The sequence below is a fragment of the Bidens hawaiensis genome, unplaced genomic scaffold (assembly GCF_021521415.1).
Source record: "Bidens hawaiensis isolate Kalapana, Puna unplaced genomic scaffold, B.hawaiensis_p1.1 tig00044820_1, whole genome shotgun sequence".
NCBI lineage: Eukaryota > Viridiplantae > Streptophyta > Magnoliopsida > Asterales > Asteraceae > Bidens > Bidens hawaiensis.
The window spans coordinates 14966-87054 of NW_027505917.1; the positions used below are offsets into that span (position 1 = coordinate 14966).

Sequence of the window (72089 nt, forward strand, 5' to 3'; positions counted from 1 at the left end):
GGACACTCTATAATGATGTTATGTGGAAAAATAATTTTGTTTTAATACCATATTTAGATTATGCATATATTAAGGATCAGTTAAAAATATTTGTGTTTATTTTAAACATTCATTTTGACATAATTAAAATGTTTTAATCTTCTTACCACTATTATATGCACAAATTAAGGACTAAATGGTTTTATTTTAAGCCATAATTTTGACATAATTATAAGACTTTATTATAATCTTGCATTAAAATTCTAACAATATTATATAACGATTAATTGGTATTTAAATAAAATTTTAATAAAAATATGGAAACTATTTTAAGGATGGAAAAGTTTTAATACGGGTTTTATTTTTACAATTAATTTTTCCATAATTAAAAGATTTAAATTTTCATTTTACAACTATTATATACATAATTATGTATAAATTAAAGATTAGGTAGTTTTATTTTAAGCAACATTTTTGACATAATTTAAATATTTTAATACTATCTTAAATTATTCAAATAAAATTAACCTCGAAAGTATTTTGAGTTTTAAAAACTTGTAATGGGAGTTTTATTTTAAGCATTCAATTTTACATAATTTAAAGGTTTTAATTTTACAACTATTATATGCATAATTATGCATAAATTAAGGAACATGGGGTTTTATTTTAAGAAATAATTTTGACATGATTAATATATTATCTACCTATACTATTAAAACAATTGAGATTGAGTCCACATGGCCCTTTCCTATGTTTCCAATTATATCATTCACTTCTCTAATTTTCTAAACAATAAAATAAATCAAAAATAATTTCATTAATTCCCTAACCCGTTTGATTATATATGGATTGGCTATTGACTATTGACTATATTGAATATATATGGAATATTGAATATTGAATTGAATATTGAATATGAATATGGATTACCCACCGCTATACCATACCCGTTTTCACATCCATTCTTTTTTTTATAATATGGAAACTCTTTTAACCTAATCACCTAAATCAAGTATTCCCTCTTTCACGCCTCCATTATCTTCCACCGACCTCGATCTCATTTCATTGAATCCGGCAAATCAACCTTCCACATCGATGTTCCTGTTCAACGTCAGGAAGTTTACTCTTAGTAATGTCGTCCTATCCATGCCTGCCTTCACCATCGATCGACCACATGTCGGCTCACTAAACCATCAGGTAGTATAATGTATCTACTATTGTTATTTTGTTTGACAACTTTTGTTATGTTCATTGAAAAGAAACGATTTTTTATTTTTTGAATGTCATAATATTTTTTTGCCGCACACTAGCTGTTATACCAATTTTTAGTTTGTTTTATTTTGATTAGTATGTTTAATTGATATTTGATCTATATGATTTAATATAAAACAACCTATCCAATTATTACAATTTAAATTTTAATTATATCATAACTGGGTCTATTTTTAGATAAATTGGAATTGATTCATATAATTTAATTGATTGATATGATTTATTAATCCACGGTTATTAAAAAAATCCCTAATTTTATGCTCTAAATTTACTATATTTATACATTCCTTTGTTATAGAACAATCCTAAAATTCAAACACATTCTATTTACCTATATATACTCTTATATGCACATACAAATTCTCACACCTTCTAACTGTCTTGATCAAAATCTTATTTGTTTCTTTGCAAGGTTTATAACTTTGTTCCTACTTATATATTTTATTATTTTTATTTGTTTCGTTCAAAGTAGAATTATTCATTATTCAATGTTTAATCGTTTCTTTAATTTGAATATTTCTTAAACATGAAGATGGAACCATCAAACATTATGATGTTGAACCAGTTTGATGTGAGTAACAACGATTGTGTTCTCAAGGTTTGTATATTGAAACTGTGGCATCTCAAGGACAACAACAAGCCCCGAGAAGATTGGTTCATAGAGATGATTTTGCAAAATGAAATGGTATTCTTATATACAAAAATAATTCTTTTATAAAAAAACTTAATTTATCATAATCCGGTTTTTTATTTTTGTTCTCATTACACATTGTAATAATTATTTTGTTCCTCACATTAATAATGTAACAGGGTAATAGAATTCAAGCTTATGTACGAAAGGCTTGCATCCCGAAGCATGACGTTTGGCTTGGTGAGAATAGGTCTTTGATTGTTCGGAAAGCTTCACTTGGAGCAAATATGTCCACTTATGTAAGCCCCCGTTACCGGTAGCCCTACTTTCGTGTTGGATTTACTCATGAACGCAGTTCTAAATATCAGAATTAATTAAAACATTCGCGGAACATTAAAAACATTCAAACCATTACATTCCATAACCATAATTCTTGTCTTGTCGAGCATTCATAGTCATTTAAAAACAAAACATAGTCTTTTAAAATAAAACATCATAGCAAAATCTTCAGAAGCCAGCTTCGTCCAACTCTGCCATGTGTCCTCCTCAAGCTACCTGCCTCATTCTACTCACCTGCGTGCATACTAAAAGTCAGCTACGCTGAGTGAGTTCTAGTTAATCACACAATCATACAATACCTTCTTACATTTCATACTTAACCTCTTAACTTTCTTTCATACATACATAAGTGCATATACTTTCATTCTTACCTTCATACTTTCTTTACATACATAATCATACGTTTTAAAGAGCCTTTCGCCCTATAACCTCACAGATATATAAGGGTCTGGTCCCTAACATCACAGATATTATAAGGGTCTAGTCCCTAACATCACAGATATTATTAGGGTCTGGTCCCTAATATCATAGATATTATTAGGGTCTGGTCCCTAACATCACAGATATTATTAGGGTCTTGTCCCTCTTCGTTACCATACAACCATACCTTTCCTTCGTTTGTTAGCTTTATCGCATTCATACATATAAGCATATACTTTATACTTACCTTATACATAACACTACAACCCGACAGTACGTGCAATATCCGAAGATCGTTCACGTACTATCAAGCAATCCTTCATACATTTCACATCATTCACATAAGGCATACACTTATCACTTAGGATAAGTGTATTAACAAACATATCGAGTATGCACACAGCCCCAAAAACATAACACAGAAGTGGGGCTAGAAACTCACCTGAATCCTGTTACGCTCTCCGTTAATCGTTATTCCCTTCTTGAGCTGTGCACGGCTAACTGTATAACATTTACATGTATCAATTAACTACCACTACTCATGTAGTATTTCTATCTTTATATAACCCACAACGAACGGGGGTCCGGGGGCAGCGCCCCTGACATCGGGGTCTAGGGGAGGCAGCCCCTAGCAGGGTCCAAGGGGCAGAGCCCCTAGCTGGGGTCGAGCTGCCAGGTCAGCTTGGAAAAATTTTATTTACATTAACTGTCTTAACACATTTTCCAGGTTTTTAATTTATTTTCTAAGCGAACTTAACTTTAGGCGAAGTTAACTTGGCGAAGTTAAACCTTAAGCGAACTTAGCTTTGGGCGAAGTTATATAGCAGCGTACTTATATAACCAGCGAACTTATGTATCCAGCGAAGTTAACTAGGAAGCGAACTTAGCTGATGGCGAACTTAGCTGATGGCGAACTTTAAGCCAGGCGAAGTTAGGCTTGGCGAACTTGGCCTTAGGCGAAGTTAACCTTGACAGCGAACTTGGCCTTAGGCGAAGTTATCCAACTGCGGCCTACTGTTCGTCCCCAAACCCCATAATCATCATCGTTTCATCACGAAAGCCTTGAATGTGAGTTTAACCAAACCCGTAAACATTCTTATGTTCGTTTTCGGATAAAACTTAACACGTAACAACATAAAGCATGAATCTTTAAGGCTTAAACATTTACTACTAGATCTAGGGTTCATTTTACACGAGCCGCACATGTTTGAAGGTCTAACGAGTTCGTTTTAGCATCAAGTTCACAACTTTACGTTTCATTTGTATCCGATCTATACCTGTTCTAAGTTTCAAGGTTAAACGTTACTAAAAACGTAAACTTTAAAGTAAAACGGCTTACCTTTCGGTCTCGGTTAGCTTGCTTATGGACTCTAGATCTTCGTGTATGGCTCGTATAGCAAAGATCTACCACAATCGGATGTTTGCTCGATCTCGATTTCCCTCTTTCCCTATCGGCCGTAATGTTTATGGTGGTGTAGGGTGTGTGTGTGTTTTAAGTGTGTAGAGAATAAGATGGAAATAAATGAGGGTTTAGGGTTTTAGGTTGGTTTAGGGGATATTTCCCTTAAAGCCCATGGACCTAAGGCCCATACCCATTTAACCCACCTTAATTAATCTAAGTCCATGATCCGTCCTTTACTCGATATTACTTAATTAATAACGCGAAATCACAACGTAACTTTCTTTATTTATCATTATAATATTTAGGATGTTACAACTTACCGGTATGTTGCCCACACAAGCTATGCTTCACTGCCGAAACTCATCTTTCAAATTCCTATGAGTTTAAAGGTCACCTATATGGTTTGTCGTTTATAAGCTTTGATGATATAATTAAAACTAGAGTAAGGCCATGAGCATTGGAACACGTTATTGGAAATTGTTTTCTAATTGAAGTCAACGGTTTGGTGACTAATTGAAGTTTCTGTAATTGTTGATATCCATATTTTAAGTTTCAATTATTTTGTCACCTAATTATTTGCATACGGTTTCAATTTAATTAAATGTAATACTGTTTCAAAAGTATTTATTTAGTCAACTGCTTTTGTAATTTTTCTAATAATAAATCTTTAATTAAGCTTTCCATAAATTACTTTTATATAACATTTTTATAATTAACTGTCTTTTGACCTTTCCAGCATTGACAATATTTTAATATTGCCGTTTGACCAATTGATTGAGTTGGTGCCAAACTGGGTGTAGACAGAAAGGACCATATAGACACTATTTCTTGCAAAAAGGATCAAAATTCTTATATGCAACATTGGAGCTCATAAGTGATACACATATGGTAAATGGGATAGAGATGCCAACGATAAAGGTAATCTTTACTTTTCGCAAATGCTTATCATTCCATGAAGTTTATATGTAGCTGAAATTAATTGTTTTTTTTTTGTCCCCATCGAGATATTAAGTTTTGTTAATTTTGTTGTTATTTGATAAATAGGTATGAATAAAATGACAGGTGAAAGGAAGAAGAAGAGAATGATAGAAGAAAGTTACTGCAGTTTAGAAACTTTATGATACATGCAGAGAACTTGATTTTTTTAACAACGGCTATGTAATTTCTTGATTTGTTTACATTAATGTCTTGTATCAAATTTAAAATTTAATATGTAATTTCATTATTTGTAACTTTATATAGTTTAGTAAACAATTTTCTTGCTCATTTGTTGCTTTAGTTTATTTAGACGATCTTTCATATTGTAATCTTATACACCTGCTAATAAATCTACTATCAAATGGTATGTTAGATCATTAAATAATGTTACTATTATTTCCATGACTTTGTACGTCTCCAATCTATTTTCAATACAAAAACCATTACATTTATGTAAAACCGTTCATTTATATAAATACATAATTTAAAAAATATTCATATATATAAATATATAATTATAATAACATTATTACAATTTCCACCCGTGTAATACACGGGTCAATGAGTTGTCTAGAATTGGAGCATGTTGTCAAGTTTGAGTAGGAGAGGATTATGACTTTAGGTTGTTCATGTGTTGAACATTGTCTGTTTGTTTTTTTGCGTTGGTGATTGTACGGGGAAATGTCCCGAGATTCCCAAGGCCTTTAGTTATACCAAACTTTTATATGGTAATTTTTTTTAGTAACGTTGACTTTTGTTTATAGACATAAAGATTATAAATATGTTTTTGTATGCCTATTACAAAATGACATTCAAGTTTTGTAACACAACACTTTACCCGTACACGTGTAGGGTTCTCAACCATTTTCATAATTACACTTCATTTCATGAAATGTACTTATAAAACACAGACGGCTCAAGATGAGAACTTTGGTTAGCTTAGGTTTATCGGGACACTTAGTACTCAATTAGCATGCGTTTATTTCTAATTCTTTTTATATGGTAATTTTTTTTTGTAGTAACGTTGACTTTTGTTTATAGACATAAAGATTATAAATATGTTTTTGTATGCCTATTACAAAATGACATTCAAGTTTTGTAACACAACACTTTACTCGTACACGTGTAGGGTTCTCAACCATTTTCATAATTACACTTCATTTCATGAAATGTACTTATAAAACACATACGACTCAAGATGAGAAATTTGGTTAGCTTAGGTTTATCGGGACACTTAGTACTCAATTAGCATGAGTTTATTTCTAATTCTTTTTTATTTACTCGAAGGTATTATCCATATTGTATGCAATGCGATGCTGATAATAAAGGTTTACTCTTTTTGTAGAGTCTTGACAACTTCGGTCATGAGCACTCATGGTGAGCATTCTACGCTCGCAAAACACGCAAACGAATGCTTACTTGGTTTGGTAAATCTTTTGCGTTTTCTTTATTAAATTTGTATTACTCTTTATATAAGTATGCTTACTCGCAAAATATATGTTTAATTAACGGTTTTTATATTTCCACCTATGTCGTACACGGGTTAATAACCTAGTTATAGTATAATACTCAAGTAGAATTGTGTAATCATTAATTGGTATTTTAATGGAATTCTAAAAAGTCTTGATAATATTTTGATATCGGAAAATATTTAAAGGCTTATTTTTAACTTCAAATAACATTATGTAATCATTAATTGGTATTATAATGGAATTTTAACCTTAAACTGGAAAGTATTTTAAGATTGAAAAATTTTTAATGCATAGCTTTATTTTAAGTATTCATTTTGACATAATTAAAATGTTTTAATATTGGAACTATTATACGAATCTATAATTATGAATAATTTAATGACCATAGGGTTTTATTTTAAACAATAATTTTGAAATAATTAACATATTATAATATAATCTTGATATGGAATTCAAATTCAAATAGAATCGTGTAACAATTAATTGTTACTTTAATGGAATTCTAAAAAAATGTTGGAAAGATTTAGAGATTGGAAAACTTTTAATCCGAGATATTTAAGTTCAAAATGTATACAAAATGGAAAGATTAACATAAACCATTCAAATTTAACAAACATATTATGGCGATAGTACAAAAATAAATACAAGAAAATACCAATACTTTATAAATTCAAAACCAAGAGAAATTATAAAAATGGTTAATTACAATACCTTTATTTGATACAACCAATTAAAAGAAAAAGAAAATATGATTATTTACAATGAATAATTATAAATAAAAAAATGAAATACATAATTGCTTAAATATACCAATTTGCAGTTCCTTTTATGATGATTGTATAACACAAGGGTATCGAAAACCAGTTGAAGTTGCCTCCTTGGATGGAGTTCTAACTGTCCATTTGTTGTCATGTGCACTTAAAATAAATATAATCAATTGTTTTCGACGAACACACATCGGCGAGTATTTCAACCAATCCATTTGCAAAACATACACCTTTACAATATTTGTTAATTCAACATTATAAGACAACATCTTATAATGTTGAATTTGAAGTGTTTGAGGCTTATCTTTAAACTTATCGTTAATAGTTTTCACAAATTCATTTGGAAGTTTCTTAAAAAGTTCTTATAAATTAAAATATAGAAAACCTACCTAAATATTATAATTGAAAGAAATATTACAATTTTTTATCGTTATTAGTTTCCACAAATTCATTTAGAAGTTTCTGAAAAAGTTATAGAGTTTTTTTTAACTCCAAGAGAACTACTTACTAGCATTTTAAACGGTAACATTTTATTTTAAACGCGTTAATACACTATTGTATTTAAATAAAAAAATTTTATTAACTAAAATATAGTAAATAAAAATTAATACGTTATTAACTAAAAATTAGGCACTTGTAACTAGGGGTGACAATCTTGACCCATGGGTTGAATGAGTTGTGTATCAAAATGTATAAGATGGGTGAGAATGGGTCAAACTAAAAAAAGAAAATGATTGAAACGGGTCAAAACGGGTTGACATTTCTCGGGTTTTTTTATGGAACGAGAAAAACGGAGGAAACTTTTTGGTATTTTTACTTTTTAAGTTTTTTATTTATATTTCGAGTTATAATTTTTTAATTATTTTTTTTAATATTTTGGTGAGGGGTTTTAAAATTGGTCAAAATGGGAAAACCCATCACCGAAAAATTCAAAAAAATAATTAAAAAATTATAACTCGAAATGTAAATCAAAATATTAAAAAGTAAAAAATACCAAAAAGTTTCCTCCGTTTTTCTCGTTCCATTAAAAAATCCCCGAGAAATGTCAACTCGTTTTAACCCGTTTCAATCATTTTCTTTTTCAGTTTGACCCATTCTAACCAATCTTATACATTTTGATACAACCCATTCAACCCATGGGTCAAGATTGCCACCCCTACTTGTAATAGAAAATTATACACGATTTTTAATATATTTATTATTAACTACATTATACCTTTTTGATAAACATATATTAAGTATGGTAACTTCCAATTTAAATTCAATAATGGACCATAACCTTGGTTTGACATTTCCAATTGTAATTTGATTATTTAAATTTTAATTTATACATAGATGCATACATTAAGTATCATAACTTTCATTATAATTTCATTCCATGGTCTCAGTTTAAATTAAATCATTTTGAAACGACATTCCTTTTTTAATCACCATTAATTAATTTATCTATTAAAAAATAGTCATAAAATATTTTGGTTTACCATTACTGGTCAGTCAATACTTTTATAAAAATTTAAAAACACATATGATATTCATTATCTGTTATTTGGAAACAATATAAGTATATTTTTAAATTTTGACATTTTCATAGATAATTAAATTTTATTTAATTTTACAATATTATAATTATAGTAAAATATAATTTTAATAATTTCATTTTCAAAAGTCATTCAACATTTACTTCAAGTATAACACATCACTAATTCTTTCATTTTTCACACAAATTCTCTGCAATTCATTCTTTTCATTATCATTCAAGGTCTATAATTTTATTTTATATTAGTGCATTCAAGGTCTACTTTATCATTTTATAAACAGGCTAATGGAACAACCCAAGATTATCCTGTTGAATGGTCACAATGTCCGAAAAGAGTATTGTGTTTTGAAAGTTCATATTCTAAAGATGTGATATTTGAAGGACAAAAGCAAACCAAACGAAGACTGGTCAATAGAGACGATACTAGTAGATGAGAGGGTAATTTATCATTCTTTAAATGTTTTTCAAAACCAGATTACTATTTGTTTTAACTTTTGGTCTTATAACTCACATTTTTTTCATTCATAATGAATTAAACAGTGCAATAGAATCCAAGCATACATGATAATACAATGTATCTTCCGACATTATGTGTTCCTACATGAGAACGAAACCAACTTGGTTTTTATTGCTTAGCCTTAGTGGAAGTGGAACATGTGAATGGATATGAAACCACATGACATGAATGCGTAGTTTACTCCAAAATGTTTTTTAAAATTCCAAACAGTTTTGTGATTCAAATTTATATGAATAGTTTCTAATTTGTTTACGGGATTCACCAAAAGTTTATTAATATTCCAAACGTTTATTAATTTTATCTTTACCCCAATCTAAATTTGTTTTTATATTAATTAACATGTAAAACTTTATTTAATTAGATAGAAAAAAATATATTTTATATGAAGCTATAAAAAAACATTTTATAATGGTTAAAAAAATAAATAATATAATATTCAAATATATAATCAAATTTCTTTACGTGGCGAATTTCCTAATTTCCATTTGTGTACTACACGGGTTAGTAACCTAATTGATAATATTTACAAACAACATTAACCAACCATACAGTTAAATCAAAAAACAAGAATTTACAACTAATTTGATATCGGTGTTGGGTTCAGTCAGGTTGTGTTTGTTTTTGCTTATAAAGTCTGCAAGGATCCTATGTCGGGCGCACAGACATAAGCTCTTGAAGACTGTTTGTTTTAAAAAAAAAAGATCTGAAAATTGCTTTTATGGTCTTAAAAAATAAGCTTTTTTAACCATCTTCACATTTCTTAACATCATACCAAGTACCAACACCCAATGTCCAACACCACCATCACCCACCGTCCGCCACCACCACCAACCGCCACCGTCCGCCACCACCACCGTCCGTCACCACCACCACCCACCACCACCGTCCGCCGCCACCACCACCCACCACCACCCACCGTCTGCCGCCACCACCACTGTCCACCACCACCACCGTCTGCCGCCACCACCCCCATCGACCACAACACCGTCCACTACCACCACCATCCACCACCACCACCCATCGTCCGTCGCCAGCACCACCCGCCACCGCCACCGCCACCACCCACCGTTCGTCGCCACCACCATCCACCACCACCCGCCACCGCCATCCACCGCCACCATAGTCCACCACCCACCACCACCGTTCATCACCACCACCACCCATTGTCAGCCACCATCAAGGTCCACCACCCACCACCACAACCGTCCATCACCGCCTACCATAATTGTCTACCACCATCCACTTTCATAGTTCGTACACCACTACCAATTATTTTAGCAGTCTACAAACGTTAAATGACTTTTATCTACTGTAACATATATGATAGGTAACTACTTTTCAGCTTATGCAGACAGTTTATAAAACAAACAGTATTATATTTTCAGATTGCAGATCTTCAGACCACATATTCAGTTACAGACATTAAATCAGATGAAATCAGATTGCAGACAATTTTTGTCTTAAAAAAACAAACATCACCTAAATCGGGTTTTACTTGACATTGATGGGTGAAAATGCATTATTATTATTATTATTATAATAATAATAATAATTATTATTATTATTATTATTATTATTATTATTATTATTATTATTATAACGAGCTAGGAAATCCCTAAGTGCGCACTCACAAGTAAGGGCGTGTAAATTGTACACAACGCGTTACTAAACTAGACCGTAAGAACACAGTTGCCTAATCATTATTATTATTATTATTATTATTAGTATGTGTTAATGAATCGGAGGCAAAAGGAACGGTCCGGTCACTTCAATTTTCCGAATATCTCCTTCCTTCCTTGCCCAAATTCTAGAGAGAGAAAGTGTGTTTGTTGTAAACAACAAGACAAGACAAGAGAGAGAAAATAATTATAATAATAATCTCTGAATGAACGAAGCGATTTGTTGATGATGATGATTACAACGATGCTCGTTAATAATTGAATCTCAAACCTCCACTTTTTTATATTATTTGCTGATGGAATTAATAAGTGAGGATCTATTACAATTACCAATTGATTCAACGATCCGTTGTTGATTTGCTTCTACTTTGGATTCATTCACTTCATTCATTTATCGTTCATTTAAATAATAGTTTGAAATGGCCGGTGGCGATGGAGGAGGTGTTGCGGCAGCTCCTGGCGGTCCTCCACCTCCGCTCGAGTGGAAATTCTCGCAGGTGTTCGGTGAACGAACCGCCGGTGAAGAAGTACAGGAAGGTAAACTACCTACCTCCTTATTATTATTGTTATTTTTATATATATTTGGTTTATTATCCTAGGGATTTATGGATGTGTATTGGTTAGGGTTTGAATTGAATGTGATTTTGATTGTTTCGTCGATCGGTGGTTTATCGTTGAGTTATAGGAGAGTCTGGAAATGATTGGGCTAGGGTTCTGTAGACAGTGGGGCTTGATATGATTATGTAATGATTGGATAAAAGCAACAGTGATGACTTTGAGCTTGTGCTTTGATCTACTACTGTGAATTAAATTAATAACATTCTATTGCTTATAATATAACTGTTTATGTAATGATGTTCTTGCTGGATAAAAACAACAGTCATGAATTTGAGCTAATGCTTTGATCAATAACATTCTATTGCTTATAATATAATTGTCTGGAGAGTGAGTAGGTGTATGGTATGCTTATGGATATTGTTAATGTTTACACTAGTGATTAAGAAACTATTAGGCTTTTGTTGCATATAATTTAGTCATTTACTGCTACACTAGTTATTAAGAACATATTAGGTTTTGGTTGCATATAATTTAGTCATTTAGTGCTTGTTGGAGTTTCACATCTGTGTGATGACTTTTTTTTATTGATTATTACACGTATTTTTAAAGTTTAGACCTAGAATTTGGTTCTTGTTATATTGCTCAAGGATTTAAGTTGTAACATACTCTTCACGTGAGCTTATTTTGGAACTTTGTATAATTTTACTGTCCTTATTAATCATTGACACGTTTTTGCGGCTTTGCCACACGTGAAAAGCAAGAGTTGACCCCATCAGACGTGTGATTTCATCAGTTGTCAATATATGACTTGTCTTTTGTTACTTAGATTTACACTGAGCCTTGGGTACTGGTGCTTATTTCATAATGATATAGCAAAACAACGATGCTAACAGTAGGATCCAAAAGTGTTATTATGATGTTTCTGTTGTGGGCTTTAATTGTTATAATTGATATTAATGTTGATTATTTACCTTATTGGTGATTTGCTGAAGTGTTTATTTACAGTATTCTTAAATGCAAAGATTATATAGAACTTTGTTTCTTTACAGCATAACTACCATTGTATTTCTTTGTTTCTTTCATGTTGAATCTTTTTCTGTAAAGGTTATTTAAAAGGCTGTGTATACATTTGTTCAGTTTTTAGATTGTTGTGAGTGTAGTAAAGTACCTGTGTCTTTCATCCTTTTGCCTCTATCTTCTTTTTTTTTGCACTTAATAATGACAATGCAAGCTAACTTGGCTACTTAGCATAGTTATTGTATAAAACTTAATTATACAGCATTATTTCACTTAGTTTGCATTATGAAATGATCCAATACTGGATTTGTATTTTCTGCAGTTGATATCATATCAGCAATTGAGTTCGATAAAAGTGGTGATCATCTTGCTACTGGTGATCGTGGGGGCAGGGTAGTATTATTTGAGAGGTCTGATAAAAAGGAGGTTGGTTATGCCAGAAATTATTTTTACCTATATATTGTTGAGATACTTTTTTGTGTGGTCTGCTCATTTATTATGAGTAAATTACATGAATGTTTCCAGTGGTATCCTCATATTTTGGAATTATTCCTAATTTTTGAGAATTACGGATTTGGTCTCATCATTTTGCAACTTTGTAGTGCATTTAGTACCTAACACTAACTGAGTCAAAATGGTTGTTAAACTGATGTGAAATGACCTTTTACATCAGATTAACTGCATTGTTTTAATTAAAAGAGTTCAAAGGATTCACGTCAGTTTAACTACTAATTTTAACATCAGTTAGTGTTAGGGACCTAATGCATTACAATTTTGCTAAAGGTTGTAACAAATTAATGGTATCTCATAAGCTAGGACCAAATCCAAAATATGGCCTTACCATAGGGAACATGCGTGTTATTTAGTCCTTTTTGTGTTCTTTTCTAATTTCTTAAGTCTATCTTGCTACTCACAAGTTCCAATTTTTTGTTGTAGCATGGTGGAAATAGAAGAGATTTAGAGAAGACTGATAATTCAAATAGTAGGCATCCAGAATTTCGCTACAAAACTGAGTTTCAGAGCCATGAACCTGAGGTTTTTACATTTAATTTTGTCTTTTTACCTTTTATTAGTTTTAGATTTTCTTCTCAATTAGGTTCCACTATCCCCTATGGTTCTATTTATTCATTTTCATTTTTTTTTCTTTTAGTTTGATTATTTAAAGAGTTTAGAGATCGAGGAGAAAATCAACAAAATCAGATGGTGCCAAACAGCCAATGGTGCCCTCTTTCTTCTGTCTACTAATGATAAAACCATTAAATACTGGAAGGTAGCACTATAGCTTATATATTACTTGCAATTGTTTTGGTAGTAGACTCATATGTATTTACTTTTCAACTTGTAAAGTGACCCATAAATTTTTCCCAAAACGTTAATATGTCATAGTAATTATGATTGATAACTCAATAGCATATTGGTGAATGCGATAAACATATCCCTTAGGGTTATGTTTAAGGGTGGTATTTAGTAATTGAATTACAATAACCAACTTGGTTTATGATTTATTGTTTTTATTAATGATTTAGCATGAAAATGATGATTTGCAAAAACCTTTTTTTATACTTGACATTACTTGTCTTCACAGTTGTATTTGGAATCACTTAATTTTAACAATGTCCACTCATCTAACAGTTTCTGAATACAAATGGTGAAATTTGGTCTTGAGTAAAGGACAAATTTATGGCTTAAATGTGTTTTTTTACTTACACAGGTTCAAGAGAAGAAGATTAAGAAAATTGCTGACGTAAGCATGGAGCCTTCTAAACCGGCTGGAAATGGCAATGTTTCTAGTTCCAGTCTTACTTCCATCCCTGAACCACATCTTGCAAATGGCGGTTACACTGACAAATCTTACACTAGTATAAGCAATTACTTATTTCCTCCAGGAGGCATTCCGTCACTTCGATTACCTGTGGTAGTTGTAGCTTATCCTATGTGTTTGATTTTATTATCGCATAGATAGTTGTAAACTGGTCTGTATAGGCTGTCTCATCTTTAATAGCATCTCGAATGTTAGCACTAAATATTTACGCTAAAGTAATGTAGAAGAGTAAACTTTTTTTGGGAGTATGCTTACACAATTTTTCTTGGCAATGTGTACACTAAACCTTTTTAATTAACTTAAAATACATAATAAAATAATATATTTCAATCATGGGAATATAAGGGTTATAGTGTGAAGGTTTGGTATCAGCATTCGAGAGGTCTTTGGTACATTTACACTGTTTTTGTGTGCAAGTGTACAGCTAGTGTTAACATAGGAGATGCTCTATCAATAGGTCAAATGGGTTGAGCTAAAAGATTTAACTAAAAAATAAATGGGTCAAACAGGTTGAAAGTCATCCGAATAGTATTTAAATGCATGCAACTTTCTAAATCTATTTATTAAAAAAGTTTATATCAGTATTGTAAGTTTGTAACAGTGTAATTAGTAATACTAATCATGTTTAACACATTAGCAACCACTAAGAACAAAATGTGTTTTTGGGTTCACAACCTGTTTTGACTCGTACATATAAATTACGTGTTTAATTGTGGAGGTCATTGTTCAAGATATATCTTGTATTAGAACCTGTATGTGAGCTACTTTACAGGCCACCCAATGCTGCAATATTGTAAAATGGCAAAAACATTTAGGATATTGTAAAATGGCAAAAATATTTAGGCTTTTCTTTTGAATTGTTGCTTATCGATAGCCGAACACTATGGTATTATTGTTTATTCAAGTATTTTAGGGCATTTTTGTTATTAGGCATGTTTTTGGTCATATTTTGGTACAAAAGATACTTACTACATACTTGGGTGGTCTATAAAATAGGTTATGCACATAGGAACAGAAAGTGTTTTTTGAAGAGTTGATCCATTTTAGCCAAATAACCTGACCAACTCATTTTGCTTCTTGTACTGTCTAGTCTCATTCATGGTACTTTAAACATGAGGATAGTTAACAATCTTCACGTTTAGGTCATGATCCATTTTGACCAATTCTAAAATGTATTATTCAATTATGGATTTTTCTTGCTAAAAGAATTTAGAGCGTTTTCTTTTGCCTTAAAATGACATAATTATTGTTTCTAGTGACTTTACAAATTTATTCTTATACGAGAATATGCATGTGCATATAAACACCACTTGTATAATAATTTTCTCCAGAATTTTTACAGATGACATTGTTAATTCTCCATTATATCAATCTTTCTTAGTTTTTAACACCCAAAATTAAAAAATTGTAGGTAACTAGCAACGAAACCAGCCTTGTTGCAAGATGTAGAAGAGTATATGCTCATGCACATGACTATCATATCAATTCCATATCGAATAACAGGTTTGGGTCTTCTTTCTTCAGTTTTGGAAGTTTTTTATCAGTCATTATGGCTTTAATAAATATGTTTACTATCCTATGCTTGACCCTTGAGTATCAGGTACCTAGAACAATGATAATCTGCTGTCTTGGTATGAAAATAATGAGTTTTTATAGTTGATCTGATAAAATAGTCAAGAACACTAGTTCCCCCACCCCATCACCACCACCTGAATATTTATAATATTTATGGTTCTGCCGATTGTGTGATTGGATGTGTGTTTTAAAAGTGATCATATGATATTCGCTAACCAGAGTTTAATAATTTTGAACTATTAGTACTTTTATTTGACATTGAGATAATCATATTGGTTGTTATGAAACTGATTATTTAACCTTCTATATAATCAGAATCAGAATATGATTTTCTTAACACTTAGACTGTCAAGTCTGGTAGCTCAAGAAATTATTAGATAAAATGGTCATAAAGGATATATTTGTTGAAAAAAAAAGTGACTTTTGGTTAAATAGGGGTTAAAAAGTTTATCAAGTTAGGTTTCAAAGTATACGTCATTTTGTTTAAACTCATAGATAATCAGTTTCATCGTAGCTAACCAGACAATTAAGAAACAGGATGTGTTTATTCAAACACTTAAAAAGAACTTGTGAATCTGATAGAGCATGAAATTAAGTAGATGAAATGATCATAAAGGATAACTTTGTGAAAAAAGAATCCTTTGTTAACATAATGAAATATTTTTCAATTTGGGCTTCAAACTGTAGTTAATTTTAGTTGAGATTTAGAAAATCAGTTTTCTTGCAGCTGTTATGAAACTGATTGTTTTGCCCGAGATGTTCAAACAATCAGAAGCAGCGTATTTTTGTTCAAACACTTAAAAGAAACTAATTATTGCAATAATGAAAATAATAATATTTCAGTCATACAGATGCAATGATAAAGCAGTTATTCATTTTGACAGTTATCTTTTGCATGGATTTGATTCCTTGATCATCTACTGACCCCCCCCCCCCCCCCTTCTCTCTCTCTCTTTTTTTGTTTTTGCCTTAGTGATGGTGAAACATTTATATCTGCTGATGATCTTCGGATAAACCTTTGGAATTTGGAAATTAGCAACCAAAGTTTCAACATTGTGGATGTCAAGCCTGCAAACATGGATGACCTAACTGGTAGAGTATTTTTTATAATTGTCAGATTTACAACTATATAGAGTAGGTAACCCTTATCTTCTTTGTGCTGATTCAATCACATTGGATTTTTTTCCTACTGTTTGAAAACACACACTTTGGGTCCAGAAATGACCAAGTTAGCGATTATCATCTTCAGTCTTTATTTTCAACTTGATGTTATTTTATTTTCTTAAAGCTAAATTTGTAACTCGTGAACACATTCATAAAGTTAAATAATAATCAAAGGGACAATGTATTTGGAGGCCACCCTTGTATTCAACCTTTTCAATTAACACCACCAATATATAAAAACTATTTTATAGGCCATGGCCCACAATATATTCACAGAGTTGGTTGGCCTATAAATAGATGGGTTATTGCCTTATTTCACAACCAGTTAAGATCTTAGCAAGCCTTGACTTTGACTCTCTTTGTTGCAGAGGTGATTACATCAGCAGAGTTTCATCCTAGTCAGTGTCATACACTAGCATATAGTAGTTCCAAAGGATCTATTCGCCTTATTGACTTGCGTCAGTCTGCCTTGTGTGATAAGCATTCTAAATTGTAAGTGTTATTTTATTTTATTCTTTCTGCTTTTATTTGTAAGGGTATGCAGTGGAGTATTTTTAATAATTGTCAAAACAATATTAGGTTTGATGAACAGGAAGCACCTGGTTCAAGATCATTCTTCACTGAGATAATAGCCTCTATTTCAGATATAAAGTTTGGGAAAGATGGAAGATATTTACTAAGTCGTGATTATATGACCCTTAAGGTTTGTTATGCTTTCTTCCTCTGATATGTAATATAATTTGTAGATGATTTTTAAATTATGAAAGTCTTTCAAGAACTCAAGATCTATGTTTGCTTTGCATCAGATTCTATAATTTGATCAGGGAAGTGATTTGTACACACACAAAAAAACAATTATAGTCTTGCAATTTTAGCCTTGCATCTAAGACACTTACTTTAGTCTTTTCTTATGATGTAAGGGTAAAATTGTCAATAAACGTTACCTATTGTGTACAGATTGTCCCTGTTTAGGCTTCTGTTAGCAACAGCTTGTTGCATATGTTTGGGTCAAGTTTCAGGGCATCTATAATGCCTTTTTGCCGCATAATATCTGGTAATGAAGACTGTGTGAACGCCATAAAGAGGATATGTAATTAGCACCAATTTAAAGGTGAAACTTATGTGGCATTATATGGTGAGGTTGTTCTAATAGTTGTGAGATGTGTAGGGCATGTTGGGTAAAGGATCAGAATGGATTTGGGTTGTAACGTGTCATTTTAGTCTGGGTCAAAACATGACGGGCTCTGGGGGTCTATTTTTTCACTCAGTCCATCTCAAAATTGCAGTCCATATTTTTATTTTATTGGTCCCAAAAATGCTGTGCTTTTATTAAATGGATGGTTATAATCTACTAACTTTCTTATTTTGCCCATAATTTCACCTATTCTTCAACTTTGCAAGCTTTTCAAGTCAGTTAGTATCTTAAATGCATTAAAAGGTAAAATTGACATTTAGCTAACTAAAATCTGCATTACTTATACTTATCGTAAGTTGTGTTTTTTTTGTTTGTGGATAATATCTGTGACAAAGGATTTATTTTTAGAAATGGGCACGTGTCTAAACTTTCTTCCAAAGGGGATGTTTTCTTGAAGTGTTTTCACAATAGGGGTATCCACCCGCGTCACAGGCGGACTGGGCGGTATCTTCACCTCAAACTTTGTGTCCCACACTCCCACATATATGATATATGTTAGACATAATAGAGCCGGCCCTAGTTTACTTACTTAATATAGCTTAGGTATATATTATCAATGCTCTCTATTGTAATCAATCATTCAGAAATCAATATCAATTCAATTCAATAACACGGTTTATTTTGGTATCAGAGCCAAGATTAACCTAACCCTAATTCTGCCGTCACAGCCCCTAATCCCAACCCCGACGCCAACACTCAATCGCTGCCCAAGCAGCCTTCTTCCTTCTCGATTTCTTTACCAATGGCCATGATCAGTTCCTTCTCCACTGCAGAGAAAACTGCTCACAACTCACATAAGTTCGCGTTCTCTTTAACACCCACCAACTATGGGTTCTGGAAGGAGATGATTCAACCATTTCTCATAACCAACAACCTTTTTGGCTACGTGGATGGAACAATCAAGTGTCCACCTTCAAAGACAGCCGCTACAACAGATACAGCCTCGGTTGATAACCCTAGTTATCTCCACTGGATCACTAATGATGCTCATGTTCGAATGATTATTACTTCAACCATCTCTGAAGCGTCCTTTCAACATGTTCAAGGCCCGACCTCCAGAGAATTATGGCTTGCCCTTGCTCGTGCCTATGCGCCGAGTAATCCAACACGCGAGTATTCTCTCCGGATTCAACTCATGCGCATTGAACAAAAAGGTGTTGAAACTCCAATTGCTTATTTGACTCGTGCTCAAGAGTATGCTAATGCCCTTGCCAATATCAACGCTCCTGTACCAGATAAAGAATTGGTCATGCTCGCCATATCTGGTCTTCGACCAGAATACACCCTATTAAAGTCTTCCCTGCTTGGCCGAGTACCACCAGTAACGTTCATTGAACTCCATGGCTTGTTGAATGATCATGATTTCATGTATTCCAGATCTGCCCCTGCTGTGCCACAAGCTTTCACAGCAACTACGGACTCCCTGATTCATCCTAATGCTATTCAATCATCACAACTTCAATCACTGCAACAAATTGCCTCTCAACTTGGTCTTCAGTTGAGCCCCACGGCCTCTCCTAATCCTCAACCGCAAGCTTTCTATGCAGCTTGTGGCAACCGTGGCAACCGAAGGCAACTATCGCAACAACAACCGAGGAAACTATTCTCGCAACCGCGACGAAGGTCGAAGCAACAATCGCACCCAACAATTTGCTTGGGCATCCACCCAAAACACAGTTTATGGACATTGTAACAGATGTGGTATTGCTCACATTCCATCTCAATGTCCAAATCAGTCCGGGCCAGGCAATGCTCGACAAAAACCGCAGGCTAACTATGCTTCTTTCTCGGAAAATGCTTCTCAATCCGGCCACTCCCCATGGTTTCCTGACACAGGGTCCAACAGTCACGTTACACTGGATTTGACAAGCTTGGATAACTCTGAACCATACTTTGGTAATGAAGCACTCCATGTTGGCGACGGTAATCCTCTTCCTATCTTTCATGTTGGTTCTTCTAAATTCTATTCTCCAAACAAAACGTTAAATCTTTCTAACATCTTGCATGTTCCTCAAATCAAAAAGAATCTTCTTTCCGTCCAACAATTTTGTACTGAAAACAATGTTTTCTTTGAATTTCATTCGTCTTTTTTTGTTGTGAAGGACGAGTCTACACGGCATATCCTACTCATGGGTCCAAGTAAAGATGGTTTATACTCACTTAGCCTACCACAACTGAAGTCTATTCCACGTGTCTCCTTTACCGCTACTAAAGCTTCGTCAACCATCTGGCACAATCGTCTTGGACACCCGCATGCTCGTGTTTTTCAATCAATTGTTTCTGCTTTCTCTTTACCTGTTTTGAATAAACTTTGTTCTTCTTTATGTACTCCCTGCCAAATGGGAAAGTCGTCTAAACTTTCGTTATCTGTTTCTAATTTTCGTAGCAATAATATTTTGGATTTGATTTATTGTGATGTTTGGGGACCAGCTCCTACTTTATCTTCTGATGGTCATCGATATTTTCTTTTGTGTGTTGACCACCATACTAGATACATGTGGTACTTTCCGTTGGCACAAAAATCAGACGTATACCCGACTTTTCAATCATTTATTACCATGGCAGAACGTCAATTCAACACAAAAATTAAGAACGTTCAAACTGATTGGGGGGGTGAATTTCGAAGCTTATCCCCCCTTCTCTCGTCCCTTGGAATTGTTCATCGTCGCTCGTGCCCTCACACGAGTGAACAAAATGGTACGGTTGAACGCCGTCACCGCCATGTGGTTGAAACGGGTCTTGCCCTTCTAGCCCAATCCCACCTACCAGAACGTTTTTGGCACTTTGCCTTTGAAACGGCGGTTTTTCTAATCAATCGCATGCCCTCGCGTTCAAATTCCAACAAGTCTCCCTACCAACATATCTTTCACCGCCCTCCCGATTACTCGTTTCTTCGCGTATTTGGTTGTCAATGCTTTCCTTATCTCCGTCCCTACAATCCTCACAAAATGGACTTCCGTTCTACCCCTTGTCTCTTTCTTGGTTATAGCCCCGTTCATCATGGTTATCGTTGCCTTGACTTAGCCACTGATCGGGTCTATGTCGCCAGACACGTTTGTTTTGATGAGGAATTCTTCCCGTGTGCACAGAAATCCAAACCGGAACCTACCCCCAACCCGGATCCTTATTACTCTACTTACTCGGATCCCTCCACAATTCCAACCCATTCTACACCTCCTAATGACCCATCCCCACCCTCTTCACCCTTGGCTTCAAGCCAACACACCCCTTCAGTTGCTCCTTCAGCCCCAAATCAGCCCCAACAGCCTCCCCAACCTCGCCCTCGGCCTGCCAATTTGCGGCCAAATCCCACCCCTGTAACTCGTTATTCTCCCGCTTCCTTTCAGACCTCATGTTACTCTTCTCTCACCTCTGAACCTACCTCCTTTACCGCCGCCAACAAGTCGCCGGAGTGGCGCAATGCCATGAACAAAGAGTTTACCGCGCTAGCGAAAAATGGCACATGGTCTCTTGTTCCACCTGTCCGAAATACTAATGTTATTGACTCTAAGTGGGTGTACAGGTTTAAGAAAGATCAGGATGGAAAAGTCACTCGATTCAAAGCTCGCCTTGTTGCCAAGGGCTATCGTCAACAACCCGGAATTGATTACCAGGAGACATTCAGTCCCGTCATAAAAGCTACCACCATCCGGGTTCTCCTCTCCTTGGCAGTGACAAATGAGTGGCCACTATGCCAACTTGACGTTCAGAATGCGTTCTTACATGGAGACTTAGAAGAGACCGTATACATGCGCCAACCCGCGGGCTTTGTTGATAAGGACAAACCCAATCACGTTTGTCTTCTTCATAAGTCCTTATATGGGCTTAAGCAGGCACCTAGAGCTTGGTTTCATCGGCTATCTGGCACTCTTCACTCCATCGGGTTCAATGGGTCGACAACTGACCCGTCTCTTTTCATTTTGAAAAACAACGGTACGCTGGTGTATGTCCTTGTTTATGTTGACGATATCATCGTCACAGGTAATAATCCTAATGCCATCAACGAGGTAATAAGCAAGCTTAGCTCTGCCTTTGCGGTTAAAGATTTGGGTGCCTTGCACTATTTTTTGGGGATTGAAATTGTACCTCAAGGGAAGAACATTATTCTCTCTCAACGGAAATACATCTCGGAGCTCATCACCAAAACCGGCTTAGCGGACTGCAAGCCCGTACCCTCTCCGATGAGCAGTTCTCAGATTTTATCTCTTGGTGATAGTGCTCCCTCATCCGATCCAACCAAATTCAGACAAGCCGTCGGAGCACTGCAATATGTCACTCTTTCACGGCCTGATATAACCTATGCAGTTAACAAAGTTTGCCAATATATGCATGCTCCTACGGACAATCATTGGTCGGCGGTCAAACGTATCATTCGCTATCTCAAAGGCACATCGCATTATGGATTGTTTATTCGACATGCTTCCTCAACAAATCTTCATGCCTTTACTGATTCCCAATGGTCGAATAGTCTCAAAGCTTACTCGGACGCTGACTGGGCTGGTTGTCCGGAAGACCGTCGATCCACGGGGGGATTCGCAGTCTATTTTGGATCGAACTTAATCTCTTGGAATGCAAGAAAACAGCAAACAGTCTCCCGGTCTTCAACAGAATCTGAGTACAAAGCGCTTGCTGACACTGTTGCTGAATTAACATGGCTAGAGGCTCTTCTCAGTGAACTTGGCATTGTCCCAAAGTCGTCTCCTACATTATGGTGTGACAATCTTGGAGCAACCTACCTTTCTGCCAATCCTGTCTTTCATGCTCGGACAAAACATGTAGAGGTTGATTTTCACTTTGTTAGAGAAAAAGTGGCCCAACGGAAGCTAAAGGTTCAGTTTATTTCCACTCGTGATCAAGTCGCTGACATCTTTACCAAACCACTGCCATCTCAACGTTTCTTACTTCTACGGTCCAAGTTGCAGGTCGTACCCCGCCCTCAACTTGCGGGGGAATGTTAGACATAATAGAGCCGGCCCTAGTTTACTTACTTAATATAGATTAGGTATATATATATCAATGCTCTCTATTGTAATCAATCATTCAGAAATCAATATCAATTCAATAACACGGTTTATTTATATATCTGTCCTTTGTAGGGTCGATTTCTAGTAAAGCTTTTGATTTGGACTATATGTTGGTTAGCAAGGCGTGGTTATGTTAAGAATGGTTTATATATTAAAAAGAATAGCATTTAGGGCTGAGCAATGTTGTCTGGCAAGATGTGCAAGTTTTAAAAGTCTCTCACTAGATAGAAGCCTAGACACTTGAATAAAGGTATTACCGTATTATGACAAATGAGAGATTACATATTCAATGCGTTTTATTCACTTTTATGAATAATCAATGAAAGATTATCTTAAAAGGCTTATTATAAAATTAGTATATGTACGTACATATGCTATTTTCATAATAAGATTTTTCAATTTAACATTTCACTGATTATTCAAAGAGTGAATAAAAAGTAGTCTTTTAATCTCTCAGCTGTTATGTCTTTCTATCTAGTGGTAGACATAAAAAAGCTTGCACATCTTGCCAGACAACATCGCTTCACCCTAACTGCTGTTTAGTTATAAGAAGGCTTTTTAATAGAAAAAACAATCTTAACATAACCAGACCTGCTAACCAGCACATATTGATGTGATGATGTTAGAATTAAACACACACAAGCAATCAACGACACAGAGAATTAACGTGGTTTGCTCTAACTGACCTACATTTAAGAGTGACAACCAGGCATTCTTTATTTTAGTGAATAATCATTATATAGAGACTAGTCTAGGGTTTTAACATGTTTAAGAAATAAACAGACTGAACTGGGCTTAGGGCCGGTTGCCCCTCACCCACACTCCTGTTTCTTTCTCGCACTCTACGAACCCATCAAGGTCTAAATCACAAGTTTTATCATATGTCGCCCCTGCCAAGGGCAGGTTCTCGAAAACAGGACACAGATTTGCAGGACACAAGGTTTGAGGTGAAGATACCGCCCCTACCATAGGCGGTAACCCCTATGCATTATTGTGGTAACAACAATGTTGTTACTAATATTCTAAAATTTGTCGATTTAGGAGGTTGTATGCCATAAACATTGGGAGACCTTCAACACAGATTTCGTTTTAGCTGCTTTTTTTTATCAGCTCATTTGAGATAAACCACAACCAATCAACCTGTATGTTAATTGAAATAGGTTCAAGTCATGATAGTTGATCATGTTACACTATGTCATTCTAAATTGTCTCAAAGCTGGTTTGATTTGTTTCGTTTGATCACTTTGTTATTTTATCCCTGTCTTTTTCAACTCACACATTCTAATATAAAACATTTAGAAGTGGGGTTCCATTTAAATAACATGGTAGAGATGTTCTTGTTTGGTAGTTATCTGTAATTAGTTTTTGTTTATTTATGGATAAACATTGATCTTTACCGGTATTTGTTAATATGTGTTGTCAATTTGTCATATAGATAAGTATTAGATTTGGAATTTGGATTTTTTTAATACGGTAGGATTGTAGTTAATTAGCTATTACGGCTAGTAGTTTATCATGCTTGATTTGATTGTTTAAGATACGCCATTGGGTGAGATGGGTGTCTCTTGAAAGCAGTCTGAAGCTTATTGTTTTTTTAGTATTTTTAGTATAAGATTATTTCATTCGCCGTAAAAAGATGGTTATTTCATTCATTTATAGCTATATGTAAGTTGGGCCTGTATATGATGACCTTGTGAACAATTTGAAGTACACGAATGATGCAAGCTGAATGGAGAAAACAACTAATTAGTGATCACTTAATAATTTAGTTTTTGCTAAATCCAATAACTAAATCATAAATTATCAAGTATGATATTGTTTTCTTAAAAAGCCCATTATTGCTCATTCTTTGCAAATCTCACTTTCTTAGTACGAGTAACAGGTTTTGTTGGAATGGGCTAGCACGAGTAGGAAGGGGCTGGTCGAGTTGACCTGCAATGACACTTTTGTCCATTTTAAAATAAATATAAATGATTTTATGTTTAAGTAATATTATACATTCATATCTGTAGTCCAAGTCCTTTGAATAAAATGAATCTAGGAGGTAGTATGCACTAAAAGAACAAATTGTGGACAGATGTCAATCTGTTTAACCTGCTTGATCCATCTAATTTGTTTCCGTGTTAGCTTCACGTTTTTATTTGACCCATTTGAGAATAAAATTAACTCAATTCGACCCATTTGTAAGTAAATGGGTCAAAGTTAATTCTATTAAAATACTTACCCTTGTTTGAGTATTTGCTATTTACTGAAACCCTAATCACATTGTGCAGTTATGGGACATCAACATGGACTCTGGTCCAGTCTCGACATTTCAGGTCCATGAATATTTAAGGCCCAAGGTATACTACCTTTTGTAATTTCTTTACAAACAAATTTGCTGCTGATTTTTGTTTACCTTGAGATTGCTGATAATGGTACGATTGATTATTTCCAGCTGTGTGATTTATATGAAAATGATTGTATTTTTGACAAATTTGAGTGCTGTCTAAGTGGTGATGGTCAACGTGTTGCAACTGGTTCTTACAGGTAAAATTACTCTGTTCTATCAAATTCCAAACCAATAGGCCAACTTCTCATGAAATTTAAGGACTCTTTTGCTGACTTGGCTTTGACCAATTACTTGTGATTAATTTGTTTGACCTAAATCTAATGACACCTCAAAAGTTACTTCAGTTTTTTAGGTACATTTAATCTTATTATTTTTAGTATTATCACTAATATTATTATGGTTATTACTATTATCATCATTTGGGTTGTGCCAGAAAAGTCTTTCAAATCTAATTTTGGAATATTCAAGTCCACGAAGCTGTTTAATTTACTAAAGTAGGTTGAGGGACCATTTTTTGTAAAATGAAGAAGTATGCCGATTTATTATGGTATTATAGCTGGTATTAATACTGTTATAACTAAAAAAGAGGTGTTTATGAGTTTTTCTTTTCTTTTTTTAAATGATACTAATGCTTTTGTCTTTCTGCTTACTTGTTAAATTAATATGATTTCAGCAACTTATTCCACGTGTTTGGATGCCATCCGGACAGTACTGAAGCAACTACCCTAGAAGCTAGCAAGAACCCAATGAGGTATTTCAATAATATATTAGGGAAAACTGGAAAAACGGGTTAAATGGTTTGGATATGGACCTCTCTTAAATCATACTTGATTTAAAAAAAACATTATAATTGTCAAATATCCAAAAAGTAAACATGCAGTTTTAAACTTATTATTCTTTCTGAAAGAATTGGAAGAAAATGCAAAACAAAGAGTTTGAACAGGTGGACCATAAAATGTTAAGACTGTTTTCGAGAGGGCGGTATTTTTTATGGAAACTGAAAAATGCATAAGTATATTTATATTTGATTATGTTTCAAATTTTGACATGATTTTTCTACAGAATTATATATTCTAAATTCTCAAGAATCATGAATTTCAAAACATCAAATAATTTTGTGTGGAATTTTCACGTGTTCTTATTATTTAGTGCTGATTGTCTTGAAACAATTAAAAGAAATGTGACATTTTTTCTTTTTTTTTAATAATTCAACATCACTTTTAAGAATCTGTAAATACAACTTTCTTTTTCTAAAACCAAAATCAATTTTATTATTGGTTACAAAATTCGATCTATGCATAGAAGTAATGAATGTGTTTGCTTTGATTTTAAATAACATGTGGTACATAAAACCATTTTAAACATCTTGTAGGAGGCAAGTGCAGACCCCCTCAAGACCTTCCAGATCTCTAAGCAGCATAACCCGTGCAGTTAGACGAGGTTAGTCGTCTTTTTCCCTCTTACCTTTTACAATCAAAATCCTTGCAACATTATTATAATCACAAACGATAGGTTTGACCATTAAATACATACCTAAAATATGAGTTATATTATTTTAGTGTTTATTGATTTCTTTGGAGGTGTCAATTTTGACCCGTTTATTTATGAATGATTTTATTCGGGTTTTGTTCTTATATCAAACTAGTCAATTTTTTCAAAAAAAAAAAAAAAAACTTTAGCTAAATGCGGAACCATCTAAATTGTTGTATTCATAGATTTTGATTATTATTATAATACTAAAAAGTTAACACAAAAGTTATTTATAGAAAGATTTGTTTACATGTTATGTTATATTATATTCATTTCGTTGACTATTATATGTAAGTAACCTTCTAAGCAGGTAAAATGATGACATGGCAATAGGTGTTTTTGAAGGTTACTTTCATACAAAGTTAAAAAAAGACGAAATAACTTTACATACAATAGTGGGAAAACATTTGATAATCATTGTAAAATCATGTTCGTTCTCATAGTTAACGTATTTAGTAATAATCATAAGCTAAACAAAAAATTGTTTGTGGGTCGACTATTACCGTATATCGACCCGCGCTAAAATGACCCAATTCAACCCGTTGTAAATTATGTATTTATTTTATGTACAGGTGGAGATGTTGATGCCAATGGGAATTCATTTGATTTCACAACAAAGCTACTCCATCTTGCATGGCACCCTACCGAAAACTCGATTGCTTGTGCTGCTACAAACAGCCTGTACATGTATTATGCATGAAAAGTTCAAACTTAACAAATTTTTGGTTGCCAAAATCCCATTCGTTTTTATATTTTCCCTTTCAATCAGCCTTCACTCACTAAAATATCAAAAAATCAAAATAGAACAACCTTCTTTTTTTAAATCAATTTTCCGATCCACCTTCGATTTGTGATTTTGACCCTTGAAGTACTGTTTTTATCTCATTTGATTTGATGTCAGTTAATTAGGTCTAGTTTTTAGTTGTGAAGAGCTCTGGTACTAAATTTTAGTTGGGATCGTGAATTTTGATATCCAGTTCGTAGCCAGTTAACTTGGTTGAATTGTTGTGTGTTTGATCCAAATTATATTTGTTCACATTATTAGCTACTGTGAATGGGTTATAACACTGCACTTTATTTGGCATTCAACTCATGGTTATGTAATTTCATTATTTGTTTTGGGTTTTGTGATTTTTTTTGTTAGAACCATGTTTCTTCAATATTAAAATAATTTTATTTGAAAGGTACTTGTCTGTATGCAATTTATTGTTTTGAGATATTTAGCCTTTCTTTTTTCAGGTATTAAACGTTTCTTTATACATAAGTAGGGGTTGAGTAGGATTCGTGTTGGGAAAGAGTAATCTAGATGCTCGACCCTGGAGCAGATCAATTAAGTATGTTCGGTTCGATCTTGGTTTTGGGAATGAATTACTGAATTTGGGTTATGTTCGATTCGGGTAAAATATGAAAACCCTTTTGGGGTTTTGTGATAGGTTATGCCTTTAAACATATTATGTTGTTTATATTGGGATGTATATAGTTTATAAGATATAGGCGAAACATATGAAATGTTTTAGCCTAAAAATTAATACTTGGTTCTGACCCAACCTTAAAAGATAACCAAGACTAACCTATCCTATCTCTGTAGTTGGTTCGGTCTTTGTTTTTTTAAAGAAATTAATGGTTTGCTTGGGACCTGAGATGATGACGACGACATGATTTAGGGTATGTTGTGATGCATGCCTTGCCATTATGGTTGCTTGAGTAGCAACATGTGACATGTCATGTCATTTTAGTCCTTAAGTAACAACACATGTGGCATATAGATATAGCATGCCTGATTAGGGTTTTTGTGACTTAGATATGTAGATGTCCATCTTGCTTACATTGTGCAAAATGACTGGCGTATTTCACAAAAGCGGTTTCCTCTTCTGACTAGTTTAGCGAAGGGTATTGATATTCCTTCAGTCTTTTTGCTCGGAGTCGGAGGAGAAGTTGGATTATTTATTGGGAAATGTGGGATAGCTAGTAGGGTTTGGAAGCGATATGCAAATGGCTTGACTCCGTTGCATGTATTTTTTGTCACAGGTATACTGATTTTGCTTGATAGTTGAGACACTTTTGCTTACGAGCAACAAGAGGAACTTTATTCATGGAATTATTCTTTTTGCGTGGTGGGTTATTTGGTGTACTCATAATGAAGTGGTTTTCTCGGGCAAAGATGGAAGAAAAGAACTCATTTATGATTCTATTCGTAGCTATTCGTTTTCAAGGATAAAAATAGAGATAGAAAGTGTAGTGCTAGATGGATCTAGTGCATTAAAAGTTCTCTTCTTGTCATGTAATTGTTCATTTTTCATCTTTAGCTTTTGCTATTTCGTTACCTCATAAAGCCGTTAAAAAACTATATGGGATAGTTTGACATGTCATGTTATTTTGGTAGCATGTGTAATGAGTCATGTGAGATTATACGTGGTACTACTAGCGATGCATATGCTTGCTGCTTTCGGGTTTAATCTTACGTGAAACGGTATCCACGGTCTATCAATAACTTTGTTATGACTTATGATGTTGGATACGCTTTTTCTTTCATAAAGTGTTAACATTCTTAAATTCAATATATTTAAAAATAAAGTTCTAGTAGTGTTACGTACATTTATATTACATACTTGATGTTGATGCACTAAACTTTCAATTAAAAACCCAAAATAGTTAGAGACCTAAAAAATTTAAGAGTCAAGCTATTCAATAAAAAATGTAAATTATAAGAAGTGTGAGAAGTATTTTTAGCTCTTAAATCAGATCTCAAACAAAATCAATTAAAAAAGGTGGTCACAATGTAGTAATATTGAGACACAATCAAGAACAAAGATTAACCTTCAAAAACAACGAACCGTCTTCTTCTCATTCGAGGTACACCAAAGAGAGAAACACAATCCCTCTTCTAATTTTTTTTTTTGTCATTCGAAATTGAAACTCCATCAATGAATCAATGGCTTCAACTTCTCCGTGTTCTTCTCAGTCAAACGAATCAATGGCGTCAAAAGAAGCTCCACCGTCATCAGAGCATTCCCAGCAGCTCATCTATCTATAGCTCTATAATTACACTAAAAATTACTGTATTTTCTCTCCCATAAACAATTAAATAATATTTTTTGGAAAATTGGTTTTAAATACTCCCAACTATACCTTATTGGCAAATAACATGCCCAACTTTGCACTTGGCTGGCGGCGGTCCCAAGTAAAATGGTATTTGTTTTTAACGGTTCGCGACTAACGGATGACTAACTCCGTTAGTTTGTTGCTGAGTTGGCAAGCCTAGTTGTCAAACCTTGATTACATGGCGTAATACGTGGCAATAATAATAATAATCTATATTATATATAAAGGAGGAGTGATGGGCACAAAAGTAATTTCATAATTGCATGGCAAGAGTAAACTCGACATTTCATAATAGGGCAAGAAAAGTAATTTGTCAACGTATACATCTATTCTTAAAGTTTTTGATACAACATCATGAAGCTACACGTTTTGTGACATTACTTTTCAATCCTTTAGAAAACAAAGGTTATGGTTTAAATATGTTATTATTATTATTATGGTGACTTATTCACATTCTTAACTCTCATGTATAATTATGTGTCTATTAACTTTGTTAGCCTATATATAGTGGGTTCTTGTGTATACATGCATACACACCAATGAAAAACAAACTCTCTTTTCTCTACTTATTATGCTCTCTATACACAATTCAAAACGACAACGGCAACTAACGTAAAGCAAGGCCCGGCTTTGGAGTTAGAAGGGTGGACTAATCGTTGTTGGTTCTCATTTCGAGGAATGTTGTGTAGAAATTAGAATGCTAAATGTTTATGCTACTTTAAATCAAACTTGTACTTGATGTATATGGTTGATGAAAGTGATAATAATGTTTTATGTTAAACTGAGTAATGTAACAAAAATTAGAAATCAAATAGTTTTACTTATAAGTGTCATATATACATGTGTGTGTATAAGAGAGAGAGAGAGAGAGAGAGAGAGAGAGAGTTACCGAAGCTCCTTTTTTAAAGGGTCATAAAGCTTAAAGAAAACTAGGATCTCCTCCTTAGTTTTCGCAGGTGGGGAAACTGGGTGTGATCAATCCTACATGAATAAAATAATCAGTGAAATTAATAAAATATTGTTTTTAATATTACCATATAATAAAGAGGTGAAGGTGTATAATTTACATATGAATCCATATCAATAAATGATACGTGTCCTTCTACCTCCAAAAACAACTTAACTTCAGCATTGTTATCCTTATTTGATACCTCTCTCAAATGTCCAACCTAAACATAAATTAAAATAAAAAAAACAGATTCAGCAATATTAAGGATCACCAACCAATTAAAAATATTAAAGGTACATACAGATTGAGCTTCTTCTAAAAGAGTCAATGGACGATTTGGACAGTAAGTATGATTTTGGCGTTTTGCCCAAAGCCAGAAACGTTGATGTTGGACTGGTATACCCAATTCTTTGGCTACTTCCTGCTGGAAAAGTAACATATGGAGCTTGATAAAATAAAATCTATGAAAATGAAAAATAAAATAATTTATAAATAAGAAAGTTGGTCAGTGATAATACCTTGAAAAGAGCAAAAGATATCTGCTTTTGGATAAGGAAACTGCGTATGTTATCATGATCCACTAGGTCAAAAAATATAGTTTCCCCTATTTGTTAATGAAAATTCTCATCACGGGCAACCTGCTCACATTAAATGAAGACCACTGCAGCACCACTCTTATTATCAGCCGTGTGCCTACTTCTGCTACATGTATTAACTTGGTGTACTTATGATTGAAACATGGTTCTCTTTTATCATTTGCTTTACTACTTTTTTTAATTATTAACATATAAAAGATATTGGCCATATCAAGATCACCCATCCTTAAAGTCATATTAAATTAAATTAAATTAAATTAAATTAAATAACCTATCATTTTATATTCATGCAATGAAACTCGCACTCTATGAAGTTACCAATTAATACCTATTTATGTATGCATTGAACTTGAACATTTCAATTGTCATTCAAGTAATTATAATTATGATAATTAGTATAAGTTATTATCTACAATACTATCATCTTAAAGTCTCATAATGTTAGGATTAGTTACTTATGTAGCATCATTTTTTATATGTGTGTACTTTTGAAGAACTCCTATCAATGTTATATGCATTGCATGGTAGAGGTGCTCTGCTTGTTGTTACTTAGATTCCGGAAGGTTGTTTGATGTTCCCTTTATTTAAGAAGAAAAACAAACTACATGTATTGTTATTTTCTATACATTTTTTTATCATAATTTAAACAAATTATTTTGATTAATGCGACTTAAAATGAGTATGATTAGTTTTTTTTATGTTTTTAGTTAATTATATGATTATTCATGTGTTAACTCAAGCATGTATTGCTCTTTCTTTACATTTTTATTATCATAATTAAGCAAATTTTTCTGATTAATGCACTTTTGGGTATGATTAGTCTTTTATATTTTTGGTTAATTATATGATTATTTAGGTGTCAAGTCATTTGTTTTGGATAACAAGAATGATTTATTTACCTAAAACCGCCACCTAAAAAGTGTTTATTCAAGAATGGGGCAACTTTATATATACCTCTCAATTAACAAAAGCAAGAGTCGTAGAAGGAGCAAGAGTTAATCGGGGTATGATAAAATAAAAAAGTTGTGTTATCTGAAATACATGTAGATGCTGATAATAGCATTAATATAATGTGCAGGTGATGGTTTGGTGTGACTGTCAATGATGGAGCGGGAAAGGTTACTTAGATGCATGTTTTGTGTATTACAGCATTCTAGAAAGTTAAATTTAATATAGAACATTTATTGTGTTAAATTATACCGAGAGTGTATGGCTTGAAGAATGTCATTGTTTGTTTATGTTTTCTAGATGAGGTTGGATAAATATGTAAAATTGGAATCTACTGTTGTCTTGATGATGAGATTTAGTGTGTTTTTAACTTTTTATTAGTTGTCACATCATTTTTAGGAGGTGCTATAAAACAGAGCCCAATAAAACCATATGGCTAAATTGTCTTAAACCGTATATGTGTCATTGTTTTAATTTTTCTAGATATGAAACATATAATCATAAAAGTTAATCAAGAACCACCAAACGATCATTATAATAAATTAAGACATGATCATATAGACTTGTAATGTTCCTAAAAAAACTACTACGTTATGTAAAATTTTACTTCAAGTACTTGATATTTATAGATGCAAGCTAATAACTCATCAATTTAAACCAATATTAATTAATAACTCATCAACTTATATTAGTATATTAACGAAATGAAACCCACTTTCCATCAACTCACCAATTAATACCCATTGATGTATCCATTCAATGACACTTTCGATTTCACAAACACCATCACTAGCCTTATTTCAAGTTAACTCCCATATTATTCCTAGCCACTCTTTGCAGTCAACATTCCATCTACCACTCTGCTCACAACAAGTATGCGCATTGTTAATTCCATCAACACTTTCAGAATGTTAGAAAGAAACATTGCCTCGCGCACTTCACAAATACAACAGGCACAAGTACCACTATTCGGGCCACCCTATTCAATATTTTTAGCATTATATGTGAATACCGGGTATGGTGGGTAAAATCTTAGTTTTACGCAACAAATTTTAACAGTAGTTAATATAAGGATTAATTTCATATATACCCTTACAAACATTACAAATATCATATATGCCCAAGCAAAACTTAATATATCATACTTACAAAGTAACTAAAATATCATATATGCCCTTATAAATATAATTAAAGTATCATATATACCCCTGTTAGTTAATAATAATTTAATAAATGACCATTTTTACCGTTATTTTTTTAAAAAATTAACTTTTATTTATGCCCATTTTAACGAATATACCATTATACCCCATCTATTAAATAATGTGTTTATACCATATGTTATTATTTTATTTTAATTGACGTTTCTCACCTTTAACGACAACCAAATCGTCTTTCGTCACTACTTCAAAATTGCAAACCATTCGAAGATTTATCGCATCAAATGGTCTACACTATAAAGCATGTTATCACTTCTAATCAAACAAAAGTACTATGGTCATTTTTTAAATTTTTTAATGAACTGGTATATTAATAACTATGTAAGGGCGTATACAATATTTTTAGTTTTGCATGGGTATATATGATATTTTTAATATTTGTACGGGTATATATGAAATTGCACCTTGATATAATAATCATTCTCTAACACTTACCGATTTGTCCAGTATGTGTGTGAATAGAACTCGAATTTTGATGGTCCATGGGTGAACATGGATGGGTTGTTTGGGAGGATTGGGGTAGGAATGATCAAATATATATTATTTCTAATCTTCATGGAGTCATGAACATTAATTGCAAGTAAATGTGCTATTAGAGAGGACGGGGCACCCATATAGATAGAGTGAATGGGTTTCAAATCACATGGCAACACCACCTCACCCAATGAGGGTGAGGTGCGTGACTTCATTTCATGGAAAATGTTTGTCACACAAAATTGATTCATTGTTGGCCATTGAAGAATTAAAATGAATTAATAAAGTTTTAGGGTACTTGTGGGTAGGTGTTGCCGGTAATTTTGTGGTTTACGGGTAATTAAGAGTAGAAATGAGGTGACAATACATGATTGACTGATGCATGAGTAATACCCATGAGTGCCCATTTTCCGCTTACATCTTAAATATGTGCATACACCATTTTGATACACATATTTGATAAGATACTAATGAAATTAGAAAACCCGCACCAAGAATGCCCCATGAAAAAAGTAAAACTCATACACCACTAAGCAACACTAACACGAGTTCTGCTTCAAGAAAGGATTCATTATCAAAATGTCCAAAAGGACCAGACCCTGGTACACTCATAACACATTTCATTACTCATTGGATTAAACTACAATTTATACAGTTTGTTTTTATTAACAAAAATAACATTGTTGGTTGTTAGCAACACCCACACCCACTTCAAACACAACTAAACTATGGTTAAAAATCGGATGTCCTATCATGTTGCTAAGAAACATTACCCCATAAAATGTCATAGACAAGGGAACAAGGCTATATGCAAGGCATTCAAGCGTAATGCGATTGACACTAAGATAGCTATCGGGAACACCAAGGAAAAAGATTGTTTCTACTAAAGTATCACATTCACCGTATTTGCAGACGACATGTCAGGTGTAACGTTGCTTTTGAAATAATACTGTTTGCTGAGGTTATTTTAAAATTATTCCGTTATTGCTATTTTACTAACTACCTAGATTGTTCACTTATATCTTATGTTATTGATATTTTTAATATTTACTTTATGAATCAAAACCTTATTGTTAATGTTGTGTAGATTTAATCGAATATAAAAAAAGCAGTATATTTTCTAAATCACATCATTACATCACTTAACACTAACTATTTTACACTAACTAAATTGTCTTAGAAATATCAATAATAAAATTTGACTATTTTTCTAACTAAATATGATAAGAGTATCATGAATATGGTGACACAGTAAATTTTAATTTTTGGTGATGTAGCATGTGTGTGAATAAAACTCGAATTGTGATTGTCCATGGGTGAACATGGATGGACCGTTTGGGTGGATTGGGTTATGAATGGTCAAATATATATTCTTTCTAATCTGCATGGATTTATGAACATTAATTCCAAGTAAATGTGTAATAACACGGTTGCATGCCAAGTTCTCTTCGTGGACTATTAACCACTCTTACACACATACAAATTATAATAATAACTCATTAGTTTATATTCATATTATATAAATAAGAAATTAAACTGACACTTTATCAAGTGACCAATATCAAAATTAAGGGAACAAGGCTAATATGCAAAGCGTTCAAGTTCAAGTGTAACGTGATTGACGCTGAGATAGCTATCGGGGAACACCAAGGAAAAACATGTTTCTACCAACGACAACACTCACCGTATCTGAAGATGACATGTCAGGCTTAACATTATTTTAAAATAATAACGTTCGTTGAGGTTCTATTAATGTCTTGCTATCTTACTAACTACTTGGATGGTTTCACTTTTATCTTATGTTTGTTACTGGTATTTTTAATATTTATCTTATGAACCAAAACCTTATTCTCAATTTATGTGAACTACCCTTTGAGTCCACTAATATCTTCATGGAGATTGCATATGGTATTGTTTATAGTGCTTTTTCTACTTTGCTCACAAACCCTAGGAAAGTTGTAAAGTTGAAGAGATGAAAAGAATTGTCATATCTTCTAGGACGGCTATACCTTACCACTTTGAGGGCTTGTAATGTTTGATATCATTATTCTTTTTATTTGTAAATAAATGTCCTTAATTTAAGCAGGTAAAATCATTGTTAATGGTAGGTTTTGAAATTTTAATTAACATAAAGGATTGAATGTGTATTAATTGGTGAATAGTTAGAGATAAAAGAGATACTCAAACTAATGTCAATTAAGTTGTCACGAATGATAGAATGGGTAAAGAGGTAGGCATACGTGAGTTGGTTGTGCACATGCATACTGGTGTATGCATATATATTGAATCGATGATGTTATAAAGTAACTGGTACTAACTGTCACACCCCGACCAAAGGCGGCGGAACATGCCAGGGCGTAACGTATTGATTGGACAGTAGCTCAGAAGACACTAATTAAAGTGTTAATAATTATTTAATTTCATTAACATTACATCAAGTACACAAATTACAATAATCAAATCAAATAAATCTTTCTTTTGTGTAATATGTATACATATCCTAAGGTCTAACTATTGTCTTCAGTCTTGAATAATATCAACAACTTGTACCTATAACATGTATGAAAATAGAGTTTGTCAACACGAATGTTGGTGAGAATACATAAGTTTTAGTTTTGTTTATATAGAGAGATAAATCACAATTCATATGTAAATGATGAGTATTACAATTCTTATGAAAATGTAAACAACTAAATAGATGTGGACCCGTTCTTATTTATACGAAATCAAAATACTTGGGTAAATGTATGATCATACTAGATGAGGATAGATGAGGATGAGATACCAACCGCCAAACATAAAATAAACAATTAAGCACATAAAACATAATCATAGAACATGCAATAATCACACATAAACATATATCGAATTGTGTTTTGAGTAGATGAGGGAATAAAACATAAGTAAACTTGGATATGGTATACATGCTACCCCCAAAAATATAAAAGATGAAAAAGGGGGATATGTAAACTCACCTTAACGAGTGGAAATAAATGATGAGACGGTGGTAAGAAGTTAAGATAGAGTCCTCGTGATACGTCGACGAATTTTCCTAATTGTTAACGATAATCTTAATTAATTATAAACGAAATAATAACAAGGCTTACGATGAATAGGGTTTAAGTAAAATTTTAATTTAAAATATTATTAGTTAATTTAACTATCAATGAATTTGTAAATGCTAAAAGTAACTAGAGCGTATAAGTTAATGAAACATGACACAACGGTTATAAATCGGCTTGTAGTCATTTAGGATTTAAATCTTTCATTATTATTATTATTATTATTATTATTATTATTATTATTATTTTATGTTTTCTTTCTTTACATTAATAAAATAGATATTTAATTAATATATACATAAAGTCATAAAAACTAAGACAAAAAAATGAGTCTTTATAATGAACAAAGATTTGGGTTATTAAGCGAGTTGTTGTCAAATATATATATATATATATATATATATATAAAGATTATGGAGAAAAAAAATTAAAGTTCAATGATGAGAAACAACAAGCCTAGAGGTTCGGTTTATCCATTTTATGTTTATTAAAAGTTATGAACATATATTAATATGAAAGAAAGTTGTTTAAATGTGTTTAAAAAAATAAATAATAAAAACCGGGTCCAGGGGGCTCGAACCCGCGCCTGGACCGGTTCCAGGGTTTTAAAACAGACGCACCAGCCATCAGGCTGGTGTGTTAATCTTGTTAAGATATCAGTTTGCTTAAATAAGAACCATTACTCACAGAACCCTCCTTCAACAACCAAACCCTAGATCTTTAAATCGTTTCAAATGTTTAGTGTTTGTTAAAATTGGTTTAGGGTTTTCGTTTGTTGAATAAAAACGACCAAAAAGCAATGTTTAATTGCCGTTAATGCTGAAGTAATGAGGGAGAACGTTCGTTTAGGGTTTGCGGCTTTAGTATGACTTCAAATTTGATCTTACGCTGCTTATCCGTTGAAATTATGTTATCGGTTTGTGTCGGTTGATGGTAGAGGTGGTGTGTGCAAGTTTAATTGAAATATAATCGGGTATTTATAGTGTTACAATGTCAAAAGAGCCGCGGTTCGTGTTTGTTAGGTTAGCTGTCAATCGTTAATAGTTTACCATGTTTAAGGTGTCGGTAGGATCGGATTAAGGTAAGCTAATGATTTGGTAAGATCAATTTGCCCGAAAATTGAGGAACAAGAAAGGGGGGGGGGGGTCATGGTCGTCGGTGGTGGTAGAGAAAAGGGAGGGAAAGAATAAGATTTTGTTATTGCGTATTGGTCCTTGATCTATGGTGTTGGATGCAAGATTAGATAAGTTGTTAGTTTGGGGGTTGATTTTGTATAACTCTCATAGTTGTTAATAAAATAAATAAATAAATAAAAACTAAACAAATATGGAACTTTATTGTAAAATACCCGAAATGTTACAAACGTCCGGTTAATAATAATTTAAAACGGGTCGTGTTTCCGGGTCCGAAAATTGACGAATGTCACAGTATTCACAACTTTTTGAAAATTTCGTCCCGAAATTATAGAAAACCATAACATAGAGAAAGAAAGTAAGTCTCAGGAGATCTTTTTTTTTCTTTTTTTTTTAAATATAACACAGATCTTCAGGTGACCCAAATAACGCTACAAACGGAAGGCATGATAAGGACACTTATATATAGGACGTACCAGCGGCGTATCCACCATGTCCTCATCACATCGATATTTGTACCATTACCCAAAATCACCCTCGGTTCCGTGTTATGACACACAACTGTATTCACCATGAGTTTCATGTGAGGATTACGATAATTATGCGTGCACTCATAATTATTTAGATCGTCGCATGATGCACATGGTTCGTCCCGTTGTGCGGGTTTGAAAACGTGGGTAAAAGTAAACTTTTTATATCGATATCATTTGATCAAGATCAATAAACTAAAAATTGAATGAAAATTGATGAACATAATTAACTAGTAAAATAATCCTAAAAGATGACGAAATTGTTGAAGTTAACCTTTGAGAGTAATAACAACAAAATGAAATAAGTAGATAGAGGAAAATTATATAAATAACTTCCACATACGATGTAGAGAAAATACTTGAAATGACGACAAAATTCACGCAATAATAAATAGGTTCACACAACAGACTAATCACATGACTTATGAATATAATAATAGATAAGGTTTGAAACAAAGATTATAAAATCGATGAGATGAGGTAATAGTACTGTGAGAATGTGATGTGTTTGGAGAGTTTGGGTAGTCATGTATTAAAATATCGAAATAAAGTTTGTACATGTGACTCCTATTAGATAACTATGTACAACACATGTTCATAGTCCCAATTTCCAAAACGTTTATGGGAAATCGGTCATAGGTAGTTTATGATATAAATACGGTACTATTAGATAACTATGCACATCACCATGCACATAGTCCCGGTAAATAACCGGTCATAGACCACTTAAATCAGGATAATAAATTGTGTAACAATAAATAGTGCAATAAACGACAAGATATGAATAATTGAGAGATTGAATACCTTTTTAAATAACCAAAATTCCCATTCATAACAAAACTAGAGATTAATGAAGTTAATACATTAGACTTAAATGAAAAGAACTAAATAAAAGAAATGTCCTTTGCGTAGCATGTCTTCATAAAGGGTTAGGCTTAAACTTGGGAACCGTTGATGTAACATACTTGTCCTTGAGTAGCTTGGTCACTGGAGGTTGATTGGTTGATCGGGGTTTGGCTGACTTGAATTGGTTGAATGGGTTGGATTTGAATTTCTTGGATGGGTTGAGCTTATATTGGATGGAGTTGATTTACTTGGGCTTGGTAAGCTTGATATTGAGCGGTTTGAATTTGGTTAATGTGTGTGAGTCTTGGGCATGCATTGCGATAATGGTTAGGGTCTCCACAATTGTAGCAAGCTCTCATAGTTGAGGGTGATTGAGTAAATGGTTGAGCATAAGGTAAGGGTTGGGTAAGAGGTGAGGTAAATGGTTGCATCATGAGTTGGTTGCGTTCACAGCATGTGGTAAAGAGGTGACCAAATCGATTGCAATGGGTGCATTTTCGACACTTGAGGTTGGCAAGTGGTGAAAGTTACACGTATCACATAATGGGTGGGGTCCTGTGTAGGGCTTCTTGGTGGGTTGGTTTTGCGATTGGGCCAAGACATAGTTTTGGGAATTGGACTTTCTTTTATTGCTGCAATAATGGGGAGAGTTGTTGTTATTATGCTTGAAGGATTCGGGCTTAGAAGACTCGGGTTTGGGAGATTTAGGCTTGGGTTCTTTGGTGGGCTTGGATGCAGGCTTATCATTGGGCTTTTTGGAATTTTTCCGCGTCAAGGTCCCGGCCTTAACGTGGTTTTCGGTGAGGGTACCGGCTAAGGTGATGGAATCATGGAGGGTTTGAGGGTCATGACTTAGGACGGAATCTTGGATTTGCATAGGCAAACCCGAGATATACTTGTCGATTGAACGTTCAAAGGGAGTGACCATATGGGGAATGAGAAGGCTCAGTTCATGGAAATGATCGTTGTAGGTGATGTCATTACCACTTTCTTGTTTCAAATTCCAAAATTCCTCTTCCAACTTCCGAATCTCATGTTTCGGGCAGAACTTCTTGAGAATAAGTTTCTTGAGGTCATCCCATGGCAACCTCAGCGCCAAGCGTACGCTTCTCACCATTCCACCAATTGACGGCATTCTTCTTAAGCTTGCTCGAGGCGTAATTGGTTTTCTTGTCCTCGGGGCATTCACATTGGAGGAATATGCTCTCAATTTCTTCGAACCATTGGAGGAGAACGGTATCACCGTCGATACCGTGGTATTCGGGCGGGTTGGCACTCTTGAATTGTTTGAGGGGGTAAGCAATTGGGTTCGGTGTTGTGGATGATGTAGGGGCATTCACATTTTGGAGTTGAGAGATGATTGTTGGGAGGGCTTCCACGATTCCCTTAGCGATGCGGGATGACATGCTACGGCCTGAGTTGCCGGTGCGACGGTTACAGTTGATAAGGCGGGAAGAAGACATGCTACAATGACGACACGTGAAAATTTTATTATGTTTTGGAAAAAAAATTGTATGTATAACTATGTGAAATTTCTAGTTTTGTGAAAATTCATTAGAATACAAAATAAATTTTTAATAACCTTAAGTTAGGGTATTGATGAAATTAATAATATGAGAAAATATTCATTCTTAATAAAAAAAATTAGGGAAGAAAAAATCTCATCATTGATTTAAGAGTGTGATCGTCACATGACCACGTTTGATACAAGAGGGTAGCAGATTCGGGTACGTTTGGTGTGATATGCTTTGGCCTAATAAGTTCCACACCCTTACCGAACACTCCAGGAAGGCAACCAGGTCTCGCGGTTGATTGAGATTTATGCGCATTGCACTTCCTTAGGCTCGCAAGCCTTGGTGTCAAGGGTTCGGTAAACAAGTAAGTCCCTCTTACAGTTACTACATATCCGTCCCATGAATCATCCTCAAGGAGAGGGGAGTAAAATGGCGGGATTTCTTAAGGAATTTCCCATATTTTTTTTAAATCGTCCTAAAGTTTTGAAAACAAATTTGAAAGTGAGGCATAGTCTCGGATTAAGAGAGTGATTTTGTGTACAAAAATAATATTAAATCATTAAATAATATTTAAGCTACTGCAATCAACAATATAATTCAGGATGCAAACACGTAAAGGCATATCACGTATAGGGACCCTAAGCATGCTACTAAGCCGTTATATCTAACCACTTATCTTATAGCCTTCGGCTCTGATACCAATCTGTCACACCTCGAACAAAGGCGGCGGAACATGCTGGGGCATAACGTAATGATTGGACAATAGCTCAGAAGACACTAATTAAAGCGTTAATAATTATTTAATTTCATTAACATTACATCAAGTACACAAATTACAATAATCAATGACGAGAAACAACAAGCCTAGAGGTTCGGTTTATCCATTTTACGTTTATTAAAAGTTATGAACATATATTAATATGAAAGAAAGTTGTTTAAATGTGTTTAAAAAAATAAATAATAAAAACCGGGTCCAGGGGGCTCGAACCCGCGCCTGGACCGGTTCCAGGGTTTTAAAACAGACGCACCAGCCATCAGGCTGGTGTGTTAATCTTGTAAGATATCAGTTTGCTTAAATAAGAACCATTACTCACAGAACCCTCCTTCAACAACCAAACCCTAGATCTTTAAATCGTTTCAAATGTTTAGTGTTTGTTAAAATTGGTTTAGGGTTTTCGTTTGTTGAATAAAAACGACCAAAAAGCAATGTTTAATTGTCGTTAATGCTGAAGTAATGAGGGAGAACGTTCGTTTAGGGTTTGCGGCTTTAGTATGACTTCAAATTTGATCTTACGCTGCTTATCCGTTGAAATTATGTTATGGGTTTGTGTCGGTTGATGGTAGAGGTGGTGTGTGCAAATTTAATTGAAATATAATCGAGTATTTATAGTGTTACAATGTCAAAAGAGCCGCGGTTCGTGTTTGTTAGGTTAGCTGTCAATCGTTAATAGTTTACCATGTTTAAGGTGTCGGTAGGATCGGATTAAGGTAAGCTAATGATTTGGTAAGATCAATTTGCCCGAAAATTGAGGAACAAGAAAGGGGGGGTCATGGTCGTCGGTGGTGGTAGAGAAAAGGGAGGGAAAGAATAAGATTTTGTTTATTGCGTATTGGTCCTTGATCTATGGTGTTGGATGCAAGATTAGATAAGTTGTTAGTTTGGGGGTTGATTTTGTATAACTCTCATAGTTGTTAATAAAATAAATAAATAAATAAAAACTAAACAAATATGGAACTTTATTGTAAAATACCCGAAATGTTACAAACGTCCGGTTAATAATAATTTAAAACGGATCGTGTTTCCGGGTCCGAAAATTGACGAAAGTTGTAAAGTTGAAGAGATGAAAAGAATTGTCTTATCTTCTAGGACGGCTATACCTTACCACTTTGAAGGCTTGTAATGTTTGATATCATTATTCTTTTTATTTGTAAATAATTGTCCTTAATTTAAGCAAGTAAAATCATTGTTAATGGTAGGTTTTGAAATTTTAATTAACATAATGGATTGAATGTGTATTAATTGGTGAATAGTTAGAGATGAAAGAGATACTCAAACTAATGTCAATTAAGTTGTCTGTTCACGAATGATAGAATGGGTAAAGAGGTAGGCATACGTGAGTTGGTTGTGCACATGCATACAATATATATTGAATCGATGATGTTATAAAGTAACTGGTACTAACTTGCATAAACAAAAAGTTTCTACTTGGTGCCTTACAAACTGACAAGCAAGAATATTAACAAATGTTTCACAAAACATGGTGTATCTAATATATATGCATGCATTAATATTTTAGTGCGCAACCCCCCTCTCCCCCCCATCCACACGCGCGCACACACACACAAACAAATGCAAATGCAAAAATGTGATCACACTGATAACCCATTACACACCACGCCAAACACTACAAACCAATACAAGGAGATAAGTTACTCGAACCCGCAGCAACGCGCAGACATTTTTGCTAGTAATAATAATATAACATATATAGATAAGTGTAGATCCACATCATCTGTTCACCGTCTTCTACATCCCCACTTCCACCATCTTCTCCGGCGACACTCTCGCTGCCTCCCTCACCATCATCCGGCGAGTCTGAATATGCCGCTATCTTCCTCCTCCCTGTTTATTCTCTAAGAGCCACCACTGCACCACCGTGCCATTGCCACTAGCAGCCGCCGCCATCGTCATCACCTGCAACCGCCATCATTCAGTTCCTCCCTCCCACTGCATATCCCTACATGCACCCACGTTTTTCTAGCGAATAAACGAATCACCTCCACTAGTGGCTTGTTTGAATCCTAATAATCAGAATCGTTTTTCCGATGGGTTGTTTGAATTCCGGCAAGGCTCCGCGGGCTATCAATTCGAACACCATTTGAGGTAATAAATGTATCATTCAACTCGTTTTTATCAACCTAATAAAAGCCCTAAGATTTTAATTGCAATATGTAATAAACTAATGTGAATTTTGGGTTCGAATTGGAGTCTGTTTCTAGAGTTATAATGAAAAACCCCATTGTTGGACCAGAACTTCATCGTGAAGCATGGTGATGACAGATTAGCGGCAACATTGGTAGCCGCGAACGATGGTGGCCGGCGTCAATGAAGACGTTAGTCCATGAGATAGAGAGAGAGTTAAGATACTGTGCCAAGTAAGCTGCCACACAAGCAATATTTTGACAACTAGGCTTGCCAACTCAGCAACAAACTAACGGAGTTAGTCATCCGTTAGTTGCGGACTGTTAAAAACAAATACCCCTTTAGTTGGGACCGCCACCAGCCAAGTGCAAAGTTGGCCCTGTTATTTGCCAATAGGGCATAGTTGGGAGTATTTAAAACCAATTTTCCATATTTTTTTACATCTTTATCATTACTTTTTCTCTCTCATCCACTCACAACCACTTTCAAATATATTAAAAAATAAATAACTAATGAACAGTGTTTCTCTAAATTTACTTATCTCTTAAAACTTTTCTCTTTCCTCTACTCATAAACTTTTACAACCCTCTAAAAAATTTAAATATCTTTTTCACAATATTTTAGAAGAGCTGTTGTGAATGCTCTAACCTCATAATAGTTTCGTATTAATTTGAGGTTTCTGTCTTGCTTTATCTTGGCATAAATTTTATTAATTTTCTTTACTTTTGTCAAAAAAAATTTATTTTTTTTCACGAGCAGTTATTATGTGTTTCCATGTAATATCATTCTTTATAGCTTCTATTTGTAGTGCATAATTTTATTAATTTTTTTTAGCCTTAGTACATACTTTTTATAGAATGTAGTTGGTGGTTGGCTGTGAACGTTTGATTATAAAAGAGGGAATAACGTGTACCTTTCATTTGAGTGCTTGAAATTGGAACACATGTCCACTATTACATCTCAATGAGTATAATCAATAAATCAACACACCCTTATAGTTTAAATTATTTTACAAACACATTTTAAAATACTCGTACAGAAATAATTAATTAAACCGGTCAACTCGTGAACTCATAGGTGACACGCACATGACCTGTTTAGCTACAGTTGTTTGCAAGCCCGAACCAAAATTGTTTACACTAGACTCAAACTTGTAAATTTCATGTTAATTTTGTGTCGCATTAGACATTGACAGTCGAAAATAAAAGGAAGGTAAGGTTACACGTATTTTATGTGCTATCATAATCTATTATGGGTATATGCATTGGTCTTCTTCTATCATTCTGTGTAAGAATGAGCTTGGTATCGTACCGGTACCGATCCCAAAAATCACAAATTCATGGTACCGGTACCGAAATACTCGATTTGGTATCGGCATTGAAGGTAAAAATTCGGGAAATACCGGTACCGTATCCCGAAACTCAAAATTTTGGTAACGATTCGGTATCGACAGTTGATGGTTGGGTATAAATCATGTATATATGTGTGTTATTTCATGTATTTAATAGTTAAGATATGTCGAACACGATTACTTTGAGTTCTTTTATGATTGCAGGTGTTCGATGCTTACACGTGTTAATCCGGGGCCATTAGGACGATGATTAAACAAGCTCCGAGATATAGGAAGCATAAAAAAGTGAAGATGGATGTTAAGAATTCGGGAAGAGTTTGGATGAGAAACCTAAACCCGATGCTAAAGCTGAACAAGATGGGTTCACAAAAAGCGACCAAGAAGTGAAACGAGCATATTCTAGGCTAGCGAAATGAGGTACGTGACCCATAATATATGAATTTTGGGTTTCTCAACAAGAGGAATACGAATATGAGGTTATCTTTGGTCGCGCATTGCGGCCACATGTGTATACAACCATCGTGATACGCGATCGACATAAAAAACATGAAAAATCGGATTTTGACATATATCTTCTATTTTACGAACCTTAATCAATTGTCTTCACTTCCAGGCGTCTGAGGGATAAACAGGGGTTATTCCGGGAGCCCCGAATCACCTCCAATCACCTCGTGGTTCCTATTTCATCATATTGAATCAATCGCTGAAGACTAATCGGAGATCATGAGTGATTGATTCGTCTCGAGTCATTCCTGGGATGTAGAGTATTGTAACATTTCAGTATTTTCTCATGTATTAGAACGGAATGATTGTAGTTATTGATTTATGATCTATGAGCATTGATATTTCGTATTGTTGAGCATTCAGTCGGTTTAGGTTTATTTCGATCAAAACGATTAGTTTGCCAATTGTTGTGATACATGTCTCATAAGGTTTGCTGTTTAGTTTAGGTCAATAAAGCATGCAATTGCCCTTGGTTGAGTCATGTTGGCAGGGACCGTTTGATAACCAGTGCCGCGTGTTAGCGATTATTGATGCCTTAGAATAGATTAATCAATTAATCAAATTTGTTTATCAATAACTAATGTGTTAAATAACATGAGATTATTGTATAGTTGCATGCTTGAACCCTAGGTATAATTCTGTTCTCGTTAAATGTTAAACTCGTTTAAGTGTTTGTTGCTTCCAAGCAAAACATGCTAGTCTGATCAGTACTCGACAAAACTTCAGAAGTGTTTCTTTAAAGTTGTTTTGTATATATAATTTAAATAAACGAACAAACGTATGACATTGACCACATGCTCATCTGGATTAGATACCTGACTTACCCTATTTATAATAAAATTAGGTTTTTGCATGATCGGTACGACACGGTCATCAACGGTACCGATTCGGTACCAATCGATACCGGTACCGAATTTTCTCATCCCTAATGCAATGTCTACTTTTACCATCATGTCAGTATATTCCTCCAATTTTCGCTACACCTTTCATCTACAAAAACACTTATATTTAACTGTCAACCCTTATATTAGGGTTGGAGTTGAACCAATGTAAGGCCTCGTTACCGGTAGCCCTACTTTGGTGTTGGATTTACTCACAAACACAGTTCTTTATATCAGAGTTAATTAAAACTTTCGCGGAATAATAACAATAGTCAACCATTCATTACAAACGTTCTTAACTTGTCTTTAAAACATAACATAAACGATAATATCAGGACATCACGACAAACTTCAGATGCCAGCCTCTTCGATCTTGCCATGTGTCCTGCTCAAACTAGTTGTCTCAACATGTTAACCTGCGTGCATACTAAAAGTCAGCTACGCTGAGTGAGTTCTAGTTAAACACATAACTTACTTTACATACGCATACACGTGCCATGTGTCCTGCTCAAACTAGTTGTCTCAACCTGTTAACCTGCGTGCATACTAAAAGTCAGCTACGCTGAGTGAGTTCTAGTTAAACACATAACTTACTTTACATACGCATACACGTGCCCAAAGGTACGCATTACATACTTAACCTGTCCATCAATCTTTCATACACATACATAACTAACCATACGTTATAAAGAGCATTCTCCCTACATACCTCGGATATTATTAGGGTCTGGTACCCTCCATCCTCGGATATTATTAGGGTCCGGTCACACTTCATCCTCGGATATTATTAGGGTCCCGTCACCCTTCATCCTCGGATATTATTAGGGTCCGGTACCCTTTCTTCCATACCTCTTTAACATACTTTCTATATACATAATTGTAAGTTTCGCACATACATACATCATTCATTCTTCATCTTACAACATACATATAATATCAACCATTTCCAGGCAGTACATGCAATTCCGAAGATCGTTCATGTATCGACAAGAAATCATTCATACATTTCACATAATACATATATGGCATACACTTATCACTTAGGATAAGTGTATTAACTAATCACATCGAGTATGCACACAGCCCCGAAAAACATAACAAGGAATGGGGCTAGAAACTCATCTGAAGTCGGTTACGTTCACCGTTAATAGTTACTCATTTATTCAGTTGGGCACGGCTAACTGTATAATAATTACATGCATTAATTACTATCACTACTCATAACGTGTTTCTAGTCACTTATAACCCTCAACGAACGGGGGTCCGGGGGAAGCGCCCCTGGCAGCGGGGTCTAGGGGCGGCAGCCCCTAGCAGGGTCCAAGGGGCAGAGCCCCTGGATGGGGTCGAGCTGCCAAGTCAGCTTGGAAAAATTTTATTTCCATTAACTGTCGTAACACATTTTCCATTACAATTTTGAATCATTAATTAATTCGCTAACTCAAAAGTTCAAGGGCCTAATTGTAATTAATTCATTCTTTTCTAAGTCCAGGGACTGTTCTGTCATTTTATTAAACTTTCTAGTTCGTTATTCAGGCTTCAACGAATTTGGGTTATCTTGGCGAACTAGTCCAAGTAGCGAATTGAACCCTCTAATGAACTGGTTATTAAACGAACTGGACCTTATAAGAATCAGTTCATGTAGCGAATCAGTCCATGTAACGAATTGGACTTTCTAATTCGTTATCTCAGTTAACGAATGGTCATAGCGAAGTGGAAGTTAGTTCGTTATATTACCCTTAACGAATTTGAACACGAACTAAGTCTAGTTCGTTATCCTTTCCTTAGCGAGTCGTCATAACGAATTACCTCTAATTCGTTAACTCCCCGTTAATGAATTAGGGTTAGGTCAGAAACATTCTCTGACGCCTAACCTCGTACCAAACTTTTCCAGCGCCATCATCGCCGGAAAACCGCGTTTTTGCCGGAAAAACGAGATCTCACTCGTTTTTCCACCGTTTTTCATTGTTTTTCGGCCCGTTCGATCCAGATCTGAGCTAGGGCGATCCCTAAGCTCATCTTAGGTTCAGTTTATACTCGATTCCACCCGGATCTATTGACTTAAACGGTTTAACGGTGTCGGCTCGTCGTTTCGTGACTATATCTAACGGGTTAAGCTCATACAATATTAAACTATCATTACCTCGGGTCGGTGCTCGGATTCTTTCTTGGTTTCGGCTAGAGAAGGAGAGAACTAGAGATAAAGCTTAAGTGTGTGTTTTGGGTGGTGTATGGAATATGTGTGAATGAGGATTATATGGAGATTAAGGGTTTATATATTTATGGATCATGGGCTTACGCCCATGGTCTTTCCTTCTTTCTTTCCTAACCCAAGTCCATAACCCATATTCATTTACCCAACACTAGCCCAACTCGTATTCTATTTATTTAAACCGATAACGACCCACTATAAAATAACGAAATTTATTTTATTATTATAACCAAAAGTAGGATGTTACAACCAAACTCAACTGGTTTTAGTCTATGGGGTTCGAGCTCGGGTCACAAGTCGTTTTTTGCATGCACTTATTAAATAAGTTATATACATTTTAATTTGTTTTAAAATATATTAAGAAAAATAATAACGAGGCTCAACTTGGCTCATGTACACATGTGCAATGCTTAAACGCAATGTTTTAAAATCGGTATTCTACTTGTAACGGATTTAGTTCAAAAATGGTACAACCGGTTGAACCGGAATGTATCGGGAGGTTCAACCAAGTTGAATAGTTTACCTTGTAATTTTGTATAAATACTATTTCAACTCAACAAATAACCCAAAAGTACATTAATAAACATCACACATGAACCAATTATAACAAATGAACAGTGATTGAGCCGGATATAAAGTTTATACTTTATATATGAAATTAGTCAATTACAAAAGATGTAACATTGGATTATTACGAATCGTCGTTTACCATGTTTACTCGTTTCAATTTTATCCGCGGTGTTAAAAGTCATTTAAAAAAACCACGGGTGGCAAAAAATCTCAAAAATCTCTTGGATTTAAAACCAACATTTTTAAATAACCGGCGGTACGGTGTTTTAGCAAATCGCCCAAAATTCAGAGCTCTAAATGTCGGTCGTCTTACGAAAATCCAGTATAACCGGTTCAATTGGCCGGTTTTTAAAACATTGCTTAAACAAGCCAAAGTACAAGTCGAGCCTGGCTGTGCAACTTAAACGAGCCAAAAAATACCAGATCCCCGGTATTAAAATACGTGCGCCCTACGCTGAAACTTAAAACCCGGTTTGAACCCAACTCAGAATGTAACATAATAATAACATAAAATAAAATAAACCCAAACAATCTCTCACTTCTCACACAAACACAGAGTGACTCTGTTCTTCCGTATTCGGCATAAATAAAAGGTACACACATCCATTCGAAATCAACATCCATCCATCACAATCTTCATCTATCCATTCTTAAAATCACTTACATAAATCTTCTAAATTTTTTATTTTTATTAAATTAAATTTCTAAATCTTAATTTTTTTTATCTTCTTTCCATCTATTTATCTTGATTTTGTTGTCTAATTCAAGGGTTTTTTTTTTCTCTTTGCATGCAGGATTGCGGATATTTAATTTAATATAATTGTTTTTTAGGGTTTTGGGGCAAACCCATTGGGTCAATTGGAATTTAAGGTTTTAGGGATTGTTTATGATAATTATTTAATTTTGGTATGGTTGGATATTGAATTTGGGCAATGGGTAGTTCTTGTGATGCTAATGGTCAAAGCATTGACCCAGCAGTCGGTGGGTTGGTTTGGGTTTGTCGAAGAAACGGCTCGTGGTGGCCTGCTCGGATATTGGGCCCCGATGAGGTACCGGAAGGTTGTTTGGTGTCGACTAAAAGAACGGGTACTCCGGTTAAGCTCTTAGGGAGAGAGGATGCCAGTGTGTAAGTTTTGGTTTTTGTTATTTCAGTTATATTGCTGCTAGCTAATTTAGGGGTGTTTTATATAATTAGTTTCTAGGGTTTGGTTAACCTAACTAATTAGGTTCAACTTTTTGGCATACATTGTTGACCGTTAAATATACGAGTTGCATAGATGTTTTTGAGTCGTATAGACCTACGCGAGTCAGATAGGCCTATACTAGATACGAGGCATATAGGCTATCTATGAAGAACTATACGAGGCATATAGGGCCTGTTATAGTTCTTTAGTGATGAACTTTATGCATCTCGTACTATACGATCTGTCAGGGTCTATACGGCTCGTATAGGCCTTGACGAGTTGGTGTTTGCAAGAAGGGGCTGGTGTCTGGTTATCACCTCCTTATATTATAATTTCATCTTGTTACTATTCAAACGGGTTAGAATTCAATAGTCAACTTAAAGGGAAATGAGCCAAATGGCCTGGCTGTATAAAAGTACCCTGAAACATATTCAAGGGTTTATGTTCTTCTAGTTTCGTTCATTACAAAAATTGGATCTTCTAACAATAATAGTTTTTTTAAACATGTTTAAAGTTTTAGTAATCTAAGTTCAAGCAAATGTTTGTATGCGTATATATAATGCAGGGACTGGTATAATCTTGAGAAGTCTAAACGTGTAAAAGCGTTTCGCTGTGGTGAATATGACGAATGCATTGAAAGAGCAAAATTTACTGCTAGTATTAACTGCGGTAAAACATCAAGATATGCGCGTAGGGAGGATGCAATTCGTCACGCGCTAGAGATTGAAAATTCTCAGTTATCAAAGAATAATAATCTCGAACACGTATCTGATAAGTCGAGTGGCCTGGATTTCATCTCAGTTTCCCCACAGGAACTATCACCTGCCGCCGCTTCACCAGATGATTCTTCAGAGGGTATGAGGCAGGAGACTCCAAATGAGTTAGAAGATGACGAAGCAGAAGGAAGTAAAAAACGCATGCGAGGATTAGAGGACCTTGGTGTTGGAGGGGCAATTTCGCCACTTAAGAAAAAGCAGACCCGAGTGGTGCACATTCATGATTTTTTAAAGAAGAAGAGCCGTCGTTGTCAGCTGACTAAAGTTATGAAGAGAACTGAGATGGTAACGATTCCCATTATGTGTGAAGGACTCGCGGATCTTAACGGGTCGGGCTTTCCTGATGCTGAAATGTGGGAAATGGAATATAATGAAGTAAAAGGAAGTTTTTCTGATAGTATGGGTGATGTCGCTAACATGCAGAAAGAAAATGAGAATTCTAGTGTTTCTGAGTTACTAAAAACTGATGATTCTTCCGAAAGGTTGTTTGATGTTCCTTTTATTAAAGAAGAAAAGCAAACTGCAGGTATTGTTATTTCTGTACATTTTTTTATCATAATTTAAATGGGTAAGATTAGCTTTTAATGCTTTTTGTTAAGTGATTTTGATTATCTGTTTATATAGGTGTCAAGTCATTAGTTTTGGATAAGAAGAACAATTTATTTGCCTAAAACTCACGAAAAAATTTTTTATCGCTTGGAGACACTTGAACAATTTGTTCAAGTCTTGAACCATTACTCGAACTTAAAATTTTTATAACTATTTTAACAAAGTCCAAGTTATTATGACCATTATACCTTTATTGTTAATATGATTGCTGGAGTTATAATTTATAAAAGTTTTTGTTAATAAAATTTTTATTATAGTTGATTGGAATAAATTATGTTTTAGTATTATATATTGAACAGTAAGTTAGGAAGTCTTATATACTCAGTTTATCATAAGCTGCTTAGATAATCAGAGTTTGCCATCCACACAATACATTATGGTATTGGTTGATTATTCTGACTTAAAGTTGCTATAATTAGCTTTTAATTTTTGGACAAAGTAATTTTGCTTACTTGATCATTTACTAATCATTATGTACATAAATTAGTTTCATTGCACTGATGCCAAATGTTTTACTCACCAGGTTCTTCTCCTGCATTGGAACCTGAAACGGGCCTGGTCGGTACCCAACCTCAGTCTGGACAGAGTACCCCCGTTGAAACCGTATCGGTGGTACCAGATGAATTCCAAGAATCCGGTTATATCTGTTCAGGTGCTGACATAAGCCATATAATCGATAGCAATGGTAGTTCAAAATGGCAGCATAAAGGCAAAAGAAAATCAAGAAATAAAAGCAAAACAAAACCCATCATGAGTTTTTTGACCCCAGATGACGAGCCGAGAGAAGCTGACGACACGGTTGAGGTAACAGCCCCACAAAAATTCATGTCTATTCATCAGCGTTGTTCTGCGGGCTACCTTTATGATATCAGTATCAAGGTTAAATCGGACAATTTTCCTCGGCATATCCCATACATATCTCTTGCGAGTAACCTTACAGGCCAACGAGTAACGGGCCATTCGGTTGAAGTCGAGGTAGTTAACGATGCTTTTTTTGATCTTTCGTTTAATAGTTCCGAATTACCTAGTAGTAGCTGCGAGTTAGGTGGGGTCAACGGGGATGTCAAGATGATTCCAGAAACTTCCAAAAAAGTCAGAAAAAACGGGCCTTTATCTAAAAAGAAAACCCGAAAGCTATCTTCATTAACGGGTTCCAAGAGAGCGAGTGAAAGCGGGATGCTTAAAAGGCCCGATGTATCTTGTGTTCCATTGAATGTTGTTTTTGGTAGAATAAATGCAGTATTGGGTTTTACTTCGGATGATGGGGGTCCCGCTCGATGAAATTATTTATACGGGTCGTGGATGGTGGGTGTGTAGGATTAGAACGTTGGGATTTTAAGTCATTTAAGTTATTTTGTTTGTGGACCGCCGGCCCCTGGTTATATAATACCGGTGTGGCCATGGTTCGGTGAAGGGTTGAGGTTTTTGTATAGGAACGGTGTAACCTAAGATGATGTATTCCTTCTCGGGTTTTAAATGTCTGTTAAACTATTATTGAGTTATTAAGTAAACTTTTGCTTATTTTAGTGCATCTATTGTTTTTGTTTTATGGGTTTGTTGATGTTAAAACTTAGTATGAAATGTTGGGTATGGCCTAACCAATTTGGCCTGAGCTCGGTCTCGGTGGCGGGTCAAAGAGTTTTTTTTCTCTGTGGCCGAGTCTAGAGATTTTCGTGAGTGAGCCGATAATAGGTAAGGCCAGAACGTGGCGGGTTAAAAAAACCGGCACTAATTCATGGTAAAAAGATATGCAAGAATGACAAGAAATGTTACTTGTTTTGATGGTAACCTGTTGTACTTTCTTTATCTTCAATAATGAAACGATCGAATTAGTAAAACAAAATCTTAAAGTTCATGTTTGTAAGTTGTAACGTCAATTTTAAATGTAGCATATAGCTTTAGACGAAGAGTTCATCAAACGAAAATTTTTGTTCATTTAAAAATTTTAATGAACATGTTTGTTTATGTTAGTTCATAAAAATCTAAACGAGTAGTTTACGAACGCAAACGAAGATAACTGAACGAACACAAATGAACATTAACCAAATTGGCGATTAGGGTTTTTATTTTTTAGAGTGTTGAAGCAGGAAGTAGATTGGGTTTGGGTTCTTATTTACTTAACATGGTTATTTGTTTTTAAAATCAATATAATTACATACTTCGGACACAAATGAACAAACATATATGAATGAGCATAAACAAATGTAAATGAGCAAACGAAACATAGTGTTCATTTTCGTTCATTTATTAACCAAACAAACATAAACAAACTTTATGTTAAATAGTTCTATGATATATTATATATAAGATAAAAAAGCAGAATGTCGGTGCTATATAGTCTCTCTGGAATATTACTCAGAAGTTTAAATGAAGCAATTGCCAAAAGTCAACAAACTTGATCCATTGCTCTGATGATTAGGTGTAGCCGTGTAGGATATCAAACATGTGGAATGCTCTTCTCCTCGGGGTTCGAATCACGTTGTTCACTTTTTGGCTATTCTTTTTTAACCATCTGCTTTGATGTTTTTAAACATTTAGTTGGATCCATGAACTCACTCATTTCCGAATATGAGTTTCCAAGGATGTGTACAAAGCATCTTAACGAAAGTTTCATGTCGAGCCGCTGCCGTATCGCTCAGGTTTTACCAATTCCCGGGTTTACCGAGCGAATAATTGTTCTTATAAATACTTTAATCTTTTATATCTTAATTTGACGAATTCATTTTTATTTGTTTAATTATGGTACCAAAATGAACGTAACCGATACCAGGTTGTTTTTATTCGTTGCTGATTTTTTCTGTTTAGTTTCGGTGTCATAACCAATACCGACGGTTTTTTCTTTATTATAACACGGTTTCAGAACCATCCCTACAAATTACCATTCCCATTATTCCGTTTCCTTAACAAACACGCTGAAACCGAAACCCCCAAATCACCACAAACCCTAGCTCACAAAAACCCAAACAATCAATCAATTGAGGCAGCATGGGTCAAGCCGAGAAGCTAATGAACCAGATCATGGAACTGAAGTTCACCGCCAAAAGCCTCCAACGCCAAGCCCGCAAATGCGAAAAAGACGAGAAATCAGAAAAACTCAAAGTTAAAAAAGCCATCGAGAAAGGCAACATGGACGGCGCACGCATCTACGCCGAGAACGCCATCCGCAAACGCAACGAGCAGATGAATTACCTCCGCCTATCCTCCCGCCTCGACGCCGTTGTCGCCCGCCTCGACACGCAGGCCAAAATGAACACCATCAGCAAGTCCATGGGCTCCATTGTCAAATCCCTCGAGTCCACCCTTGCCACGGGCAATTTGCAGAAGATGTCCGAGACCATGGACCAATTCGAGAGGCAGTTTGTCAACATGGAGGTGCAGGCTGAGTTTATGGAGAGTTCGATGGCCGGGAGCACGTCGTTGAGTACTCCCGAAGGCGAGGTTAATAGTTTGATGCAGCAGGTGGCTGATGATTATGGCTTGGAGGTTTCTGTTGGGCTGCCGCAGCCGGCTGCGCACGCTGTGCCGATTACGAGTGCGGAGAAGGTGGACGAGGATGATCTGTCGAGGAGACTTGCGGAACTTAAAGCGCGCGGGTAAATGGAACTGGAACTGTTTTTATAAGTGGTGTCTGTTTTTTTATTATGTTATCTGCGAAACTGGAATAAATGTGTATATTTTACTGGTTCAAACTTTAAATCTATTGTAATGTGTTTCATTTACGCGGGTGCTTGCTATGTTTAAGGTCAAGGATGTGTTTATAAACTATGACTATGCCTATATATGTGATATTACTGTTTGGATTTATATGTTATGGTTTTATAATTTATACCTAGTTAAGCTTTTTATGTGCTCTGGGCTTGATCATGTTTAACACCTTGGCTGTGAATTGCGATCAGATCATATCGCTACGGTTGATTTGTGTTTGACAAAATTAGACCGATGATTGCAATGGGTCTAAGTTTTTCGAGATTGTAAGTCTGATTGAACAAATTTAGCTATTGATTGGGGAGCAGGTTGAGTTTTTGAACAAAGATGATGAGATATTTTAGTGTTAATATAATCTATAATTAGTTTTTAGTACTTATTTTTTCAATAACGAGTGCATCACATACACAATAGACACATTGGATTTTGGGATCAAAACGCGTCCCACGTGCTTTTTAAATCCATGGTTAACACCAAATTGACTTGATTACTATTATGTCTGCAAATGTTGGAATAAGTCTTTTAACTGTAAAAACTGTTCCTGTGCATTGCTACATTTGGCCTGGCATTGAGCAAAGATTATTATTCTGTTTATTTTTCTGATCATTTTTATTGTTGCTTCTATGTCTTGTTGTTGTTGCTGCATAGTGCATACTATGTGGTCTCTGCTAATATGTGATTCTTGTAAAGATATCTAAAGTAGAAGATTGGTTGCTGGTTTTCATATGTCAAAAATTTTACAGTGTATACCCATTTAAGTTTGTTATGTGCTGGATCATGTTCACACGTAATTGACTTGAAAACTTTCATGTCTGCAAGTGCTTGATCAAATCTTAAACCATAAAAACTGTTCCTGTGCATTGCGACATTTTTTTTCTACCATTGGACATGTGTTATACTGTTATGATCGGGTTTTGTTCTAAAAATCTTTAGTTATTGCTTCCATGTTCTGTTGTTGCATTCTATATGGTCTCTGATAAAACCTGATTCTTGTAAAGATATCTTAAGTATGAAGGTTGGTTGTCAGGATTTTGTATATGATTTCATATAGCAGATAATAGTCGGTTATGGTTCATGATACTGGAAATTTTAAGATGTTTTACTGTTTTAATAAAGTCAAATCTGACATAGACGCTCTCATAATACATGGCAGTTAAATCCAATAACTGATTATTAAAAAGAAGTTAAGTTTGTCTGCAAAATGTAGCTTGTGTAGTTTTAGCATCTTTGTAGTTCGTATATGTCTGAAAATGATTATTGCACTTGTGATTCTTTGAGATTTGCTTTGTGAATTTATGTTGGTGGCTATTTAGAAAGAGGTGATTGTGAGTGTATTTGAAATTTTCTGTATTGAGAATTAAGATGATGTTATACTCTGCTTAAAAACTCTGCTTCCTTGTAACCGAGAATGGTCATGCATGCACTGGATCTCTTCCTCATACTCCGTTAGTGATTTGTCTAGTATACTTAGTTTTTGCTCAATCACCTTCCTCATGATTCACCTTTGGCTTTATCTCCCCTTTTACAGGAAACCAATTTCCGTCACCTTCAGTAGCTAGATATACATCTTTCATTCGTTAGTTTGATGGGAACTCTTGAATCGACATATGAAAAGCACATATTTTCAGTTTGTTTTATGCTTAAAAATATCTACGAAGCTATCTAGTCAACTTTTTTTTTCATTGTTTTGTAAACTACAGACCTTGTCATTCTAGATCAAGATGACAAAAACAGTCCATCAGACCCAGAACAAGATTTGCATTCATTTGTATGAATGCGTGCAATCTTCGGAACAAAAGTGTAAACATGCATGATGGCTTCACTGGAGCCCATGTGAGAGTTGTATACCCACAACCTTGTCCTTACATACCATGTCACAACCCAATGTGCCTATCTAGCCACTTGAATTGTGACATGGCAATGTAAGCGTACAGACAAGTTTTGCATGAGCTATAAGGATAAAAGTATAATCTTCGCATGCTTTTTTGTTTTTGTTCCAAAGGTTGCACGCATCCTTATGGATTTTACAAATCATATAGAAAATGGGGGTTGATAGCTTTATCTTCTTACTTTTTCTAGAAAAATAACTGAAAGGCATGTGTTTTTCGGAAGCTAGTTAAAAACATCACCAAACTTTGTGGTGAAATTTTTGTAAATCTGACAGGTAATGGCGATAGAACTGGGTTTTTAGTAAAAGAGGAATAAGGCCAAGCTGAACTAGACCCAAGGATCACTACCGCCCTGTTCTTGAGTTTTTTTAAAGGAGGGAAAGGAAGATAGTTAAAAAGTGGGTGTTTTTAAGTTTTTTTAGGATGGAAAGGAAAGGAGTAAGAGGAATTAGGAATGATTAAATTAATATATTTTTCCAATAAGTTATTCTTTCAAAAATGGGATGATTACTAAGGATAACTATTTTTTAACATAGTTATCATTTCCTTTCCTCTAATTTCCTTTCAACTCAAGAACATACATAATTAAAAAAAAATTCCTTTCTTTCTCTTCCCTTTCTTATCCTTTGCTCTCCTTTCCTTTTCTTTCCTTGGTTAAAAAACTCAAGAACAAGCCCGTACATGTGTTTCTGAGTATACTCTTTTGAAAATTAAATCTGGTTGTTAAATCACCAATTCACATCCATTTTGTGAAATCATAAAACTGAATAAATTTTTCTTTAAAAAGATTGTTACTTTGGATTCTAATATGCGCGAGAATATGATGACATAATTTTTTGTATATGATTTCTGAAAGACATTAATACACATATTAGAGTTTGTGTGAGCTTTGGTGAAATGAAAAGCCTTTCGAGCTCTTTATTGGTCATAATTTTGTGTTGTTAAAAGACTAATCCGAAAGAGAACATGTAATCTTGTATCTAGATTGACCGGTCAAGAAAGAAAGGGGTGTTCATTTCATAATAATTAATATGTTTAGAACCGCTATACCATATTTATATATTTATTTGAAAGTGATACAAAAACGATTACGTAGTACAATATTTCTCTCTCCTACATAAGATACTTATGGGATATTTACGGTCTGATTTGGCTGGTTTTGGCGTAGTTTTTTAGCCGAACTAGCAACAACGGTTTTTGGAGCAACTAACCCAAACCCATTTAATCAGCTCAAATCATAACAAATAGTTGGTATATGAGGTTTTCCGATTATGCCAATTTCTTATATTTTTAGCACGAATCATAACAAATATTCGAAAGTTTAGTAAAATGCTAGGATCAACCTAGGGGTGCTCCGAGTTTGCCTTTTGGGTTTATGGTTTCTTGGGTCGGGTTCTTCTGGTTTCAAAGTTGTAAATTTAGAACCGAAACCCAACCCAAATCTGTCACAGTTTTTCTGGTTAGGGTTGTATGAGTTTGTGTTTTTCAAGTTGGGTTACTTGAGTTTCGGGTGTCTAACAAAACAAAATGTAAATAATAAAGTAAATAAAAGTCACAACGTGAAAACTAAAGCAACGCACACTTTTTTATTCCTTATGTAAATAACCAAATAATGAATAAACATAACCCGATAAAATAAACATTATGTTTTTAAACAATAAATAGTCGATCAACTATAATAGATGGAATAAGAACAAGTAGAATGCATAGAGTGTTCCCTGTACGTGTACATACCTAATAATAATAATATTATGTTTTTAAACAAATACTTTATTCGGGTTTTTCATGTTGACCCAAAACCTAGACATCAAACCCAAGAACCAACCCGGATTACTTAGGTTCCGGTTTGGTTGGCATTTTCTCGGGTTCGGGTTTTTCGGGTCAAGTTAGTTTTGGTTCGGGCTCGGGTTTTCTCGTGTCGGGTTTCAAGTAAAAGTGGCAACTCTAATTCAACCTCCATGGATCCTATCTCTTTCGAAACTATTGTACAAGCATGTTTTATTCATGCTAATTTTATATATGATGTTTATTATGTCATTATTAATGAAACATTTTATCATCTTTTGTTAGAATTTGTTATTTCATTAAAAAATATAATTAAAACTTATAAAATCACTAGGTACGTGTTTTTTGTGATTACGAAGGAGCCGTGTAACAATCCACCACGTATTCGTATGAATATTCGATTAGAAAATATAAATTGTACTTATAAAACCATATAACTTGATAAAATATAGTTTTATTAGTTTAAACTTAATCATTTAATTTTATAGCTTAATTGTATTTCTTTTAAGCGTCACGTGTGTCACACGAGCTCTAAAGCTAGTTATAATTATAAATACTTATACATATTATAATCGCTAGATTCTTATACACGATAAAATCTCTCTTTTCTATATTCTCTAAACATGTTGGCCGGTTTACTTGTTCTTGTGTACACTCACAAGCTGGACGAATGATTTATTGAGTTTACAAATAAGCATTGTGTTTTAAAACAAACTAAACAAATTGTCTGAAAAGAACCATAATCCACATTTGTCGTCAAACATTTTATGCCTAGTTTTCCACTAGGTGTCTATAGCGGCTCAAATATCCTTGTCACAAAGCAACACTTTTATCAATTCAAAAGTATGTCAACTAGCTTGGCACTTTAACAAAACCTTCTCATGCACGCATTATTTAATTTACTGAGAGAGCAATTGTATGCTTAACATAACCACAACGTGTACATATTTGATGTTAGATTTGCCTAGAGATGTTACAATCGCCTCCTATAGACTCATTGTACCGACGATGTTATCCCCAACACTTTAAGCAGCACATGAGTGAGTTTGATACCATTTATAACATCCAAGATCTTGTATCATCAATATTATCCGTTTTGCTCACATGGAGCACACAATAAAAATAAAAATATATTTCATATTTAATCGTTGTTTATATAATTATTAAAGGGGTTGCTTATAGAAAACATGACTGACACACTAGTACACTACTATTGTTCCATTAAGTTTTTGTGACATGCAAAAAATGGTCATACGAGTTGGTATGATATTGCTGAAAATGGAGATATGGGTTGTTTGAGGTGGTGTTCATCAAATCATACGACCCATCAATATTGTAAAAGTAGGTTTCCAAGGCCGAGTACTTCCCGAGTACTCGCTACAAGGTATGTTGCCGAGGCGAGTTTCTTTAATTCCGCCTAGTTACTAAGAATTGATTAAAGGTGGTCAACATTAGTCAGAATCGCATCTAATCGGTAAACTTGGGCCGATTTTGGCTTAAAAAAATAAAACATAACTCGTATTTCTTTAATATTAAAAAATAAATATCATTTTTTTACTTAATGACTAACAATTTTTAGAATAATTTATTATTTGAAAATGTATTTCTCTTATTTATATTGATCTTTACCTATTTTGTTATAAATATTAGTAAATTTATGATATACGACATATATATATATATATAATATCCAAAAACTAATTTTCTTTATATTTACCATGTCCGAGTACTCCGAGTACACCCAACTCCTCAGTCGGCCGTCTAGGGTCCGCCTAGCGACTTTTGCAACCGTGCGACCCATGATTATATGTTAGATTGATACAAAAATAACTGATATGACCCTGACAAAGTTATATGACCAATGTAATTGCTAGGGAAAGAATATCGAGATTAGTCTCCTATTTCCCGTTTTTTTATATGACATGTATGATGTGACAGGATGGAAAAACGCTACATGGCTTATGTATAAAATTAATTAATGGTGGTGTTTAATTAGCATGACCTTTGTTGAATCTTTTATGACGACTATCTATCCTTGATGTAAACACAAAACATTGCCCTCAAGGAGTCCAAAATCATTTTTTCTTCCAACATAAATTGTTGTTACTTTTGGGCGGAGGTAGTCCACCATGAAACCAGCCAGCCAACTCAACCTTACACTTGGCACGTGCGTTTTCCTAAAAGCACGTGCTGACAATCCGCTTATTAATTTGCCATTTACACACTCTATCTTCATGCCTACCCATTTTGCGAACCAATTTTATCATCGAATTGACACCCCAACATGAAAAAAATGAATCTTTCGAAGTGGGTTTCGATGATATTGATCGTTTCTGTTGTTAAACCTCAATTCACAAACGGGGTTTCCGATATTTCGCAGCAGCTTCTTGAATTAGCGAAGAAAGAATAAGTGTTTGAGTGGATGGTGGGGATCAAGAGGAAGATACACCAGAATCAGGTTTCCAAGAATACGAGACAAGTAAGCTTATCAGAGCTCAACTGGATCATTTGGGTATTCCTTACAAACACCCGGTTGCGGTTACCAGTGTCGTTGGGTTCATAGGCTCCGGAGAGCCTCCGTTTGTTGCTTTAAGAGCAAATATGGATGCTCTACCATTGCAGGTTTTGGATGGTGAAGACGATGAAGACGACGAGGACGAGGACGACGACGACGAAGAGGGCGAAGACGACGACGGCGACAACAACGACGAATAGTTTTTTTTTTTATTTTCATGTAAAATTTATTTAATAAAATATTATTATTATTTGATTATTTTTATTAAAAATAAAAAAAAAAACAAAAAGTGTAAAAGTGACTGGGCGTCACGTGGCGCATAATGCATGGAGGTGGAGAGTTATGACTACAGCCTGTTTTTGTAAAAAATCATAACTCTGACCGGACGCCACGTGACGCATAATGCTTGAATGTGAAGAGTTATGACTACACATGGTCTAAGGGGTGAGAAGTAGAGGTGGGCAAACAAACCGGTTAGCTGAACCGACCCGATAATTAAACCGAAAATGTAAAAACCGGTTTGGAACCGATTTAAACCACATGTTCGGAACCGGTTTGTAATTTTCTCCACCAAAACCGGTTTCAAACCGATTAACCGAACAAAAACTAGCCAAAACCGGGCAAAAACCGGTCAAAACCCGAACCAAACCGTTCGTAACAGGGTAAGAAACCGGTTTCAACCCGAACCGAAACCGATGATAAACCGGTTTTGACTTTTGTTGACTGTTTTTAACCCAAACCGGTTTGAGTTTTAAACCGATTTATGCATCTCTAGTGAGAAGTTTAAACTCATTTTTTTGCGGAGGTTGCCTACCATAAAACCAGCTAACCTAAACACTTGGGATGTGCGTTCACCTTACAAAACACGTGCTGAAATTGTGTAACATATATGATAAAATACGGCGGAGACGACCAGGGTGCTAAAACGGCCGGCCAATCCGCATCCGCATCAGCATCCGCATATATATATATATTAATATTATTATTATTATTTACACACACTCACACCAAAACCAAAATGAATTTTTCGAAGTGGGTTTCCATAATTTTGATTGTTTCCCTTATTATTAAACCTCAAATCACAAACGGGGTTTCTGAGATTTCGCAACAGTTTCTTGAAATAGCGAAGAAAGAAGAAGTGTTTGAGTGGATGGTGGGGATCAGGAGAAAGATACACCAGAATCCCGAACTGGGTTATGAAGAATACGAAACAAGTAAGCTTATCAGAGCTCAACTGGATCATTTGGGGATTTCTTATAAACACCCGGTTGCGGTTACCGGTGTCGTTGGCTTCATCGGCTCCGGTGACCCTCCGTTTGTTGCTTTAAGGGCGGTATCATGGATTAGAATTTTATTATTAGAAGCACAAAATCAATCGTGTGCGCATACCTATGCTTCCTGTTAGTGCACGGTTTTGGTCGTCTCGAGTCTTTGTAATCGTTTGTATTTATTATTGTTATATGTAAGGGTATTTTAGTAATTACAAGCCCATTCGTTAAAGTTTAAGTAGTCATTCGTTAAGCATGTTTAACGAATGATTGTTAATTTGTTATTCGTGTCCATTCGTTAAGGATGTTTCGCGAATGGACCTTAATCGTTATTGATACGTATCCATTCGTCATGGAATGTTGACGAATGGGGATACCATTTTGTTACTTAATGTAATGAAGACGATTGAAGTCCATTCGTTATGGATTGTGTAACGAATGGCATTCGTCTTGTATATATAGGCTGATACAGCCTGCATAATTAAAGTGTTGTTAAAGTATTTTCTCTCCAAGCTGTTACTCTGCCAATTTACTCACACACTTCGTTTACCAATTAACCTATTACACACCTACGCATATCATATAACTAGATCAGGTTGTTAATCGATATGAATTGATCAACCTATTGTAGCGAGCTTTCTTAAGTGGTATAAGAGCTTTCGGGTTAGATTGTGTATGTGTTAAGGTAATTCATTATGAATTGATTGGATAATTTACTGTTCGAGTGTTAATGGAAGATCCGAAGTTGATTTTATTATTTTTCTTTGAATTAACATGATGAGATGTTAATTAGATGATGAATTGATTGAAATTCGATTTGGTTTTGGTAGTGTGATCTTTGTGGTTGTTGAATTGTGTTATTGTGGTGGTTTGGATATGGAATTGGACTGAGATTGTAGGTTTTGGAAACATAGGATTTTGTTTGGTGGATTTTAGATTTCGGACTGGTTTTGGTTGGAATTGTGTGTTCGGATAGGTTTGGGTTTGTTCGCGGGATTGAAACGAACATTTTAAGTGGTTATTTGTGAGATTTGATTGAGAATTGAGTGTTTAATCCATTGATTTGTGTTTGTACGAATCGCGTTTTGGATCTGGAAATTTCAGATTTGAAACTCCATTGTTGAAGGTTTGATTGTTCATAAGTATCATTCGTGATGATGAATTCACCCATTCGCTATAAGATTGGTAGTCATTCGCTATCAGGATCTAACTAATTCGTGCCATGTGTCAAAGTTGTTACAACTGAATAACTACCTTATTCGTTACTGTAGCTGATTCGTTATCCGCGATTCGTCATTACTAAGACCTCATTCGTTACTAAAACCCATTCGTGCCAAGTTCATTCGTTACTCATTCCATTATAATATTCGTTTATCCATTCGTTAACCTATTTGGGTGTTGATTTGTCATCTGTGACTCTCCATTCCTTATCATTATTATCATTCGTGAAAACTAAGGTTCATTAGTCGTTTCATTCTTCACGTGATTCATACTCCCATTCGTTAACATAATCCATTAGCCACTATTCACCATTCGTTACCATATTCATTCATTCGTCACAAATATTTTCATTTTAAACCTTTAAGTATTAAATTTTATATACTTTTGAGATGGCTGGTTTCTACGCACAGGCATCTCAAAACGTGTTGATGCAACAAATGCTACATCTTGATGCTGAGATCGGATCTCATTCAAAATTTCCTCGTTTAATTAAATTTAAGCTATGCGTAGTGGAGGGGCTACAAAATGGGGTGTTTTGCGCCATGTGGCGCCCAGTCAGCAAAGTGTGGGTTTTTGTTTTAGGGGTGTCATGGTGTTGTAGCCCAATCTATATATAAATATATATATGTATATATATCACCCACACACATACTAATATATAGCCCTGCTTGCGGTGCGCACATATGATGTATATATGTGTGAACCCTCGGGTGGGCAAAAGTGAAATTGCATTAATTTTGACGTTATTTTACTAATCTCGTGAAAATAACGTTAAAAGTGACGGATGGTTAATCAGGCATCATGTAGTGGCGTTGATAGCTGAAAGATAAGGGTACATGCACCGATCAGCCGGTGTCCCGATGATTGAGTGCTATGTGCCTTATGTCCAAGGCTTGATGCAAAACTACTATCGAGCCGGGGGTCTCACCGGAAGCAGCCTCTCTATCCCTATGGGGTAGAGGTAAGGCTGCCTACATCTTACCCTCCTCAGACCCTACCATAGCTTTGCTATTGGTGGGATATACTGAGTACGATGATGATGATGATGACACATACTAATATAATAATATTAAAAACCAAACATAACCCGACGAAAAATACCCCCCGCCCTTGCCCTTTTCGCCCCTTTTGTCGCCCATGGGGGCGGTGTTCTCGCCCCTTGTCGCATGGATTTGCCGCCCACTAAGGGTGGCCTAGTGATTTTTCAAAATGGGAACCACAATTTCGAGCACATCTAGGGTATGTACATCAAGACTGTTCAAGATGTCTTGACGATGTTTATACGATACCTATGGTTGGTAGTGAAACCACTGGGTTTACTCCAAAGCCTTTTTCTCAATATTCTCAAGAAGAAAAGAAAGATTTAGAGATTGAAACAAAGGCATATTCCACATTAACAATGGCATTACCTGACAATATTTTCCATAAAGTGGGAATTATTAAAATTTGTGTATCTTTGTTACAGCACATTAAAATGAGAAGTGTGGGTAATACTAAGGAGGGTAAGAAGGTGATGCTAAAGTTTCAGTTTCGAAATTTTAACTTATTGAAAGGAGAGACTGTTGAAGAGATGCTTACAAGATTCGATCATCTGATAACTGAGATGAATAAGCTAAAGTTGGAACCTAGTGAAGTTGATAAGATTGATACTGTGAAAAATGCTCTTTCAAGTTCTTACTTGATGTTTCTCATGCCACTTAAAGGAAATAGTTTCTTTAAGAATGAAGATCTTACTGCAATGGAATTTATGCAGGAGATTGAAGATAAAGAGTATGACTTGAAATGTCAAAAATCATCAAAAGAAACTCAAGACCCAACCTTATATGGAGATTGTTTACCTTTGAGTAGTTCTGCAACTCCAATTAATGCATTTCTTACTCAAACTTCACAAGAAGGATCATCTTCCTATAGTGATCCAAATGTGTGTTTCATGGCTTCCGGCTTTAATGACAACTCTAGTGGATCAACTGCTAATGTCTTCATTTCATCACCAAATGTAAACATGGAGGAGGCTGAACAGAATTTTGCTTTCCTTAGTTCTTTCATGACATCCTATGAAAACTTGGTGGGTAGCAAGATTTCTACAAGTGAATTGACTAATGAAGATTATGATTAGATTGATTCTGATGATCTAGAGTTAATGGATCTCAAATGGAACATGACTATGATTGTACGTAAAGTGAAGAAGTTTATGCAACGAACTGGAAAAGATTTACCATCTTTAAACAAACGGGTTGGTTTTGATAAATTGAAGGTCAACTGTCTTCCAAGAGTTTGTTCATTTTGCTAAAGAATGTGATAAGCCAAAGAAGGAATACAATGGTCCCCGTTCTCAATACAGAAGTTCAGGAAAAACTTTTACTGAGGTGAAAGATAAACCTTCTAGGGGATAGTCTTCAAAGGCTGCAGGATCACAAGCTTTACTCACAATTGAAGGGATAGATTGGAATCAACGATTGTTGGGCAATGGAGGTCAAGCTAATCTGGCAATGTTTGAGCAAACTGAGAATTTTCAAGATGCTAGTGGAAACGGATTGCCATATGAAAATGAACCAGAGACAATCAGATTCTGATGATTCCTGCAATATGCAACCAACATCGTTTACATGCATGACTAAAAGTTGATGAGGTTAGTTCTTCTTCTGTTAAATTATCTGAGAATGTGTCATGTTCTGTTTGTGACACTGTTAAGTCTAAAATTGATTTAATTAATGCTCAAAATGATTCACTAATGAAAGAACTTGCTTCAATCAAGGACACATATAGACAATCTTTAGAGTCACAAATGAGATATAGGGAAAAAAATTGAGGGATTGTCTGTAAGTAATCATGATCTGAAAGCAGAACTTTCGGTGAAAGTGACCATTAATGATAAACAATTTCAAGAAATTCTCAAACAAAGAATTAAGATAATTGAGCTTGAAAATGAGGTTCTAAAGTTGAAAAGTAAATTAGATAAGTTTAGAAATTCGTCATTTTTGTTGAATGAAATCATTGAAGTATCAGGTAAACAAAATGGTTCTAAAAATGGTTTAGGCTTTGTTGAAGTTCCTCCTACATTTCATGAGGACTATTCCCAAAATCCGTTTGCGGGAAAAAATAAATTGTAATTGAACCAGTCATGCATGAGGAGAAACCTAAACAAAGTAAAGAAGACAAATTTACTGTTTCAACTTCAACTCAAGAATCACATATTCAAAGCAACAAAGTTTTTGTTGAGAATGTAATCATTGAAGATGTTGTTGAACCTGAAATTGTGCACAATCCCAGAACATTCCACGTTCAAATCACATTCTATGTGAACCTCAAGAATTTGAGGAGGTTGTGTACGGTTCAAGCACATCTAAAGTGAAAAAGTCAAAATCAGCTAAGGTTAAGGCTAAGAAATCAGAAAAACCAAAGATTTCTTATGCGGATTTGATGCGTTTCATCAATCCAGCTTCTTTTAATGAAAACATTGGTCGAGTGCTTAAGTTAAAAGGTCTTAACAAAGTGTTCATTGATAAAGACATTCCGCTTAATTTAATCAAGCCCGAGTTAGTTGAGAGTGTCTTTAACAATAAAACCTCAAAGATACAAGATCTTGAACATGCATTTGCTAAATCCAAAGTATCAAACACAACAGATCCATTGGTTAAAGCCAAAAAATTATTAAAATCTGCTAAGAAAGTTCAATTTGTTAACTCAATTGGAATTGACACGTTACAGAGTTTTTCTAATTGTTCAAATCTTTATTTTTATATGAAAAAAATCTGTTACGTTTGATGACTTTAAGGAAGTGCATGTTCCTGGTGTTTTTCATCAACCTTCTGTTGCACCAGTTTCTGACAAACCACAACGCACGTTTGTTGATATGAGAACATGTTTCTTATGTGGCGAACGTGGTCATGTTGTAAGAAACTGTTAAATGAAGAAATCACAGAATATTCATCCTTTTATCAAAGAACAATCCAAACCAGTTCCTTTGATTAAGGAAATTCTGAAGAGACCCATGTCTTGTGATGATGAGACTCACATCGTGTTTCCAATGTGAATCCACGCAAGGTGATTCATGTTGATGAAAGCAATGTTAAGTTAGAACCTAAGTTTGTTCCTACTGAACCAATTTGTAAAAATGAGAACACAAATGTTGTTCAAGCTGCATACTTGAGACGAAAGTCGAAAAGGCCTGTGACTTATTCACAAGCAGCTAAACCGCATTTGGATTCAATCAAAATTAACTCTTCAAGTGAAATTAAAAAGATGCCCAAGGCTGAGGCTGGGCTGCCTTTTTGAACTAATCATTTTACCTATGTGTGAAGAGTTTATCCAAAACTATATCCGGTGAAAACTGGATTATGGATAATGGATGCTCTCGTCATATTACCGACAACATCAACCCAATATACAGATGTCAAGAATATTCAAGGGGGTTATGTAGCTTTCGCGGGTAATTCTGGGGGAATGATTACAAAAGAAGGGAATGTGTCAAATGGTCGTATTACATTTGAGAAAGTAAATTATTGTGATAAAGTGAATCACAATCTGTTGAGTGTGTCTCAAATTTGTGATAAGAAGTATACCACTGTATTTACTGACAAGGAGTGCATAATACTCAAACCAGGTTATGTCAATCAGAAGACATGATTGTTATGCGGTCTCCTCGGTCAAATGATATTTACGTACTTAATATGAGTACTAAGGTATCGACTTTGACTTCTGTTGAAACGTGTTTTGTCTCACAAGCAACTGAGAAGGACTCGATTATGTGGCATAGGCATATGGGTCACATTCATGTCAGAAATATGAACTATCTGATGGCAAATGATTTGGTAGATGGGGTTTCCCTGAAACATTTCAAGCTGACCGATCACTGTGTTGCATGCAAAATGGGCAAACAGAAGAAGAAGTCACACCCACCTAAGTTAATTCATTCCATTGATACTCCTCTGGAACGACTTCATATGGATTTGTTGGTCCTGTGAATTGTGCGAGAATTGATGGAGATTGGTACTGTCTAGTTGTCACTGGTGACTATTCAAGATACTCATGGGTGTTATTTATGACTTCTAAAGATCAGACACCTATTCTTCCTCAAAATTTAATCACGAAGATCGAATCACTGTATAAACACAATGTGAGACGTATTCGGGGTTATAATGTTACGGAGTTAAAGAATACTATATTGGACTTCTTTTGTATTCAGAAAGGAATCCATCGAGAATATAGTGCTTCATATGTACCTCAGCAGAATGGTGTTGCTGAACGGAAGAACCGAACACTGATTGAAGCTGCAAGAACAATGTTAGAAGATTTAAAGCTTCCTGTCCAATTTTGGAATGAGGCGGTAAACACTGCTTGCTACACGCTTAATTGTGTTCTGACTGTGAAGAAGTTGCGAAAGACAAGTTATGAGCTACTGAACAATCGAAAACCTAATTTAAATTTTTTGGAACCTTTCGGGTGTCCTTGCACCATGTTGAATAGAGATTCAGGAAAATTTGAAGGAAAAAGCTATTGAAGGTTATTTCTTGGGCTATTCATCGCCTAAGGAACGGGTGTTCAATTTAACTTCGGGTTGTGTTGAAGAGTGATACCATGTTGATTGTCAACAATATACAACTCCTCCTGTCGGCAAGGGTCTTGATTAGATGTTTGACTATGAGATTTTATTTAATTCGTTTACTCCCATAGTTGATCAACCTGACGAAGACTTGGTGCGTGCATATTTAGAAGATCAATTGTTTTCAACATCAAGGTCTTCAACTTCTATTTATGATGATGTTGCACAACATGATCTTCCTGATACATCTGATGTTATTTCCATTTTATCGAATGATGGTTATTTTGTTGATTCCTCTTAAGTTCCATTTCCTGAAACTCATGAGATTGGTGAATCATCTCATGATGCTGAAGAGAATCTTACTAATTAACTGATAATGTTATTTTTCCTGGAAATCCGACTCTTCGGATTCATAATTATCATCCTCAAGACAATATCATTGGTGATCTTGATGTCGATGTACAAACACGTCATCAAATTTCTAATACGAGTGATGTTAATGTTTGTGTGCATATGCCGATATGCATTCTATAGGAATCATGAATCTCGCTAAATACACTTTGTTTCTGTCTCATATGGATCCGAAGATTGTTCGTATGGCGCTTGAAGATTCTTCATGGGTAGAAGCAATGCAAGAGGAACTGAAACAGTTCAGTCGACTGGGTGTTTGGGATCTCATTGACAAGCCTGATAGAGTTAAGAAGCCAATTCCGACCAAATGGGTCTTTAAATGTAAGAAGGATGATCGTGGGGTCGTCGTCAGAAATAAAGCACATTTGCTTGTGCAAGAATTTCATCAGCAAGAAGGAGTAGACTACACATAAGTATATGCTCCATTTGCACGATTGAAGGCTATACGAATATTTTTGGCCAATGCAGCTTTCAAGTATATTAAAGTTTACCAAATGGAGGTCAAAAGTGCATTTCTCAATGGGTAACTTCATGAAGAGGTGTTCATGAAGCAGCCTCTTGGTTTTGAAGATCCAGACTATCCTACCCTTACCGTGTTTACGGATTGAACAAAGCTCTGCTGACCATTTGACTAATAGTGGTTTCAAACGAGGGACTGTGGATTATACTCTCTTTTATAAGATTGCTGAAGAATATTTGCTCCTCGTCCAGATATATGTCGACGATATCATATTTGGTTCTACGAACGACAAGCTGTGTAAGGATTTTGAAAAGTCCGTGCATACGGAATTTGAAATGAGCTTGATGGGGGAGATGAATTTCTTCTTAGGGTTGCAGGTTCATTAGTCTGATGCTGGAATTTTTATTCATCCGGAGAAATATGTGAACGACGCCTTGAACCGATTCAAGATAACTGCCGGAAAAATCCTTTCGACGCCTCTTCTCGTGGGTCACAATTTTTTACCGGATGAATTGGAGGATACCGTAGATCCATCCCTGTACCAAGCAATGATAGGTTCTTTAATGTATCTAACTACTTCTCATCCTGATATTATGTTTGATATTTGTTTATATGCCAGGTACCAATCGAGTCCCCGAGTGACTCATCTGGCGGCGATTGAGCGTATACTTCACTATCTGGGGGGTAATCCTGAAACCGGGT

At 34.8% G+C, this 72089-nt stretch overlaps 2 protein-coding genes and 1 pseudogene across 3 annotated transcripts; all 3 read left to right on the forward strand.

Annotated features, from left to right (window-relative positions):
- The first annotated feature begins 11078 nt into the window (after positions 1-11078).
- Positions 11079-28393, forward strand: LOC143615913 (serine/threonine protein phosphatase 2A 55 kDa regulatory subunit B beta isoform-like). Of its 2 annotated transcripts, none has more exons than XM_077088906.1 (14): positions 11079-11530; positions 12891-12994; positions 13505-13603; positions 13719-13838; positions 14280-14483; positions 15802-15893; positions 16939-17057; positions 17498-17621; positions 17709-17832; positions 25622-25690; positions 25786-25877; positions 26354-26431; positions 27053-27120; positions 27783-28393. In XM_077088906.1, the coding sequence occupies exons 1-14, from the start codon at positions 11413-11415 to the stop codon at positions 27908-27910; spliced, it is 1539 nt and encodes a 512-aa protein (XP_076945021.1). In that variant the 5' UTR covers positions 11079-11412; the 3' UTR covers positions 27911-28393. The 2 variants fall into 2 exon arrangements, with proteins under 2 accessions (XP_076945021.1, XP_076945020.1); XM_077088905.1 differs by having other exon boundaries at positions 11081-11530; positions 14280-14486.
- A 22442-nt stretch (positions 28394-50835) lies between these two features.
- LOC143615914 (uncharacterized protein At1g51745-like) lies at positions 50836-54092 on the forward strand. The gene is made up of 3 exons (XM_077088907.1): positions 50836-51148; positions 51772-52508; positions 53115-54092. The coding sequence occupies exons 1-3, from the start codon at positions 50955-50957 to the stop codon at positions 53870-53872; spliced, it is 1689 nt and encodes a 562-aa protein (XP_076945022.1). The 5' UTR covers positions 50836-50954; the 3' UTR covers positions 53873-54092.
- Positions 54093-55483: 1391 nt separating this feature from the next.
- LOC143615912 (ESCRT-related protein CHMP1B pseudogene) lies at positions 55484-56395 on the forward strand (annotated as a pseudogene).
- The last annotated feature ends 15694 nt before the right edge of the window (positions 56396-72089 follow it).

Coding starts and splice junctions, on each gene's coding strand:
- LOC143615913 (XM_077088905.1), top strand. CDS start 11,413: ATGGCCGGTGGCGATGGAGGAGGTGTTGCGGCAGCTCCTGGCGGTCCT. Junction 13,604..13,718: donor TTCAGAGCCATGAACCTGAG/GTTTTTACATTT, acceptor TTTTTCTTTTAG/TTTGATTATTTAAAGAGTTT. Junction 13,839..14,279: donor AAACCATTAAATACTGGAAG/GTAGCACTATAG, acceptor TTACTTACACAG/GTTCAAGAGAAGAAGATTAA.
- LOC143615914 (XM_077088907.1), top strand. CDS start 50,955: ATGGGTAGTTCTTGTGATGCTAATGGTCAAAGCATTGACCCAGCAGTC. Junction 51,149..51,771: donor GGGAGAGAGGATGCCAGTGT/GTAAGTTTTGGT, acceptor TATATAATGCAG/GGACTGGTATAATCTTGAGA. Junction 52,509..53,114: donor AGAAGAAAAGCAAACTGCAG/GTATTGTTATTT, acceptor TTTACTCACCAG/GTTCTTCTCCTGCATTGGAA.